Consider the following 72,089-nt stretch of genomic DNA (forward strand, 5'->3'; position numbering starts at 1 on the left):
GGGGTATTGTACTTTTTTTTACAGGTAAAAGAGCTGATTACTTTGGGGCAATGCCACGCAAAATGCCCTTTTAAGGGCTATTTGTAATTTAATGTAGGATAGGGCTTTTTATTATTTTGGGGGGCTTTTTTATTTTATTAGGGGGATTAGATTAGGTGTAATTAGTTTAAAAATCTTGTAATTATTTTATTATTTTCTGTAATTTAGTGTTTGTTTTTTTTCGTACTTTAGATAATTTTATTTAATTATATTTAATTTATTTAATTTAGGTAATTGATTTAATTATAGTGTAGTGTTAGGACTAATTCTAACTCAGGTTAGGTTTTATTTTACAGGCACTTTTGCCTTTATTTTGACTAGGTAGTTATTAAATAGTTAATAACTATTTAATAACTATTGTACCTAGTTAAAATAAATACAAACTTGCCTGTAAAATAAAAATAAACCCTAAGATAGATAGAATGTAACTATTATTTATATTGTAGCTATCTTAGGCCTAGATTTAGAGTTTGGCGGTAGCCGTGAAAACCAGCGTTAGAGGCTCCTAACGCTGGTTTTAGGCTACCACCGATATTTGGAGTCAGTCAGGAAAGGGTCTAACGCTCACTTTCCAGCTGCGACTTTTCCATACCGCAGATCCCCCTACGCCATTTGCGTATCCTATCTTTTCAATGGGATCTTTCTAACTCCGGTATTTAGAGTCGTGGCTGAAGTGAGCGTTAGAAATCTAACGACAAAACTCCAGCCGCAGAAAAAAGTCAGTAGTTAAGAGCTTTCTGGGCTAACGCCGGTTTATAAAGCTCTTAACTACTGTGCTCTAAAGTACACTAACACCCATAAACTACCTATGTACCCCTAAACCGAGGCCCCCCCACATCGCCGCCACTCTAATAAAAATTTTTAACCCCTAATCTGCCAACCGCCACCTACGTTATACTTATGTACCCCTAATCTGCTGCCCCTAACACCGCCGACCCCTATATTATATTTATTAACCCCTAATCTGCCGCCCCCGCTATTGCTGACCCCTGCATATTATTATTAACCCCTAATCTGCCGTCCGCACGCCGCCGCCAGCTACATTATAGCTATGTTCCCCTAATCTGCTGCCCCTAACACCGCCGACCCCTATATTATATTTATTAATCCCTAATCTGCCCCCTCAACGTCGCCTCCACCTGCCTACACTTATTAACCCCTAATCTGCTGAGCGGACCGCACCGCTACTATAATAAAGTTATTAACCCCTAATCCGCCTCACTCCCGCCTCAATAACCCTATAATAAATAGTATTAACCCCTAATCTGCCCTCCCTAACATCGCCAACACCTAACTTCAAGTATTAACCCCTAATCTGCCGATCGGAGCTCACCGCTACTCTAATAAATTTTTTAACCCCTAAAGCTAATTTTAACCCTAACACCCCCCTAAGTTAAATATAATTTTATTCTAACGAAATAAATTAACTCTTATTAAATAAATTATTCCTATTTAAATCTAAATACTTACCTGTAAAATAAACCCTAATATAGCTACAACATAAATTATAATTATATTATAGCTATTTTAGGATTAATATTTATTTTACAGGCAACTTTGTATTTATTTTAACCAGGTACAATAGCTATTAAATAGTTAAGAACTATTTAATAGCTAAAATAGTTAAAATAATTACAAAATTACCTGTAAAATAAATCCTAACCTAAGTTACAATTAAACCTAACACTACACTATCAATAAATTAATTAAATAAAATACCTACAATTACCTACAATTAAACCTAACACTACACTATCAATAAATTAATTAAATACAATATCTACAAATAAATACAATGAAATAAACTAACTAAAGTACAAAAAATAAAAAAGAACTAAGTTACAAAAAATAAAAAAATATTTACAAACATCAGAAAAATATTACAACAATTTTAAACTAATTACACCTACTCTAAGCCCCCTAATAAAATAACAAAGACCCCCAAAATAAAAAAATGCCCTACCCTATTCTAAATTACTCAAGTTCAAAGCTCTTTTACCTTACCAGCCCTGAACAGGGCCCTTTGCGGGGCATGCCCCAAAGAATTCAGCTCTTTTGCCTGTAAAAAAAACACATACAATACCCCCCCCCAACATTACAACCCACCACCCACATACCCCTAATCTAACCCAAACCCCCCTTAAATAAAGCTAACACTAAGCCCCTGAAGATCTTCCTACCTTATCTTCACCATACCAGGTTTACCGATCGATCCAGAAGAGCTCCTCCGGTGTCTTGATCCAAGCCCAAGCGGGGGGCTGAAGATGTCCATGATCCGGCTGAAGTCTTCATCCAAGCGGGAGCTGAAGAGGTCCATGATCCGGCTGAAGTCTTCTATCAACGGCATCTTCAATCTTCTTTCTTCCGGATCCATGTTCATCTTGCAGACCTCCGACGCGGAACATTCTGCTGGCCCGACGGACTACCGACGAATGAAGGCTCCTTTAAGGGACGTCATCCAAGATGGTGTCCCTCGAATTCCGATTGGCTTATAGGATTCTATCAGCCAATCGGAATTAAGGTAGGAAAATTCTGATTGGCTGATGGAATCAGCCAATCAGAATCAAGTTCAATCCGATTGGCCAATCCGATCAGCCAATCAGATTGAGCTCGCATTCTATTGGCTGATCGGAACAGCCAATAGAATGCGAGCTCAATCTGATTGGCTGATCGGATCAGCCAATCGGATTGAACTTGATTCTGATTGGCTGATTCCATCAGCCAATCAGAATTTTCCTACCTTAATTCCGATTGGCTGATAGAATCCTATCAGCCAATCGGAATTCGAGGGACGCCATCTTGGATGACGTCCCTTAAAGGAGCCTTCATTCGTCGGTAGTCCGTCGGGCCAGCAGGATGTTCCGCGTCGGAGGTATGCAAGATGAACATGGATCCGGAAGAAAGAAGATTGAAGATGCCTTTGATAGAAGACTTCAGCCGGATTATGGACCTCTTCAGCTCCCGCTTGGATGAAGACTTCAGCCGGATCATGGACATCTTCAGCCCCCCGCTTGGGCTTGGATCAAGACATCGGAGGAGCTCTTCTGGATCGATCGGTGAACCTGGTATGGTGAAGATAAGGTAGGAAGATCTTCAGGGGCTTAGTGTTAGGTTTATTTAAGGGGGGTTTGGGTTAGATTAGGGGTATGTGGGTGGTGGGTTGTAATGTTGGGGGGGGTATTGTATGTGTTTTTTTTACAGGCAAAAGAGCTGAATTCTTTGGGGCATGCCCCGCAAAGGGCCCTGTTCAGGGCTGGTAAGGTAAAAGAGCTTTGAACTTTAGTAATTTAGAATAGGGTAGGGCATTTTTTTATTTTGGGGGTCTTTGTTATTTTTATTAGGGGGCTTAGAGTAGGGGCTTAGAGTAGGTGTAATTAGTGTAATTAGTTTAAAATTGTTGTAATATTTTTCTGATGTTTGTAAATATTTTTTTATTTTTTGTAACTTAGTTCTTTTTTATTTTTTGTACTTTAGTTAGTTTATTTCATTGTATTTATTTGTAGATATTGTATTTAATTAATGTATTGATAGTGTAGTGTTAGGCTTAATTGTAGGTAATTGTAGGTATTTTATTTAATTAATTTATTGATAGTGTAGTGTTAGGTTTAATTGTAACTTAGGTTAGGATTTATTTTACAGGTAATTTTGTAATTATTTTAACTATTTTAGCTATTAAATAGTTCTTAACTATCTATCTATTAGCTATTGTACCTGGTTAAAATAAATACAAAGTTGCCTGTAAAATAAATATTAATCCTAAAATAGCTATAATATAATTATAATTTATGTTGTAGCTATATTAGGGTTTATTTTACAGGTAAGTATTTAGATTTAAATAGGAATAATTTATTTAATAAGAGTTAATTAATTTCGTTAGATTTAAATTATATTTAATTTAGGGGGGTGTTAGTGTTAGGGTTAGACTTAGCTTTAGGGGTTAATACATTTATTAGAATAGCGGTGAGCTCCAGTCGGCAGATTAGGGGTTAATGTTTGAAGTTAGGTGTCGGCGATGTTAGGGAGGGCAGATTAGGGGTTAATACTATTTATTATAGGGTTAGTGAGGCGGATTAGGGGTTAATAACTTTATTATAATAGCGGTGCGGTCCGCTCAGCAGATTAGGGGTTAATAAGTGTAGGCAGGTGGAGGCGACGTTGTGGGGGGGCAGATTAGGGGTTAATAAATATAATATAGGGGTCGGCGTGTTAGGGGCAGCAGATTAGGGGTACATAGGGATAATGTAAGTAGCAGCGGTTTACGGAGCGGCAGATTAGGGGTTAAAAATAATATGCAGGGGGCAGCGATAGCGGGGGCAGCGATAGCGGGGGCAGCAGAATAGGGGTTAATAAGTGTAAGGTTAGGGGTGTTTAGACTCGGGGTACATGTTAGAGTGTTAGGTGTAGACGTAGGAAGTGTTTCCCCATAGACAACAATGGGGCTGCGTTAGGAGCTGAACGCGGCTTTTTTGCAGGTGTTAGGTTTTTTTTCAGTTCAAACAGCCCCATTGTTTTCTATGGGGGAATCGTGCACGAGCAAGTTTTTGAAGCTGGCAGCGTCCGTAAGCAACTCTGGTATCGAGAGTTGCAGTGGCGGTAAATATGCCTGTACGCTCCCTTTTTGGAGCCTAACGCAGCCATTCTGTGAACTCTCAATACCAGAGGTATTTAAAAGGTGCGGCCAGAAAAAAGCCAGCGTTAGCTACGCGGGTTGTTACCGACAAAACTCTAAATCTAGCCGTTAGGGTTTATTTTATAGGTAAGTATTTAGTTTTAAATAGGAATAATTTAGTTAATTGTAGTTATTTTATTTAGATTTATTTAAATTATATTTAAGTTAGGGGGGTGTTAGGGTTAGACTTAGATTTAGGGGTTAATAACTTTAATATAGTGGCGGCGACGTTGGGGGTGGCAGATTAGGGGTTAATAAATGTAGGTAGGTGTCGGCGATGTTAGGGACGGCAGATTAGGGGTTAATAAAATGTAACTAGTGTTTGTGATGCGGGAGTGCGGTGGTTTAGGGGTTAATATATTTATTATAGTGGCGGCGATGTCCGGTTCGGCAGATTAGGGGTTAAAAAATTTATTTTAGTGTTTGCGATGTGGGGGGGCCTTGGTTTAGGGGTTAATATGTAGTTTATGGGTGTTAGTGAACTTTTTAGCACTTTAGTTAAGAGTTTTATGCTACGGCGTTGTAGTGTAAAACTCTTAACTACTGACTTTAAAATGCGGTACCAGGCTTGACAGGAGAGGGTGTACCGCTCACTTTTTGGAAGACTCGTAATACCGGAGCTATGCAAGTCCCATTGAAAAAAGAGGATACGCAATTGACGTAAGTGGATTTGCGGTATTTTCGAGTCTGGCCAAAAAAGTGAGCGGTACACCTGTATCTGCAAGACTCGTAATACCAGCGGGCGTTAAAAAGCAGCGTTGGGACCTCTCATCACTGGTTTTTAAGGCTAACGCAAGACTCATAATCTAGCCGAAAGTTTGTAAAACTAAGGTATGAGTGAGGTGGGAAGAATGTATATCCCATGTCACTAGCTCATGGACTCTTGCCACTTACATGAAAGACCCTCTGTAACAAAAATGTATTAGAATGAATCCTATCTCAGGTCCCTGTGAATAGTCCCTTTTTGTAACCCTAGATCCTATTGCACTGTCTGTACTAGCTGGGGTGTTGGCAATAGAGGCATGTGTGAGTAAAGGAAGCAAACCAGTGCAGGTAATGCATCTGTGTTCCCTTCTCTATTGAGTCGAGGAGTCTCAAAAGGGGATAGGATGGGGAAGTTCCAAAATGCTGACGGTGTGCTGCACCTCAGTTGTCACCCAAACCCTTGGATGATCAAAAGTCATGTTGGTATCATGCAGTAGCTGGTTATGAGATCTTTTTTTGAATATCACACAGCCAAAATCAATCCATAACATCAGAAGTTAGAACAGCCAGATCAGAATCCAACAGCGACATCAAGTTGGAGTGGCAGGCTGGGCTGTCAAACCGGTATGAGTCTCTCCTAAATATTGTTTCTTGGGTAAGGCAAGACTCCTGCAAAAGTTTTTCCATTGCTGTTAATATAGAGTCAAATAATGGTGAGACCATATTGTTCAAGTTAACAGTGATGTGCTCCATGTTATAAAAGATTTAAGTGGACGTTCTAACAAATTGAGTAAAAAAAAATTCTGCTTTAATGCCAGGCGACATCAGAAAAAAGTCTCCTTGATGAATTATTGATTAGCTCACACAAGTAAGTGCTCTGTGCACAGTTATAGTTCAACTACTCTCTTTACTGTAATCTGCATGGTGAAAAAAACAACAGCCAATTGGCATCATCATTGCTGAGTTCACACTTTGCTCTTTACTTTCACCATAATCTTGCAAGAGTTTATAGAAAGCATCACTAAACTGAGAAAGAAAATATGCCTGCAAATGTCAGATGCATGCTGCCTTGCATGTCCCAAGACTAGCATCCTTATTTACAATAGTATGTGGCTACTGAGGAAATTTTGAGGTAAAACGTCTTTTTTTTTTTTTTTTAAGATGGAAATGGTCATTTACAGATATGCTGAATTACTTTTCAAGTGATTAAACATTTGGGTAACATGTCCTCTTGATCCAGTCAATGGTTGTATAAGTTCTGAAAGTAATGTGTGATGTGTGACATGCAATGTAAAAGTAAGCTTAAAGGGACACTGAACCAAAAAATTTTCTTTCGTGATTCAGATCATGACATTTTAAGCAACTTTCTAATTTTCTCCTATTATCAAATTTTCTTCATTCTCTTGGTATCTTTATTTGAAATGCAAGAATGTAAGTTTAGATGCCGGCCCATTTTTGGTGAACAACCTGGGTTGTTCTTGCTGATTGGTGGATAAATTCATCCACCAATAAAAAAGTGCTGTCCAGAGTACTGAAGCAAAAAAAGCTTAGATGCCTTCTTTTTCAAAAAAGATAGCAAGAGAACGAAGAAAAATTGATAATAGGAGTAAATTAGAAAGTTGCTTAAAATTGCATGCTCTATCTGATTCACGAAAGAAATTTTTTTTGGGTTCAGTGTCCCTTTAAAGGGATATGAAATCATGATCCTTTAGAAAAAAAAGTAAAATCAAAGTAAACATTAAAAGTAGGGTTGCACCGATACCATTGTTTTAAGACTGAGTACAAGTACTGATACTTGTTTTCAAATACTTGCCGATACCAATTACCGATACTTTTTTTTTACTGTCATGTGACAGTTTACCAAGCACAATACAGACTAACTATTTAAGATTCCTTCTTTATAATTATGGACTGTAACTCAAAAGACATTATGGAATAATAAAACAGTTTTATTTGTCACAAAGTTCACAGAACATGTTTATAAATAAAAATATTACAATAAAATATATTAATAACAGCAATAAATAACAAATATAAAATTACAACCAACCAAAAGTGCAATACAGTAAAAAATAGAATAGTGCACTGTTTAATCATGGGGAACAACACTATGGGCTATACAGTAAAAAATAGAATAGTGCACTGTTTAATCATGGGGAACAACACTATGGGCTAGATTTTACATTTGACTGGCAAGCTTTACCAATGATCTCATTACATGTCCTACTCCATTAAAGTCTATGGAATTGGAAATGTGAACAGAGCATTGGTAAAGCTTACCAATCAAATGTAATCTAAATCTAGTCCTATAATTGCAGGATGAGTGTTCATTGGAATTAACTTAATTTGTCCTATGAGTACTCTTCCTGCAATTATATAATCTAAGGATATGGATGTTCCTCAGAGTACAGTATGTTTTGAACATAATTGTGCAAGATGAGAACTAGCAGTAAAAAAGGCAATCAAGCAATAAGAATAGTTTTTCAAAACTTAGTGGCAAGTTCTTTTTAATGAACAGAACTGAAGCCTCTCTGCATGTTCAGCTATTAGTCTGTTTTTGCTATCAGTAAGGAGGTTCGACTCTAAGTTGAACAGTCTTTCACTTTCCACACTACTGCATGGGGCAGAAAGATATTTTTGGGCCATTTTAACCAGAGCTAGAAATCTCAGTTTATTAACTGCCCAGTACTTCAGGGGTTTGTCTGAACGAGGTACAGTGATCTCTCCTACAATAATACAAATAACAGCAATTTGTATTGGCAGAACAATAGTAAACAATTTTTAGTTTAGTCTCCACTCCAGCTTAAAATGAAATGGGAACATGCAGTTTGAAAAAACGTCACAAGATAGCATATGGGTAGGAAGTGGAGGTATCGGTTTAAGTATCGGTGCATTTAGACGAGTACAAGTACTCATGCAAATACTTGGTATCGGTACCGATACCGATACTAGTATCAGTGCAACCCTAATTAAAAGTAACAGGTTGTGTTAAAAAATAGCAACCGGTTTTCTTGAAAAATTAGCACTTAGAAATTCTCAATGTAGCCAGTGCCTGCAGTGAGAGAAGGGAGCTACTATTATAGAACTTAAAAGGACATGAAACCCAAAAATGTTCTTTCAGGATTCAAATAAAATATTAAACAAATTTCAATTTCACTTCTATTTAAAAATTTGCATAATTCTGTTTGTATCCTTTGTTGAAAAGCGTAACCCAGAAAAGCTCAGGAGTTTGGAGTTAGCTGCTGATTATTTGCTGCATAAAGTCATGTGAAAAAGAAAAAACACCCTCTTTGAATTCTATTGTTTTACATCAGGACATAATAAAAATCATCTGGTCCTTATCAGGTTTTAAATTAGATAAATACAACCTCAGCTAAACAACACATGACATATTACACTGTGTCATGATTTATTTAACAAAAAAATAAGCCATAACGGAGAAGCCAGAAGATGTGTGAAAAACACCCTTACTGCTTCCATAGGAATTCAGAGGCTAAGTAGCAGCCAGGTGCTGTTAATCAAATGCCCTTGATTCACTGATCATCAGCAAGTGTGACCACCTCTATAAAAGTCGAAGATTTAGCAGTTTGCTGGTCTGGAACATTCACGTGTGTGATAACACAATGCCAAGGAGGAAAGACATCAGCAGTGATCTTAGAGAAGCAATTTTTGCTGCCCATCAATCTGGGAAGGGTTATAAGGAGATTTCCAAACAATTTAAAGACCATCATTCTACAGTGAGAAAAATTATTCACAAGTGGAAAACATTCAGGACAGTTGCAAATCTTCTCAGGAGTAGATGTCCAAGTAAATTCACCCCAAGGTCAGACCGTGCAATGCTCAGAGAAAATTGCAAAAAAACAAAAGTTACATCTCAGACTCTACAGGCCTCAGCATGTTAAAGTTAATGATAGTACAGTTAGAAAAAGACTGAAAAGGTATGGTTTAAATGGAAGGGTTGCCAGCAGTATTCCCCCTAAAGGCCAGTTTTGTGAGCGGCCCAGCAGTGAAACAGTTAATAAAGGAACCACACCTTGCAGTCTTCATTGTGTGTAGTGTTTGGCTAATTGCTCTAATTAACTGTTTCACTGCTGGGCCGCTCACAACACTGGCATTAGAGGCGAATGCTGGTTGCCAGGCGAAAGCCACTTCTCTCGGAAAAAGAACATAACAGCACGGATTAGGTTTGCAAAGTTGCATCTGACCAAACTACAAGACTTCTGGAACAATGTCCTTTGGACAGATGAGAACAAAGTGGAGATGTTTGGTGAAAACCAAACACAGTCTATCAGCACAAACACCTCATACCAACTGTCAAGCACGGGGGTGGAAGGGTGATATTTTTGGCTTGTTTTGCAGCCAGAGGACCTGGCACCTTGTAGTCATTGAGTCGACCATGAACTCCTCTGTATACCAAAGTATTCTAGAGTCAAATGTGAGGCCATCATTCTGACAGCTACAGCTTGGCCGAAATTGGGTTATGCAACAGGACAATGATCACAAGCACACCAGCAAATCCACAACAGAATGGCCGAAAAAGAAAGGAATCAAGGTTTTGGAATGGCACAGTCAAAGTCCAGACCTCGACCTGATTGAAATGCTGTGGCAGGACCTTAAGAGAGCTGTGCATAAATGAATGCCTGCAAACATCAATTAAATGAAGCAACGTTGTAAAGAAGAGTGGGCCAAAATTCCTTCACAACAATGTGAGAGACTGATAAAGTCATACAGAAAAGAGGCAGCCTTCAAGGGCTAAGAAATTAGCACATGAGCCTACCTAGGTTCAGCTTTCAACAAAGAATACAAAGAGAACAAAGCAAATTTAAGGATAAAAGTAAATTAGAAAGTTGTTTAATATTGCATGTAATATCTGAATCGTGGTAGTTTAATTTCGACTAGACTGTCCGTTAAAATAAATAATGACACGCTGTAATATTTACCTAATTTTAAGACCTGCTAAGGACCAGATGATTTTTGTTGTGTCTTTATATGTTTCACTTGACTGTATATATGTCTATTGTCATTGGCTCACCCCTGTCTTCAGCTAACTCCCAGTGATGCATTACTGCTCCTTCAATAAATGATAAAAAGACAATGAAGCAAATGGGATAATATAAGTAGATATATTAGATCAAGCTGTTTAAAATTGTATGTTCTGTCTTAATCATGAAAGAAAAATGTTGGGTTTCATGTCCTTTTAAGTACCACTGTTGCTTCTTGTCACAATTTATGCAGCAAAAGTTCTCTACTGAGCATGGGCAAGAAACTGACTTCCTGTTAGTGCATGTATATCCTGTAAAGCCAGCTCAACTAAGTTTTTGCTTTTTTATGTTTGTTTGTTCTTTACCGCATCCTCTGATAAGCAGATCTAAGGTACTATCACTTTCAGAAGTAGTACATGGTTTGAATTGGCTTTAGGAAGAGGTGTTATTTGTATTTCAATAATTTTTGCTTTTTTTCATCCTGTCACATTATTTTTGCAGCAAAAGTCCTCTTTTGAGCATGGGCAAGAAATGGACTCCTCCTTTGTCTTCCTGTAGAGACCACAGCCCCCCTCTGGGAATGTGGCAGGAAGTAATGGACCCTGCTTATTTTGACTTATTGAAGTTAAAAAAAAAAAAAAAAAAAAAAAAAAAAAAAAGGTTAAATCTTTTTTAAAATGATAAATAATACATACTGCAAATATTTATATTAAGTATAGCCCAGTGCTTTTTATTACAACAATCAATTAGACTGTTTATATCGCTTTAAATGTTTACAAAAATAGAACCAGTTGTTAAAACATTATAATATATTTGAGATAATCAAATGTAAAAGTTTATAATGACTTCAAAGAATATATATGTTTATTTTAAGGTGTGCCACATTGCAAACATGCTTGAATAAAACTGCTCTAGTGGAAGGATTGCTTATTTCGTAGCATTATCATTGGTTAACTTACATTAATATTACAAATGTGTGCTAATTCTTTAGTTAGGTTTGATGGAACTCAGGATTTATACATAAAGTAGAGTTAACAGTCTAGTAAAATTTCTTTATTTAGCATCAACTAATTGTTGGGGTCAATTTACTAAAGTGCGAGCGGACATGATACGATATAGCGTATCATGTCTGCTACACATCGATAAATGCTGACAGCATACGCTGTCAGCATTTATAATTGCACCAGCAGTTCTTGTGAACTGCTGGTGCAATACCGTCCCCTGCAGATTCGCGGCCAATCTGCCGCTAGCAGGTGGTGTCAATGAACCCGATTGAGTTGATTTCTGTCCGCCGCCTCAGAGCAGGCAGACAGGTTATGGAGCAGCGGTCTTTAGACCGCTGCTTCATAACGTCTGTTTCCGGCGAAGTTGATATACATAAAAGGATTATAAAAGCACAAAGAAAAAATTATACATGAAACTGTCACCAGATGGCAGTAGATACAACCATCTAGAGACGTCTAGAAAAAGAAAATGCAGAAAAAAGGCAGTATAAACAATAAGAACAATAAACAATAAGAACATAAAACATTGTGTTAAACTTAAGCCCAGTTATCATAAAAATAACGGCCAATATATAAACTACTGCCATTCGTTACAGTACCAGGACTAGGCGTTCATGAAATAACTGCACATACTTGTTCTAGGCTGTGAAACGCGAATCCGGCTAATATACCAGCATTAAAAGAACAGCAGCGCCCATACTGTTCTCTACCATTTACTGTGTGCTGCAAAGCACCCAAATACCCCAGCGCTAAAATTTTTACAATCTCTTCAGTTGTGGACCGCTCTTTACAAAAGCATCCCTAGTGTGTGCTGCAACTATACTGTGTGCTGCGAATGCAGCCAAAAACCCAGCGCCATAATGAAACAAATTTTCCATTTATGGATCGCAAATGCGGTCAAAAACACCGGCACTTGACTACACAAGCACTCCCACTACGTACAGTGTCTACATTGAGATCTGCGAATGCAGCCATTTATCAGTGCAAAAGAAACACACGCGCCACAGCCGAGGACTGCTACTGCATGCACCGAAAATTCACCTGCATAGTGTAGCTATGAGGCCTGGACCTTCAAATATGGCCAAACTCATGTAACAGGAGCGAAAAGGCATACTGCACCATCATACTGAGTGCTGCATACAGAGGGATATGTTAGAAAATAAGCCCTCAGAGCACTATAAGGACCGTAAAAACGAGAAGGGAAGATAAGTGAGAAATAAAGTAACAACATAACCCTCTTCTCACACACCATAAGAACAGGGTTAGCAATAGAAATACCCTGCTATGGAAAGCGGCAAAAATTCCCTTTGTAGCTGCTCAGCTGCAATAAAACTGAAGAACAGTAATATGTAGTAATAAATGAGAACCCCTTTAGGAGGTAACAGGTCCCACTAGGTCCCTGATATTCCAGTCCTGTCTTCTATAAATCTTCCTTTAAAAAATATGTGAAAAGGACTTACCCTCCAGGGTCTTCTGCTGTCGAGCAGTTACAGCAGCTTCAGGTTTTAAAGCCCCCTCTGATAGCTGACAGAGTCCTGAGGAAAAAGAAAGAGCAGAGTAACCAACCCTGGCTTTCTATGAGGGGGTAGCAATAATGTTAGAAACAAAAGCAAAGACAACCTCGCCGCTTTCTAACTGCTAAAAGCCACCATTACTCTTACTAAATAGATTGACATAGACACAGCATAGCCCCTAATCCTTGCTTGCAGGGAAAAGTACCCATAAAAGGATTAAATTCTTCAGCCACTGTCTTCGCACAACCTCCATTGAATGACAGGGGGTTATGGGTAAGGCAGTTATACTTAACAGCTTTGCTGGGGTGCTCTTTGCCTCCTGCTGGCCAGGAGTTGAATATCCCGCTAGTTATTGGAATGACGTTGTGGACTCTCCATGTAATAGGAAATAAATAAATAAAAATACACGCCTGAGGACACAATAGAAGATTAGTACAATCACACTTACGATTACATACATATTCTAACATTATACTATACAATCCTCCTTCTCCTATAGTTTTAATAGGAAGTGTTTTTTTTGTCTTTATTAACAAAGTCGATCGCAGACATGACAAATATATACGTTCCGTGGAAGTTTACTGGGTGTTCCATGGGAGTAACCTGTATATTAATGGGGAAACATTGCTGTGGGTTTCTAATATTCAAAGCACTGTCCTCTATCTTAGCTATCCCTTTCAGCCATATCAGTCTTGCCTACTTTTCAGTGGCGATATTTCCAAGCGTGACAAATCTGGTGAATATACAGTGAAACTTAATATACATATGCATAATTTGAAGTGTTACTACACAGAAAACGTTTGTATTTTGTGTAAACACGCTTTAAAAGAGCGATGTGCACAACTACTTATGAAATCACTGTACACATTGAAGTACTGCCTGGCATCACAAGACCTGACTGTAAAGGAACTTCATTCAAGCCTTGAACGGAGTGGAATTGGATAAACACAGCCCACCCAGTGTCAAATGGAGATTCAGAGTTTAATTTGCTTGTTTCTCTCGTTACTGATATTCTCTCTGCAGCATGAGACTTAATGTTTTTTTTCCCCCACTGACACTTTTCGTAATGGTACTGTGTTTTTTTTACTTATTGTTCCATTCATTATTTAATAAAAGGACTGTTGTAATCTTTACTAATGTTTAGAGCACTGATAAGGCTTTTCTTAATGTCTAATATGTTTCTGGTAGTTAAATATTATATTTGTTCTCCCATATAAGTTAAAAAATTAAGCACTGGCACAACTTTTTTTTTTTTTTCTTAGCAGACCACTCTTTGAATTGAAACTGAGGAGCTCTAGTGGTCATCTGTAGTATTGCTTCCCTTTTGTGTTTCTGTACTGAAAGTTGTAAAAATTGGAAATGTTGAGTCATATGGGAAGTCTGGATAGTTAATAGTCTAGAGGAACTTTCTAAGAACTTTTCAAAAAAATTTTTTTCACAAAACTGCACCACCTCACATAAATACTACAAATCTCATTCTCGCCTACTCTTTCTCTCCATCCTGCTGCTTCTAGAATCAGGAGACATCTCTCTCTGGACCCTCCTTCATTTCCACTCTTATCCAATGCCGCACACTTTACAGAAACTTATAAATAAATAATAAATGTAAAACACATAACCTAATTTCTATCCCAAGCCTCCCAAACGCAAACACTTAATTGATTCGTGCACAATGGAACTCTCGCTCTCTATGCAACAAACTTACCTCTATCCACGACCTGCTCTATGTCCACTCCCTTAACCTCTTGGCCCTCAACGAAACCTGACTCTCTTCCTCAGACAGTCTCCCCTGCTGCTCTTTCTTATGGGGGGCTGCACTTCACCCAGGCCTGGCCACAAGCAAGGAGGTGGTATTGGCATCCTACTCTCCCCCCACTGTATCGACCCCCTACTTCTTCCCTCACATTCTCTTCCTTCCATTTAATTTGTTTATTCTCACCCCTATATGTTTGTGTTGCTATCGCTCCCTGCATCACCCACCCTTTTCCTTGATCACTTTGCCTCATGACTAACTTATTTCCTCTCCTGTGACTTACCTGCCCTCATTCTTGGGGACTTAAGAATTCCAATCCTGTGCCCTCCCTCTGCTCCCATTACCACTTCTCTCAAGGCACAACAACAATATCCACACCTCACTCCAAACTTTCAAACTTTGCCCACCCCAAAACTCAGCACATTCACTCCTATTACTGAGGAGGAGGTTTCTGTTATCCTTTCATCTTCCCATCTTACTACCTGTCCCCTTGATCATATTCCCTAACAACTGCTACCTTACCTTTCCCCTACTCTGACACCCATCCTTGCATATATTTTCAACCTCTCTCTTAAATCTAGTCCATTTCCAACATCCTTTAAACATGCTCTAATCATACCTATCCTTAAAAAACCTTCACTCGATCCAGCCTACCCTTGCAAGTATCACCTAATTTCTCTTCCTCCCCTCACCTCTAAACTTCCTGAGCGGATAGTTTATAAGCACTTCACACTTATGGCCGATGATTGGAAGTGCTGTGAAGTGGAGAAATATTCTAAGAGATCTGCCATTATGTCGAGCGAGCTTGTCGGAATATTCCAACTCCTGACATAGTGGCATCGCTGATAGGCTTTACTATACATGCCATTGGTCATCAATGCTGGCTTTAGACAACACCCAGCATCGCTGACCATATTGGCGATGTATAGTAAAGGACCCCTTTAATAGAACTGCCGTCTGCCTAATCACTAATCCTAATACCCCTAAACCAAAGTACCCCACAATCGCAAACTAACACTACCATCTTGCCATGGAGATTGCAGGGTTTTTATATTTTTTTTCTCAAAAAGAGTTGGTCACTTTAAGGGAATTGTCCTTCAAGAGGCCCTTTTAAGGGCTATTGTAATTTAATTTGGTGTTTTTGGGGCATGTAGTTTAATGTTAGGTATAATGGTGTTTTTTTATTTTGGATACTGTCGTTTATTTTATAATTTTTTGTAACTTAGCTTTTTATTTATTTTTTGTAACTTAGTGGGATTAGTTTAGAGGGGGGGTTAGTTTAGAAAGGGGGTTATGTGTAAATGTAGTTCTAGTTTGTGTTGGGAAGTGGTGGTTTTGGCCTTAATCTCCTAACTACCCCCCATCCATACCTGCATGAGGGTTGATAAGGTGATTATTGATGGTTACCATATATTAGGTCTTAATCTCCTAACCACCCCATACACATATGGGGGTTGATTAGGTGATAATTGATGGTTACAATTTATTAGGCCTTAATCTCCTAACCACCCCCAAACAGGTATGGGGATTGATTAGGTTAGGGCAGCTTAGGGGTTTATAGTGCATTTATCTACATTTTTAAAATATTATGCATTCTTATGTATGATGCATATTCTTTTAACTATTGTTTAGAAATTAATATTTTTATTTGTGTGTTTTTTATTTTAAACATAAATATATATTTAAAAATGTATATTCATGTTACAAAATGCATTAGTATTACAATTGTTTTATTTCATAACAGGCATGCAGTTATGTAATACATTATTTAAATTTAGCAACATAGCTTCATAGTTATAATAGGGAGGTTTATTATTTATAGTATAGTTTATTATATTGATTGATTTTTTGACAGTAGGCAGTTAAGCTGGAAGTTCCAGGGGAGTATAGTTTAGACATTACGTCAGTGTAGGCGGTCATTTGTGGTTGTTCCGGGGTGGGGGTGAAGGTTAGGCGTGACAGAGGTGTAGGCGGTTAGGGGGAGTTAGCCGATTGGTGCAAGTGGAGTATAGGTTAGCTGTGACGTAGGTGTTCAGTGGGAGGTAGCGAGGCAGAGCATGGGGAGTGTAGCTTAGGCGTGACATAGTTATAGGCGTTCAGGAGAAGATAGCGGGGTGTGCTAGTGTAAGTAGCCTGCACTTTGCTTTGGACACATCGACACAACATCAATATGTTCAAAGCAGCGAAGTGCAGGTTGTGAGGAGCGTAGCGGCCATGTTTGTCTCGCTAGCTAACAGCTGCCAAGACTACATCGCCTGAGCTAGTTAGTTTAGGTGTAAATAAACATAGGTCCCTATGGCAATACTTTATGTGTGCCTACACGGAACCTATTTTTAGTTTCAGTGCGCGCACTGTCTGTGCTATGTAGGCACACATTGAATAGGCGTGGACACGCCCCTTTTCTTAGAATATTTCAACAGACCATCAGGTCTCCTCCTCCACTCTACCCCTCTCTGTTGGGGTACCTAAAGGATGAGTTCTAGGTCCCCTTCTTTTCTCAGTCTCCACACCATCTCTACGCTCATTAATCACATCCTGTGGGTTTCAGTATTATCTTTATGCTGACAGCACCCATATCTACCTTTTTGCATCAGACATTTCCTCTTCCCTGCTGACTCGCGTCACCAGCTGCCTAGCTAATATCTCATCCTGGGTGGCTTCTCACTACCTAAAGCTGAAGCACTCTTAAAGTGAACACCCTCTATTTCCTCCCTCTACCAATTTCCCCATTCCCCAAATCTCACTTACTGTGGGCAATGCTTTCTACCCCTCTGAACTTTCTTTTGCTGCCCACATTAAGTCCTTATCTAACTCCTGCCATTTCTACCTTAAAAAATATCTCTAAAATTCATCACTTCCTCACTCAAGACACAACTAAGATTCTAATCCACTCCCTTATTATTTCCCGTCTTGACTACTGCAACTGTCTCTTCTCTGGGGTCCAAAGCTACCGCCTGTCCCCAATGCAATCTACCATGAATGCCTCTGCAATGCTCATTTTCCTTAAGCTTCACTCCTCATCTGCTATACCTCTTTGCCACAACCTCCCCTGGCTTCCCTTAACCTCAAGAATAAAATTAAAATTTTTGACCATAACATACAAAGCCCTCACCAACACTGCACCCTCCTATAGATCTGCTCTTCTCTGCAAATACTACCCAACCCGCCCTTCCACTCTGCCCAAGACCTTCTGCTCTCCTCTCATAAATTCCTCACACTCTCGTCTGCAAGACTTTTCTAGAACTGCACCTATCCTGGCCTCACTCAGTCAGACTTTTTTCTTCTATGATTCAGATAGAATATACAATTTTAAAGAACTTTCCAATTTAATTTTATTATCTAATTTTCTTGTTATCCTTTGTTGAAAAAGCAAGAAGGTAAGTTCAAGAGTGTGCACGTGTCTCAGCACTACATAGCAGGAGTTTTGCAACAATGTTATACATTAGCAAGTGCACAAGATGGCAGCACTATTTCCTGTCATGTACACGCTACATCTCTAGATATCTCTTTAACAAAGAATAACATGTGAGCAAAACAAATTTTATAATAGAAGTAAATTGGAAACTTTTAAAATTGTATTCTCATTCTAAAATATTAAAGAAAAAAATTTAGGTTTCGTGTCCCTTTAAGATGTTTCTACTAATTATCGCCTAGATTAAGAGTTTTGCGTTAGAAGCTATGCGGTGCTAAAGATCAGTTTATGCTCACCGCTCACTTAGACAGCGCTGGTATTACGGGTTTTTACAAACCCGGCATTAACCGCAAAAAAGTGAGTATAGAGCAAAATTGAGCTCCACATCTCACTCTAATACCAGCGCTGCTTACGTTAGCGGTGAGCTGGCTAAACGTGCTCATGCACGATTTCCCCATAGGAATCAATGGGGGAGAGCCGGCTGAAAAAAAACCTAACACCTGCAAAAAAGCAGCGTTTAGCTCCTAACGCAGCCCCATTGATTCCTATGGGGAAAATAAATTTATGTCTACACCTAACACCCTAACATGAACCCCGAGTCTAAACACCGTTAATCTTACACTTATTAACCCCTAATCTGCTGCCCCCGACATCGCCGACAACTAGATTATATTATTAACCCTTAATCTGCTGCCCCCAACATCGCAGACACCTACATTATATTTATTAACCCCCATTCTGCTGCCCCCAATGTTGCAGCCACCTACCTACACTTATTAACCCCTAATCTGCTGCCCCCAATGTTGCAGCCACCTACCTACACTTATTAACCCCTAATCTGCTGCCCCCAACGTCGCTGCCATTATATTAAAATTATTAACCCCTAAACCTAAGTCTAACCCTAACACCCCCTAATTTAAATATAATTTAAATAAATCTAAATAAAATTACTATCATTAACTAAATTATTCCTATTTAAAACTAAATACTTATCTATAAAATAAACCCTAAGCTAGCTACAATATAACTAATAGTTACATTGTAGCTAGCTTAGGTTTTATTTTTATTTTACAGGCAAGTTTGTATTTATTTTAACTGGGTACAATTGTTATTAAATAGTTATTAACTACCTAGTTAAAATAAATACAAAAGTACCTGTAAAATAAAACCTAACCTAAGTTACAATTACACCTAACACTACACTATAAATAAATTAAATAAATTAAATACAATTAAATTATCTAAAGTACAAAACAACCCCCACTAAATTACAGAAAATAGTAAAATAATTACAAGATTTTTAAACTAATTACACCTAATCTAATCCCCCTAACAAAATAAAAAAGCCCCCCCAAAATAAAAAAGCCCTACCCTACACTAAATTACAAATAGCTCTTAAAAGGGCCTTTTGCGGGGCATTGCCCCAAAGTAATCAGCTTTTACCTGTAAAAAAAATTACAAATACCCCCCCAACATTAAAACCCAACAGCCACACAACCAACTCTACTCTAAAACCCACCCAATACCCCCTTAATAAAACCTAACACTAACCCCTTGAAGATAACCTTACCGGTAGAGAAGTCTTCACCCAACCAGGCCGAAGTCCTCAAAGAAGCCGGGAGAAGTCTTCATCCATGCCGAGCGAAATGGTACTCCAGACGGGAAGTCTTCATCCAGAAGGTATCTTCTATCTTCATCCATCCGGCGGGGGGCGGGTCCATCTTCAAGACATCCGACGCGGAGTATCCTCTTCAAACGATGTCTTCTTCTACAATGAAGGTTCCTTTAAATTATGTCATCCAAGATGGCGTCCCTTCAATTCCGATTGGCTGATAGAATTCTATCAGCCAATCGGAATTAAGGTAGAAAAAATCCTATTGGCTGATTTGATTGAGCTGGCATTCTATTGGTTGATTGGAACAGCCAATAGAATGCAAGCTCAATCCTATTGGCTGATTGGATCAGTCAATAGGATTGAACTTCAATCCTATTGGCTGATTGCATCAGCCAGTAGAATTTTTTCTACCTTAATTCCGATTGTCTGATAGAATTCTATCAGCCAATCGGAATTGAAGGGACGCCATCTTGGATGATGTCATTTAAAGGAACCTTCATTCCAGAAGAGCCGTCGGATGAAGAGGATGCTCCGCGTCGGATGTCTTGAAGATGGACCCGCTCCGCGCCGGATGGATGAAGATAGAAGATGCCGTCTAGATGAAGACTTCTGCCCATCTGGAGGACCACTTCGCCCAGCTTGGATGAAGACTTCTCCCGGCTTCGTTGAGGACTTCGGCCCGGTTGGGTGAAGACTTCTCCCGGTAAGGTGATCTTCAAGGGGTTAGTGTTAGGTTTTATTAAGGGGGTATTGGGTGGGTTTAGAGTAGGGTTGGTTGTGTGGGTGGTGGGTTTTAATGTTGGGGGGGTATTTGTAATTTTTTTGACAGGTAAAAGAGCTGATTACTTTGTGGCAATGCCCCTCAAAAGGCCCTTTTAAGGGCTATTTGTAATTTAGTTTAGGGTAGGGCTTTTTTTTATTTGGGGGGGGGTTATTTTGTTAGGGGGATTAGATTAGGTGTAATTAGTTTAAAAATCTTGTAATTATTTTATTATTTTCTGTAATTTAGTGTTTTTTGTGCTTTAGATAATTTAATTTAATTATATTTAATTGCATTTAATTTATTTAATTATAGTGTAGCGTTAGGTGTAATTGTAACTTAGGTTAGGTTTTATTTTACAGGTACTTTTGTATTTAGCTAGGTAGTTATTAAATAGTTAATAACTATTTAATAACTATTCTACCTAGTTAAAATAAATACAAACTTGCCTGTAAAATAAAAATAAACCCTAAGCTAGCTACAATGTAACTATTAGCTATATTGTAGCTAGATTAGGGTTTATTTTATAGGTAAGTATTTAGTTTTAAATAGGAATAATTTAGTTAATGATAGGAATTTTATTTCGATTTATTTAAATTATATTTAAGTTAGGGGGTGTTAGGGTTAGACTTAGGTTAAGGGGTTAATAACTGTAATATAGTGGCAGCGACGTTGGGAGAGGCAGATTAGGGGTTAATAAATGTAGGTAGGTATCAGCGATGTTAGGGACGGCAGATTAGGGGTTAATAATATTTAACTAATGTTTGCGATGCGGGAGTGCGGCGGTTTAGGGGTTAATATATTTATTATAGTGGCGGCGATGTCCGGTTCGGCAGATTAGGGGTTAAAATATTTATTATTGTGTTTGCGATGCGGGAGGGCCTCGGTTTAGGGGTTAATAAGTAGTTTATGGGTGTTAGTGTACTTTTTAGCACTTTAGTTAAGAGTTTTATGCTACGGCGTTGTAGTGTAAAACTCTTAACTACTGACTTTAAAATGCGGTACCAGTCTTTACAGGAGAGGGTCTACCGCTCACTTTTTGGAAGACTCGTAATACTGGCGCTATGCAAGTCCCATTGAAAATATAGGATACGCAATTGACGTAAGTGGATTGCAGTATTTCCGAGTCTGTCCAAAAAAGTGAGCGGTACACCTGTACCTTCAAGACTCATAATACCAGCAGATGTTAAAAAGCAGCATTGGGACCGGCCAACGCTGCTTTTTAACCCTAACGCACAACTCGTAATCTAGGCATATGTTTCTCTCCTTCAACTTCCCCATGTACTTACTTTAGAATGTAAGCTTACGAGTTCACTTGTCCTGTTGATCACTTTATGTAAAGTTGGTTTACAGCTTACAGTGACTGAAGGACAGGGCCATTTACCCTTATGATTTATGTCTTCTATTGTACTCCATAAATGTATACTTGATGTTACAGCGCTGCATAATGTTGACTCTTCATATAAAATGCAGTTATTATTATTTATAAACACTGATCAATGAACACGTTTAACCATTTTGAAGACATTTTGTTATGCCTCTGGAGTGTTATATATGCTAATGTCAATGTATTTTTGCAATTTTTGTAAAACAAAATTTCCTCAATAAAAAGAAGAAAATATCTTCCTTTTTTTACAGATGTTCATGTAAAATGTTCATGTGTGTCTAGCTTAGTTAAAAGTTGTTTTAAAAAAGTTCAAAGTTTCACCATAGAAAACAATGTGCTCATCAAGCAGGAAGAAGTCATGTCCTTTCAGCTTCCTGCTTTCTCTCTGATTGGAATTCATTTTAGTTCTTCCAGAGATAGCTGGGGTGAGGTTCTCAAGGGAAATACATGTGTACGCACAAAGGAAAAACATAATGTATGCTTACCTGATAAATGTCTTTCTTTCCGGACATGGAGAGTCCACAACGTCATTCCAATTACTAATAGGATATTAAATTCCTGGCCAGCAGGAGGAGGCAAAGAGCACCCCAGCAAAGCTGTTAAGTGTAACTGCCTTACCTATAACCCCAGTAATTCAGTTGAAGGAAATGTAAAAAGGAAGAAACACAAGGGTGAAAAAGGTGCCTGAGGTTACTCAAAAAAACTGCCGAATTATAAGCAAAAAAATAGGGCGGGTCGTGGACTCTCCATGTCCGGAAAGAAAGAAATTTATCAGGTAAGCATAAATTTTGTTTTCTTTCCTATGACATGGAGAGTTCACAACGTCATTCCAACTACACCGCTTGAAGAACCTTTCTCCAAAAGAAGCCTCACCCGAGGCAAAAGTATCAAATTTGGAAAAAGCATGCAGAGAGGACCATGTTGCCGCCTTGCAAATCTGTTCCACAGAAGCTTCATTTTTAAAAGCCCAAGAAGAGGAGACAGCCCTAGCTGCTGTCCAGCAGTCTCATAAGTCAAATTAATCAATCTTCTTAACCAGAGAGACAGAGAAGTAGAAGTGGCCTTCTGACCCTTACGCTTTCCAGAGAAAACAACAAACAGGGCAGAAGATTGCCTAAAATCTTTAGTAGCCTGTAAGTGAAATTTTAGAGCCCGCACAACATCCAAGTTATACAAAAGACGTTCCTTTGAGAAGAAGGATTAGGACAAAAAGAAGGAACAATAATATCCTGATTAATATTTAGATCCGGTACTACCTTAGGGAGAAACCCCAATTTAGTACAAAGGACCGCCTTATCTGCATGAAAAATAAGGTACAGGTAATCACACTTCAGAGCTGAAAACTCTGCGAGTGGAAGAAAAGGCAACAAGAAACAAAACTTTCCAGGATAACAGTTTTATATCAACAACATGCATAGAGGCCCATTTATCAAGCTCCGTCTGGAGCTTGTGGGCCCGTGTTTCTGGCGAGCCATCAGACTTGTCAGAAACAGCAGTTATGAAGCAGCGGTTTAAAGACCGCTGCTCCATAACCCTGTCCGCCTGCTCTGAGCAGGCGGACAGGAATCGCCACAATTCAACCCGATCGAGTACGATCGGGTTGATTGACACCTCCCTGCTGGTGGCCAATTGACCGCAAGTCTGCAGGGGGCGGCGTTGCACCAGCAGCTCTTGTGAGCTGCTGGTGCAATGCTGAATACGGAGAGCGTATTAACCCTTTCTTTTTAGTTTCTGAATTGTAAAGCTCTAACTCTCCCCACACAATTCCTTTTATGGCTGTAGCTATATCCATTGTTTTGGTAAAATGCACAAATGAATTGGGATTATCAGCTAGAAGCTGTGAACTCATTTAAAATACAATGCCTTTGTCTAAAAACTGATAAGAGGGGTGGAGCACAGTGCTCCAGACAGCATGGCTATTTAAGTATTTTTGCTTATTTTTGAAAATTATTTTAAAATACTTCCCAACAATTTTTACACTATTTTTTTCATGCAAACTATTTTTACTTAATTAGCCCTTTTAGTATATGCACAGATCTCAACCTGTTTTATGGCACTTTAAGGCTCCATGGGGGAGAAACAGTTTTAAATACAGGTCTGATTCTAACCAGAGCCTGCACAAAGGCTTAAACATCTGGTAAATTTGACCCTTTAGAGTACTGACCGATAAACCCTTATCCAGTCCATCCTGAGGGAACAATAAAATCTGGGGAATCCTCACCCGGCTCCAGTAGAACCCCTTACCAAGAAAGATATTTACGCCATATCTTATGGTAAATCTTGTGAGTAACCGGTTTTTGGGCCTGAATCATAGTTTCAATGACTGCATTTGAAAAACCACGCTTAGAACTAGGCGTTCAATCTCCAAGCAGTTAGCTTCAGAGAATCTAGGTTTGGATGGAGGAAAGGACCTTAAAGTAAGAAGGTCTTTCCTCTGAGGTAACCACCAAGGAGGTAGAGATGACATCCTCACTATATCCGTGAACCAGATCCTGCAAGGCCATGCAGGAGCTATTAGAATCACTGATACTCTCTCCTGTTTGATACAAGCAATGACTCGTGGAAGGAGAGCAAATGGAGGAAACAGATAAGCCGGAGAAAACCTCCAAGGAACCGCTAGAGCATCTATTAGAATGGCCTGAGGATCCCTTGACCTTGAACCGTACGTTGGAACCTTGGCGTTTTGACGGGACGCCATCAGATCCAACTCTGGAACCCCCCACTTGAGGGTTATCTGAGAGAACACTTCCGGATGGGGAGCCCACTCCCCGGGATGAAAGGTCTGTCTGCTCAGAAAATCTGCTTCCCAGTTGTCCACTGGGACAATGTGGATGGCATATAGGAGACAATCATGGGCTTCTGCCCACTGCAGAATGCGAGTCACCTCCTTCATGGCTAAGGAACTCTGAATCCCTCCCTGGTGGTTGATGTAAGCCACTGAGGTGATGTTGTCCGATTGAAATCTGATAAACCAGACCAACGACAGTTGAGGCCATGCTGATAGGGCATTGAAAATAGCTCTCAACTCCAAGATGTTTATAGGAAGAGAGGACTCCTCCCGAGATCACAGGCCCTAAACCTTTAGATGGCCCCAAACAGCTCCCTAGCCTGATAGGCTGGCGTCTAGGAAGGTCTCAGAAAGCAAGTGCTTCAAGACAGATGCTCCTGTGACACCCACCACAAGAGAGAGTCTCTTGTTAGAGGGTCCAGATTTATCCTCTGAGATAAATCCGAATGATCTCCATTCCATTGACGTAGCATACAAAACTGCAGCAGTTGTAGATGGAACCGAGCAAAAGGAATGATGTCCATGGATGCCACCATCAGACCAATCACCTACATGCATTGGGCCACAGATGGATGAAAGGCAGACTTGAGAGAAAGACAAGAAACAAGAATCTTATCTTTTCTGACCTCCGTCAGAAAAAATCTTCTTGGACAGGGAATCTATTAAAGTCCATAGGAAACACACTTTGGTAGATGGAATAAGAGAACTTTTCTCCAAATTTACCTTCCACCCATGGGAACGTAGAAAATACAATAGCATCTCTGTATGAGATTGGGCTAGTTGAGAAACATAAAATATGCTTACCAGATAATTTAATTTCCTTCTGTATAAGGAGAGTCCACGGCATCATCCCTTACTGTTGGGAAATACTGAACCTGGCCACCAGGAGGAGGCAAAGACACCCCAGCCAAAGGCTTAAATACATCTCACACTTCCTTCATCCCCCAGTCATTCTGCAGAGGAAACAAGGAACAGTAGGAGAAATATCAGGGTATAAATGGTGCCAGAAGTAAAATATAATTTAGAGGGCCGCCCATCAGAGAACACAGACAGGGGCCATGGATTCTCCTTATACAGAAGGAAATCCCCTCAGGGAACTGGCAGAAAGGCCCTTCTCCAGTCCATCCTGGAGAAATGATAGGATCCTGGCAACCCTAATTTTATGCCAGGAAAATCCACGCTCTTCACACCAGAATAAGTAGGTTCTCCACACCTTATGATAGATGCGACGAGTAACTGGCTTATGAGCTTGAATGAGAGTATCAATAACTCTCTTGGCTAGAACTAAGCGTTCAATCTCCACGCAGTCATCCTCAGTGAATCTAGATGTTGATGAAGAAAAGGACCTTGTTCCAGCAGATTCCTGTGACAAGGTAACTTCCACGGAGGATATGATAACATCCCCACCAGATCTGCAAACCACATCTTTCGCGGCCATGATGGAGCAATCAGTATCACTGATGCCTGCTCCTGCTTGATGTGGGCCACTACACGAGGAAGGAGTGGTAATGGTGGGAAAAGGTAAATTAAACTGAACCTCCAAGGCACTGCTAATGCATCTATTAGCTCCGCTTGAGGATCCCTGGACCTCAACCCATATCTGGGTAGCTTGGTATTAAGATGGGATGCCATGAGATCTATCTCTGGCGTCCCCCACCTGTTGCATATCTCCGCAAACACTTTGGAATGGAGAGACCATTCCCCCAGATGAAAAGATTGTTTGCTGAGAAAATCCGCTTCCCAGTTGTCCACACCCAGGATTGTGGATAACTGACAGTGAACAGCTGTGGGCCTCCACCCACTCCAGAATACGAGATACTTCCCTCATCGCTAGGAAGCTTCTCATTCCTCCCTGATGGTTGATGTAAGCCACCAAAGTTATATTGTCTGATTGGAATCTGATAAACTGGGCCGAACCCAGAAGGGGCCAAGCCTTTAAAGCATTGAAGATTGCCTGAAGTTCCAGAATGTTGATCGGGAGGGAGCATTCCTTCTGAGTCCACAGGCCCTGTGCCTTCTTGGCACCCCAAACAGCTACCCATCCTGATAGACATGCAACCATAGTCACAATCTCCCAGGATGGTCTTAAGAAGGATGTCCCTTGGGACAGATGATCTGGACAGAGCCACCAAGAGAGCGATTCTCTTGACCGGTTGTCCAGAGAAATCTGTTGAGACAGATCTGAATGATTGCTGTTCCACTGCCTCAGCATGCACAGTTGCAACAGTCTGAGACGGAACCTGGCAAAGGGAATGATGTCCATGCTGGACACCATGAGACCAATCACCTCCATATACTGAGCCACAAAGGGCCTTAAGGAGGTCTGGAGGGCAAGACATGCCAAAGCTAGCTTGCAATGTCTCTGGTCTGTTAGAAATATCCTCATGGATATTGAGTCTATTATAGTACCCAGGAATTCCACCCTGGTTCTTGGAATAAGAGAGCTCTTTTCTAGGTTTATCTTCCATCCATGAGATCGAAGAAGAGAGAGAAGAGGTTACGAATAGCCCTCTGCCAGACGAAAAGATTGTGCTCGTCCAAGTAGGGAACTACTGCTATACCCCAGGTTCTGACAACAGCTAGAAGAGCCCCTAGAACCTTCGTAAAAAAATCCTTGGAGCAGTAGCTAGACAAAACGGAAGTGCAATGATCTGGAAGTGCTGGTCCAGGAACGCAAACCTTAGGAACTGGAAGTGATCCTTGTGGATAGGAACGTGAAGGTAAGCATCCTTCAGATCTATAGTGGTCATGAACTCTCCTTCCTGAACTAAGGGAAGGATGGACCCTATCGTCTCCATCTTGAACTTGGGGACATTTAGAAATGTGTTTAAGCACTTTAGGTCCAGAATCGGACGGAAAGTTCCCTCCTTCTTTGGGACCACGAAAAGGTTTGACTAGTATACCAAACCTCTTTCTGCGATAGGTACCGGGACAATGACCCCTAAGGAGGACAGATCCTGCACTCCAGAAAGGCTTCCCTCATTTCTGGTCTGGAAGACAGGCTTGATAGGAGATATCTGCCCTTGGGTGGATGAGACTTGAAACCTATCTTGTATCCCTGAGCTATGACCTCCAGGACCCATGGATCCTGCACGTCCCTGAACCAAGTGTCTGAAAAGAGCGACAGTCTGCCCTCTACGTGATCCAGTGCCGGATCTGGGGCCACCCCTTCATGCCGATTTAGTCTCAGCGGGCTTCTTGCTCTGCTTGGATTTATTCCAGGACTGAGCCGGCTTCCAAGTACTCTTGGTTTGCTCAGGCTTAGCGGAGCACTGCTGTTGGGATTTAACAGAACGAAAGGAAAAAAAAATTGAAACTTGTCCCTTAGACTTGTTCTTTTTATCTTGCACCCTTGCCCCCTGTAACAGTGGAGAAAATGGAGTCCAGGCCTTAAAAGGGGAGGGAAAGAAGTCTGGACTTAGAAGTCATATCCGCATACCAGGACTTCAGCCAGAGTGCCCCGACGGGCCTGAACCAAAAAGCCAAAAGCCTTAGCATTTAGGTGAATAATCTGCATGTTTGCATCACAGATAAAAGAATTATCAATTCTCAAGGCTTTAATTCTTTCCTGGAAAATGTTGAGGGGACCCTCCACCTTGATCAATTCCGATAAGGAGTCGCACCAGTAGGTAGCTGCTACAGAAACCGTGGCAACCACCGCTGCCAGTTTAAACATCTTTCTTAGAAGAGTTTCCATTTTCTTATCCATGGGCTCTATGAATGACGAGCTATCCTCAAGCAGGATAGCAGCACATTTGGCAAGCATGGAGATAGCACCATCCACCTTAGGGATGGAACCCCACAACTCCAATTGAGAGTCCAGGACCGGGAATCATTTTTTAAAGGAAGACGAAGGGGTAAAGGAAGATCCAATTCTGTCCCATTCGTTCTTAATAATGTTCGCCATCTTTACAGGCACAGGAAAAGTTAAAGGCTATACCCTGTCCTTGTAAACTCGGTCTAATTTAGGAATCAAAGGTTCATCAGGCAGTTTGGCCTCTGGAACCTCTAATGTAGACAGGACTTCCGTTAGAAGAAAATGTAAGTGTTCAATATTAAATCTAAAGGCTGGTTCCTCCGCAGCAGGAGGCTTAGAGGCAGCAGACCCCAACCCAGAATGTTCTCCCTCTGAAGCCTCAGAGTGTGACTCATCCTCGGATAACTGAGACAGAGCAGTGAAATCCAATAAATTACATGATGACACCCGGGGTAGGAGAGTTATGTTTAACCTTTTGCTTGCTTTTAGCAGGGTGAGGTAAAGCACTGAGGGCCTCATACACAGCCGTTTTTAACTGCGCGGTAAAATCTGATGGTAAAAGGCCCCCTCCAGATGGAGGATTTAGCATGCTACGGGAAGCTGCATGTGTAGAAGGAGATGAATGTTGGGTATGCACCTCATGGGATGGCAAGTCCTCAGAGGTTGACGGCTCAGTGGTACTAAAATGGTTAACCTTCTTTGAACGAATAATGTTGCCAAGGCATGTGGAACATAGTTGAGAGGACGGCATACAAAGGCCTCCTCACAATATTGGCAGGTATTACTATTTGGAATAGAGGGAGTACCCTCTAATATCTCAGAATCATCCATAGCTTAAGCTAATGACAGCAGGACACAGAAAATAAACAAACTTTATTTCTCAAAAATGGCACCTTTATACTCCCAATGACTGGGGCACTCATCACCTCCTAGACCCAGACAATACAGAGAAATAGTGTCTTCTCCAACAGCCAGCTCTGTCAGGAAATAGGAAATGAAAGGGAGACCACTCCCGGTCACATGGTGCACAAGGAAGGACCGCCCCTCCTATGAGAAAAAGCACACCAAACTACAAGCTGTGCGTTCCAGCCACATAACAAACAGCCTATGAGCCCAATACAATCTCACACATAAAGCAGCATAAAATCAAAGCATCACATTTGATTAATCCCCACTGTTCAATAATCCCCCTCAGGGGATATTATCCTATGATATTATTAAGATAAAAGGAGCCACACTGACCCTGTCTTCTAGCATTTTCAACATATGTAAAAATTGTGGAACAGTAAAACAGCCTCTCAAGTGTGACAGTCTTGCAGCATCACTCCTGACATGCACTTGAGTGAGAAAACAAGCAGGCAGTGAAACTTGTCAACACTGATTGCTTAGGAGATATTAGCAGGCAGTCTGGATGGGTTCACAGAAAGACTCTCCTTGCATCTCCAGACTCTAACTACTTAAAACTCTAGTCCCATATCGAAGGGCAGATTCCCTTCCAAAGGAACTACTCCAAAATCTTCTGCCATCCTCCTGTGATGAAAGACAAAGAATAACTGGGGATGGGGGAAGTGGGAGAGGTATTTAAGCCTTTGGCTGGGGTGTCTTTGCTTCCTCCTGGTGGCAAGGTTCAGTATTTCCCAACAGTAAGGAATGATGCTGTGGACTCTCCTAATATTAAGAAGGAAAGATGATGCCTGCTCCAAGATGTCGTCTAGATAAGGCGCTACAGCAATTCCCTGGGATCTGATCACAGCCAATAGTGCCCCCAGAACTTTTGTGAATATTCTGGGAGCCATGGCCAGACCAAATGGAAGTGCAACAAATTGGAAGTGCTTGTCCAGAAATGCAAATGTCAGATACTGATGGTGTTCCCTGTGAATGGGAACATGAAGGTTTTACTGACCTTCCTGTACCAAAGGAAGAATGGAACAAATAGTTTCCGGTTTGAAGGACGAACCCTGAGGAATTTGTTGAGGCACTTGAGATCTAGAATGGGCCGAAAAGTTTTTGGGAACCACAAAAAGATTTTAATAGAATCCTAGACTCTGTTCTGCTAGAGGGATAGGAACAATAACTCCCAGAGATAATAGGTATTTTATGCAGTTTAAGAAGGCCTCCTTCTTTATTTGGTTTGAGGATAGACGTGACAGGAGAAATCTGCCCCTTGGAGGGCAAGGCTTGAATCCCATTCTGTAACCCTGGGATACTATGTCCACCACCCAAGGATCTGGGACAATGCCTATCCAGGCTTGACGAAAAAGAGAAAGCCTGCCCTCAAACTGATCCACACTGGAATCGGGGTCAGAACCTTCATGCCAATTTAGAGTCAGCAGAAGGCTTCTTTGTTTTGTTTCCCCTTGTTCTAGGGCTGGTTGAATTTCCAATTGGATCTTGATTGGTCCGGTTTTAAAGAAGAAGAGGAGGACTTCTGTCCCTTAAAGTTACGAAAGGAACGAAAAACATAATTTATGTAAGAACTTACCTGATAAATTCATTTCTTTCATATTAGCAAGAGTCCATGAGCTAGTGACGTATGGGATATACATTCCTACCAGGAGGGGCAAAGTTTCCCAAACCTCAAAATGCCTATAAATACACCCCTCACCACACCCACAATTCAGTTTAACGAATAGCCAAGAAGTGGGGTGATAAAAAAGTGCGAAAGCATATAAAATAAGGAATTGGAATAATTGTGCTTTATACAAAAATCATAACCACCACAAAAAAAGGGCGGGCCTCATGGACTCTTGCTAATATGAAAGAAATGAATTTATCAGGTAAGTTCTTACATAAATTATGTTTTCTTTCATGTAATTAGCAAGAGTCCATGAGCTAGTGACGTATGGGATAATGACTACCCAAGATGTGGATCTTTCCACACAAGAGTCACTAGAGAGGGAGGGATAAAATAAAGACAGCCAATTCCTGCTGAAAATAATCCACACCCAAAAATAAAGTTTAACGAAAAACATAAGCAGAAGATTCAAACTGAAACCGCTGCCTGAAGTACTTTTCTACCAAAAACTGCTTCAGAAGAAGAAAATACATCAAAATGGTAGAATTTAGTAAAAGTATGCAAAGAGGACCAAGTTGCTGCTTTGCAAATCTGGTCAACCGAAGCTTCATTCCTAAACGCCCAGGAAGTAGAAACTGACCTAGTAGAATGAGCTGTAATTCTTTGAGGCGGAGTTTTACCCGACTCAACATAGGCAAGATGAATTAAAGATTTCAACCAAGATGCCAAAGAAATGGCAGAAGCTTTCTGGCCTTTTCTAGAACCGGAAAAGATAACAAATAAACTAGAAGTCTTACGGAAAGATTTCGTAGCTTCAACATAATATTTCAAAGCTCTAACAACATCCAAAGAATGCAACGATTTCTCCTTAGAATTCTTAGGATTAGGACATAATGAAGGAACCACAATTTCTCTACTAATGTTGTTGGAATTCACAACTTTAGGTAAAAATTCAAAAGAAGTTCGCAACACCGCCTTATCCTGATGAAAAATCAGAAAAGGAGACTCACAAGAAAGAGCAGATAATTCAGAAACTCTTCTGGCAGAAGAGATGGCCAAAAGGAACAAAACTTTCCAAGAAAGTAATTTAATGTCCAATGAATGCATAGGTTCAAACGGAGGAGCTTGAAGAGCTCCCAAAACCAAATTCAAACTCCAAGGAGGAGAAATTGACTTAATAACAGGTTTTATACGAACCAAAGCTTGTACAAAACAATGAATATCAGGAAGAATAGCAATCTTTCTGTGAAAAAGAACAGAAAGAGCAGAGATTTGTCCTTTCAAAGAACTTGCGGACAAACCCTTATCTAAACCATCCTGAAGAAACTGTAAAATTCTCGGTATTCTAAAAGAATGCCAAGAAAAATGATGAGAAAGACACCAAGAAATATAAGTCTTCCAGACTCTATAATATATCTCTCGAGATACAGATTTACGAGCCTGTAACATAGTATTAATCACAGAGTCAGAGAAACCTCTTTGACCAAGAATCAAGCGTTCAATCTCCATACCTTTAAATTTAAGGATTTCAGATCCTGATGGAAAAAAGGACCTTGTGACAGAAGGTCTGGTCTTAACGGAAGAGTCCACGGTTGGCAAGAGGCCATCCGGACAAGATCCGCATACCAAAACCTGTGAGGCCATGCCGGAGCTACCAGCAGAACAAACGAGCATTCCTTCAGAATCTTGGAGATTACTCTTGGAAGAAGAACTAGAGGCGGAAAGATATAGGCAGGATGATACTTCCAAGGAAGTGATAATGCATCCACTGCCTCCGCCTGAGGATCCCGGGATCTGGACAGATACCTGGGAAGTTTCTTGTTTAGATGGGACGCCATCAGATCTATTTCTGGAAGTTCCCACATTTGAACAATCTGAAGAAATACCTCTGGGTGAAGAGACCATTCGCCCGGATGCAACGTTTGGCGGCTGAGATAATCCGCTTCCCAATTGTCTATACCTGGGATATGAACCGCAGAGATTAGACATGAGCTGGATTCCGCCCAAACCAAAATTCGAGATACTTCTTTCATAGCCAGAGGACTGTGAGTCCCTCCTTGATGATTGATGTATGCCACAGTTGTGACATTGTCTGTTTGAAAACAAATGAACGATTCTCTCTTCAGAAGAGGCCAAAACTGAAGAGCTCTGAAAATTGCACGGAGTTCCAAAATATTGATCGGTAATCTCACCTCCTGAGATTCCCAAACTCCTTGTGCCGTCAGAGATCCCCACACAGCTCCCCAACCTGTGAGACTTGCATCTGTTGAAATTACAGTCCAGGTCGGAAGCACAAAAGAAGCCCCCTGAATTAAACGATGGTGATCTGTCCACCATGTTAGAGAGTGTCGAACAATCGGTTTTAAAGATATTAATTGAGATATCTTCGTGTAATCCTTGCACCATTGCTTCAGCATACAGAGCTGAAGAGGTCGCATGTGAAAACGAGCAAAGGGGATCGCGTCCGATGCAGCAGTCATAAGATCTAGAATTTCCATGCATAAGGCTACCGAAGGGAATGATTGTGACTGAAGGTTTCGACAAGCTGCAATCAATTTTACACGTCTCTTGTCTGTTAAAGACAGAGTCATGGACACTGAATCCATCTGGAAACCCAGAAAGGTTACCCTTGTCTGAGGAATCAAAGAACTTTTTGGTAAATTGATCCTCCAACCATGATCTTGAAGAAACAACACAAGTCGATTCGTATGAGATTCTGCTAAATGTAAAGACTGAGCAAGTACCAAGATATCGTCCAAATAAGGAAATACCACAATACCCTGTTCTCTGATTACAGACAGAAGGGCACCGAGAACCTTTGTAAAAATTCTTGGAGCTGTAGCTAGGCCAAACGGCAGAGCCACAAACTGGTAATGCTTGTCCAGAAAAGAGAATCTCAGGAACTGATAATGATCTGGATGAATCGGAATATGCAGATATGCATCCTGTAAATCTATTGTGGACATATAATTCCCTTGCTGAACAAAAGGCAAGATAGTCCTTACAGTTACCATCTTGAACGTTGGTATTCTTACATAACGATTCAATATTTTTAGATCCAGAACTGGTCTGAAGGAATTCTCCTTCTTTGGTACAATGAAAAGATTTGAATAAAACCCCATCCCCTGTTCCGGAACTGGAACCGGCATAATTACTCCAGTCAACTCTAGATCTGAAACACATTTCAGAAATGCTTGAGCTTTTACTGGATTTACTGGGACACGGGAAAGAAAAAATCTCTTTGCAGGAGGTCTTATCTTGAAACCAATTCTGTACCCTTCTGAAACAATGCTCTGAATCCAAAGATTGTGAACAGAATTGATCCAAATTTCCTTGAAAAAACGTAACCTGCCCCCTACCAGCTGAGCTGGAATGAGGGCCGCACCTTCATGTGGACTTAGAAGCAGGCTTTGCCTTTCTAGCTGGCTTGGATTTATTCCAGACTGGAGATGGTTTCCAAACTGAAACTGCTCCTGAGGATGAAGGATCAGGCTTTTGTTCTTTGTTGAAACGAAAGGAACGAAAACGATTATTAGCCCTGCTTTTACCTTTAGATTTTTTATCCTGTGGTAAAAAAGTTCCTTTCCCACCAGTAACAGTTGAAATAATGGAATCCAACTGAGAACCAAATAATTTGTTACCCTGGAAAGAAAGGGAAAGTAAAGTAGATTTAGAAGCCATATCAGCATTCCAAGTTTTAAGCCATAAAGCTCTTCTAGCTAAAATAGCTAGAGACATAAACCTGACATCAACTCTGATAATATCAAAAATGGCATCACAGATAAAATTATTAGCATGCTGTAGAAGAATAATAATATCATGAGAATCATGATGTGTTACTTGTTGCGCTAAAGTTTCCAACCAGAAAGTTGAAGCTGCAGCAACATCAGCCAAAGATATAGCAGGTCTAAGAAGATTACCTGAACACAGATAAGCTTTTCTTAGAAAGGATTCAATTTTCCTATCTAAAGGATCCTTAAACGAAGTACCATCTGACGTAGGAATAGTAGTACGTTTAGCAAGGGTAGAAATAGCCCCATCAACTTTAGGGATTTTGTCCCAAAATTCTAATCTGTCAGACGGCACAGGATATAATCGCTTAAAACGTTTAGAAGGAGTAAATGAATTACCCAATTTATCCCATTCTTTGGAAATTACTGCAGAAATAGCATTAGGAACAGGAAAAACTTCTGGAATAACCACAGGAGCTTTAAATACCTTATCCAAACGTTTAGAATTAGTATCAAGAGGACCAGAATCCTCTATTTCTAAAGCAATTAGTACTTCTTTAAGTAAAGAACGAATAAATTCCATTTTAAATAAATATGAAGATTTATCAGCATCAACCTCTGAGACAGAATCCTCTGAACCAGAAGAGTCATCAGAATCAGAATGATGATGTTCATTTAAAAATTCATCTGTAGGGAGAGAAGTTTTAAAAGATTTTTTACGTTTACTAGAAGGAGAAATAACAGACATAGCCTTCTTTATGGATTCTGAAACAAAATCTCTTATATTATCAGGAACATTCTGCACCTTAGATGTTGAAGGAACTGCAACAGGCAATGGTACTTTACTAAAGGAAATATTATCTGCTTTAACAAGTTTGTCATGACAATCAATACAAACAACAGCTGGAGGAATAGCTACCAAAAGTTTACAGCAGATACACTTAGCTTTGGTAGATCCAGCACTAGACAGCGATTTTCCTGTAGTATCTTCTGGCTCAGATGCAACGTGAGACATCTTGCAATATGTAAGAGAAAAAACAACATATATATAAAGCAAAATTGATCAAATTCCTTAAATGACAGTTTCAGGAATGGGAAAAAATGCCAAAGAACAAGCTTCTAGCAACCAGAAGCAATGAAAAATGAGACTTAAATAATGTGGAGACAAAAGCGACGCCCATATTTTTCGCGCCAATAAGACGCCCACATTATTTGGCGCCTAAATGCTTTTTGGCGCCAAAATGACGCCACATCCGGAACGCCAACATTTTTGGCGCAAAATAACGTAAAAAAATGACGCAACTTCTGGCGACACGTATGACGCCGGAAACGGAAACGAATTTTTTGCGCCAAAAAAGTCCGCGCCAAGAATGACGCAATAAAATGAAGCATTTTCAGCCCCCGCGAGCCTAACAGCCCACAGGGAAGAGTCAAATTTTTGAAGGTAAGAAAAAATGATTAAATCAAATGCATTATCCCAAATATGAAACTGACTGTCTGAAAATAAGGAAAGTTGAACATTCTGAGTCAAGGCAAATAAATGTTTGAATACATATATTTAGAACTTTAGAAATAAAGTGCCCAACCATAGCTTGGAGTGTCACAGAAAATAAGATTTACTTACCCCAGGACACTCATCTACATGTTTGTAGAAAGCCAAACCAGTACTGAAACGAGAATCAGCAGAGGTAATGGTATATATAAGAGTATATCGTCGATCTGAAAAGGGAGGTAAGAGATGAATCTCTACGACCGATAACAGAGAACCTATGAAATAGACCCCATAGAAGGAGATCACTGCATTCAAATAGGCAATACTCTCCTCACATCCCTCTGACATTCACTGCACGCTGAGAGGAAAACCGGGCTCCAACTTGCTGCGGAGCGCATATCAACGTAGAATCTAGCACAAACTTACTTCACCACCTCCATCGGAGGCAAAGTTTGTAAAAACTGAATTGTGGGTGTGGTGAGGGGTGTATTTATAGGCATTTTGAGGTTTGGGAAACTTTGCCCCTCCTGGTAGGAATGTATATCCCATACGTCACTAGCTCATGGACTCTTGCTAATTACATGAAAGAAATTAGAAGTCTGTCGACCCCTAGGTCTATTCTTCTTGTCCTGAGGAAGGAAAGATCCATTTCCTCCCATAATCTCTGAAATGATTTCCACCAGACCAGGTACAAGCAGTGTTTTGCCTTTATAAGGTAAAGCCAAAAGCTTGGCTTTTGAGCATACATGAGCCGACCAAGATTTTAACCATAGAGCTCTGCGAGCCAGAATAGCGACATCTTGGCTCCCAGACGAATCACCTGCATGTTAGCAATGCTGATAAAAGAATTGGCCAATTTTAGAGCTCTGATCCTGTCTTGGATCTCCTCTATTGAAGTTTCCTCTGATATTAGATCAGATAAGTCATCACAACAGTAAGATGCTGCTCCCGCCACGGTAGCAATACTTGCCACGGGATGCCATTGTAATCCTTGATTAATGTACATCTTTCTTAAGTAAGTCTATAGCTTTTTATCCATTGGATCCTTAAATGAACAACTATCCTCTATAGGAATGGTAGTTCTTTTCACCAGAGTAGAAATAGCTACTTCTACTTTAGGTACTGTATGCCATAAGTCACGAAAGGAGTCAACAAGAAAAATACTTTTAAAAAAAGGGGAAGGGGAAAAAGGAACCCCTGGTTTATCCTATTCCTGAGTTATAATTTCAGACATCTTGTCTGGAACAGGAAAAATATCCTCAGACGTAGGGGAGTCATAATTTTTATTAAGTTTAGAGGACGTCTTGGGGTTTACAGCAGCCAAAGATTCAGAGTTATCCTAGGTAGCTAGAACCTCCTTCAATAGTAATCAGAAGTGTTCAAGCTTAAATCTAAAATTAGACTCCTCAGTCTCTGAAGATTTTTCTGCTAAAGTGTCAGAGTCTGAGATCTCACCTTTAGAAGATACGAAAGTATTCTCCTCATCAGACATCTGAGCAATATTGGCTAATACAGTGTTAGATTTAGAAACCTTAGAAGGTAAATTATTAGATTTTCTATTGCGCTTACCCAATGCAGGGAAAGCTGACAAAGCCGCAGTTACTGCAGAAGAAATCTAAGCGGCAAAATCCCCAGGTAAATAAACACTGCGGTGGGTGAGAGGACACAGATGGCACAGTTTGAGAAGCAATTAAAGCTTGGGACATCTGAGGAGAAAGCTGAGCCATGACATGCACAGCAGAATCCTGAGACACTTGGCTCAGAAGGGAGAATTTTTTCTTTACATTTTAAAGTCTTTGCTAAATAGGATGAACAAATTTGCATAGGTAGGGCAATCTGGTTATCTAAGCAAAGTAAACATCTATCCATAGATGTAGATTGATCCTCATCTGTATCCATAGCTAGATTTAAATACCCAAACTTCAATTGCTTAGGAGATTAAAATTATCATCAGGAAAATATTTAGCAAAAAAATAGAAATTGCAGTCTTTGAGAAAAAAACTGCCTCAGATGTCTGAGGCTCCTACCGGCCAGAAAGAATGCCCCACTAGAATTCAACACTGGAAGTCAGCAGAAAGCTTCTAATCCTGAAAGATGTCAAACAGAAGCCAAGTAATAAGCAGAGTCAAGAAAAAATGGGTGCACAAACTATATAACCGCTCCATTCCGTAAAAGCAAAAGTGCGGCCAGACCTGATAATCGGGACAATTCAAGTGCATCACAGAAAAGAACTCCACTCTAAAAGAGTGCGAAAATTACTGCTGATTGGGGAAAAAAAACGCTAAATTTTAAAAGGCCGATAAATTTTAGACATCAAGCTGCATAAGTGTTACCACAAAACACATCCGGTAGCCCAATAAGAAAAAATAAATATTAACTCCTCTATCCCAGAAGTATAATATAAAATAGGGTGTCCAATAAAGATCCTTTATTATTATATTATCCATGAAACTCTCCTTCCAAGAAGAAAAAAAAAGACTCCAACAATAAATTTAAGTGCCATGTCCTAAAATGACTCCTCAATAGTAAAGAGTATAAAGTCCCAAATGAAGGATCTTAAAGAGGATTAACCTCCTAAGTGCTGTAATCCGTCTGTTCCTAGAAAGCAAAAGCACTTACCTTAGATCCAATTGCATTATGAATGCTGATCCTTAGGTGTGGCAGGAGCTTCACTCCCTGTCATAGACCTGTAGGAAAAGAAAGAACAGAGTAACCAACTCTGGCTTTCTAAAAAGGGGTAGCAAAGTGTTAAAAGTAAAGCAAATACTTCCTCGCCACCTTTTAACTGCTAAAAGTTACCACTACTCTTACTCAAGAGATTGACGTTTACACAGCTAGATCCCAACCCTTGCTTGCAGGGAAAAGTACCCATAAAAGGATTAAAACCTTCAGACACTACCAATGCACAACCTCCATTGACAGAGGCAAAGAGAATGACTGGGGGTTATGGGTAAGGCAGTTACACTTAACAGCTTTGCTGGGGTGCTCTTTGCCCCCTCCTGCTGGCCAGAAGTTGAATATCCCACTAGTAATTGGAATGACGTCTTGGACTCTCCATGTCATAGGAAAGAATTAGTCCTCGTAATTAAAGGTGTTTGTGAAACATCTTATAGTAAGATAAGCCCAATTACTTTATTAAATACACTAATAGTATGTACAGTCTGTTTATCTATGTTGGTGTCTGTATGTCTATCAATTTATGGTCAGCAGGCCAGATTCTCTGCAGAATGTTGACCTGTGCAAGATAATGTATTTGCTGCAGATTCAACCTTACCAGTTTCATCCCAAATTAAAAGGTGACCTGCTCCCTCTGCCAGTGTTACTTGCTTCACATTTACTTGGTATACGTGTTAATAATAAAAGAAAATGACAATCAGACGGCTTGTGACCATAATTTTACTTTAAATCACATTATCATTGTTTCTTACTGCAGAGTGAGTGCACACACAAACCTTATCAAGATCATTATATCAGATGTTTACATTACAGAGCCTGGGAGTAACGTCTCCTAAAATTTTACTAAGGCTCTATATAAAAATGCCCCTTCATGTGTTCTAAAAAGTGTGTGCCTGGCTTCTCAGTATCAGTTGAATCCTAAATTACAAATACAAATTTCACCCCTGCAATGTAAAAATGTAACCATGGGTGTCCATCCTTAGGCCCAAAGGCAACCATTCAGTCTTTCATTGGATTTAATTTGCTTTCATTAACCAGAGTGTATAGATTATATACATATAAATACAGTGTGTGTGTGTGTGTGTGTATAAAACAATATTGTGAGGGGGGTGGAAGTTTTGATAAGTTCCCACGCTTTTTTTTGCAGGACTTGACCCCTGCTGTAGCATGAAGGGCTTCACCACCAGGGCCGGTCTGGGAAATCAGGCTGGCCCTGGAAATTTGTATAGACCTGCCCAGCTCCGCCCCCTCCAGCATAGCCACACCCCTGTTCCGGCCCTGTTCCCATTGTATACAAAACAGCTAGATTGGCAGATTTGAATGAACAAACAATACATAAAATACCCATGCATAAGCTACAAAACGTAAATGTCCAGTGCTTATGCCTAGCACAGCAGCCTGTAGAACTCAGCCTCTTATCAGGTTTACATCATGGCAACCACATGTTTTGCAAACACAATTCATTATCATAATCTGCTATACAAATAAATGATAATAAACAATTAAGGCAGACTTACATTTCAGGTAATTCACATATTATTAGCATGTATGAGCTACATAACTTAATATCGGTTCTATCACTGTGAATCAGCACAATGTATACACAATGTTCATATATAAAGTATTATAATAAGGAGTATATTAGACCATGTATGATGAACAGCTGGGGGTGAATATTTTACACTCTATGCACCACTGGGGTACGTTATTGCACTCATTAATTCCTAAGCATTTGCCAAATTCTACAAATAGAATGATAATTATTATTCATGTTTTTTTAATATAATTTAACATTAACCTTGTACACAGCATAAAGGCTGTGACACACTGCAAGTGGAGCGGTGCGCAGCGTGTAGATGCCGCTGTGCGCGCTCAGTGTGTCCTGCCTTTTCATCTCTGAGCACTCTGCTGCGTCAGGTCGCGTAGATAAGCGCTCAGAGATGAAATATTTGAACTTCAGAAGTGATGCGACGCGGTGCGAAGCAGCTGCTTCGCCTCGCGCCGCATCGCTTGCAGTGTGTCACAGCCTTAAGACCAATAAAAGATCTCTAGATAACCCCTCTGACACTATTGTCGTAGCTGTGAGAAGGTTATGAAGAGAACTGGTAAGTAATTAAGCCACGCTCTGCAGCAAGTTACATTATGGAGTAATGTAAAGCCGACTTACTCGTACTGTTCTTGGGACTCGGGCCCTCCCTCTGAAAGCTACAGATAATAAACCACCGCGGAAAAAAAAGAAAATAAAACTAACCGTGGAATACTAAAATAAAATAATAATAAATAACCGTTCACCTCAGGCGTTAACTCACGGCGGCCGCAGTAGAAGCCATCAAAGGTTTTCCGGAAGAGGTAAAGCTAAAGAAGGGCTGGATTTAGCTCTGAGGAGAGTTAAGGCTGTGACACACGGCAAGCGGAGCGGTGCGCAGCATGAAGATGCAGCTGTGCACGCTCAGTGTGTCCTGCCTTTTCAACTCTGAGCACTCTGCTGCATCAGGTCGCGTAGCTAAGCACTCAGATGAAATAATTGAACTTCAGAAGCGATGCGACGCGGTGCGAAGCAGCTGCATCGCCTTATGCCGCATCGCTTGCAGTGTGTCACAGCCTTTAGACACCAATGAGAATACAAGTCGCAACAGCTGGGACGCCTTGGAAAGGAATGGGTCTTGGCTGCATGAGGCTGACAGGCACCAAAAAGTAACCAATAAGAAGCCGAGATGAGTATGAAAATCAAGGGTGTATTTAATAGTAGTGGCGCGAGTTGACACGGATCAAATACTGTCTCGGGCTGTATAAATAGTCATGAAGTGTTAGTCATGAGTCAATATGAGCGTGCATAGTATTTGTGAGGCGAATAAATAAATAAGGGTTCACCAAGTTAGGGTTAGGAATAAAGCAGGCCAGACTGGGTTTGTGACAACTGACATACAGGCCCGGCCCACCGGGATTTTCCCCGGTATCCCGGTGGCCCAATCGGGCCCTGTTCACCACACTGCTCTTACCCTATAGAGTCAAGTGGCACTAAAGTGCCGTTGCCATCTTGGAGAAGCTATTTAGCGAGCTGCTTTTTAGCCTGGGGCTTGAAACCTCTCATTAAAGGGATAGTAAACACCAAAAATTTTATTTTTAAAAAATAAAGAGAATTTCTTTATTTACCATTCCCCAGTTTTGCATAACCAACACTGTTATAGAAATATACTATTTACCTCTGTGATTACCTTGTATCTAAGCTTCTGCAGACTGCCTCCTTATCTATGATCATTTGACAGACTTGCATTTCAGGCAATTAATGCTGACTCTTAAATAACTTCACGTGCATGAGCACAGTGTTATCTATATGAAACACATGAACTAATGCCCTCTAGCTGTGAAAAACTGTTAAATGTTTTCAGATGAGAGGCGGCCTTCAAGGGTTTAGAAAGTAGCATATGAGACTAACTAGGTTTAGCTTTCAACTAAGAATAACAAGAGAACAATGCAAATTTGATGATAAAAGTAAATTAGAAAGTTGTTTAAAATCACATGCCCTGTTTGAATCATGAAAGTTTAATTTGTACTTTACTATCCCGATCAGTGAGTTAATGTTCTGTGCTCTATAACCAACAATCGCTGGATAAAACCCTGTCATTTTGGCCCGATCTACTCACTATCCTATAGCACATTGTCAACTTGTGGATGTTTCTCATAACTACTTACCTTGAGTAATTGCAGCATTTGAAGAAGTGTAGCCTGAATGAATAACGCCTTGCTTATACAATCCGCCCAATAAGTCTTTATTGAGAGCATACAGAACTTATTAAATTTGTTTTGCTGTATTCATTTATATTGCAAGGTAGATTTTATTAGCCTTACTGTGATTTTAGGACCAACAGTGTCATCTAGTGGCCAAAGTATATAATTGCAAGTAATTTTTTGCAAACCAAAACCTTTACCTGACACTGAGCATTTGTCGGACTTAGGGTTGCCACCTTTCTTGGAAGAAAATACCGGCCGTGCTCCTTAACATAATTTTGAATAAATAATTAAACAGCATAACTCAAAAACTAAAGCTGCTAGGACTGATTTTAAAGGTTCATTTGTTATAACTATTATATTATATTATATTATATTAGTTATAACTAGTATTCATTACACTCAGAAGACGTTTCACTTTGACAGGGGCTTTCATTTCAATATATATTCTTTATTTTCTACATTGACATGAACCTTAAAAATACGGGCCAGGGGCCCCATCCGATATGCAGCGTCGCCCGCAAAAGCCGGCAATGCCGGTTTTTGCGCGGGTTTGGTATCCTATATACAGCGCCGCATATAAATGGGGCACATATATTTCACCCGTCGCCCGCAATTTTTACTCCCATAGGCTAACATGGGACCGCGTCGTAAATCGGTATCCAATATCCAGCTCAAGACCTTACAAGGCGAAAATGGAGAAATCTTACTCCATTTTCACCTCGCCATAAAATGCAGCTGTAGCAGGCCTTGCGCTGAGTATGGGAGCACCGTAACTCCCTAAAATGCCTGCAAAAAAAAACCTAACACCTAACGCATGCGCAATGTCTATATACCTGTCAACCGCAATCCCCCACCGCAATACCTAATAAAGTGTATTAACCCCTAAACCGCCGCTCCCGGACCCCGCCGCCACCTACATTATATGTATTAACCCCTAAACCGCCGCTCCCGGACCCCGCCGCACCTAAATAAAGTGTTTAACCCCTAAACTGCCGCTCCCGGACCCCGCCGCCACCTACATTAAATTTATTAACCCCTAATCTGACCCCCCTACACCGCCGCCACCTACATTAAATTTATTACCCCCTAAACCTAAGTCTAACCCTTAAACTCTCTAACTTAATTAATATTTAAATAAATCTAAATAATATTACTATTATTAACTAAATTATTCCTATTTAAAACTAAATACTTACCTATAAAATAAACCCTAAGATAGCTGCAATATAATTAAAAATTACATTGTAGCTATTTAAGGGTTTATATTTATTTTACAGGCAACTTTGCATTTATTTTAACTAGGTACAATAGCTATTAAATAGTTAATAACTATTTAATAGCTACCTAGTTAAAATAATTACAAAATTACCTGTAAAATAAATCCTAAAGTAAGTTACAAATACACCTAACACTACACTATCAATAAATTAATTAAATAAATTAACTACAATTATCTAAAATAAAATACAATTAAATAAACTAAACTATAGTATAAAAACAAACAAACACTAAATTACAAAAAATAAAAAAATATTACAAGAAGTTTAAACTAATTACACCTATTCAAAGCCCCCTAATAAAATAAAAAAGCACCCCAAAATAATAAAATTCCCTATCCTAAACTAAATTACAAATAGTCCTTAAAAGGGCCTTTTGCGGGGCATTGCCCCAAAGTAATCAGCTCTTTTACCTGTAAAAAAAAAAGAACAATCCCCCCCAATATTACAACCCAACAGCCACACTCCCTACTCTAAAACCCACCCGATCCCCCCTTAAAAAAACCTAACACTACCCCATTGAAGATCACCCTACCTTGAGCCTTCTTCACCCAGCCGGGCCGAAGTCTTCATCCGATGGGGCAGAATAGGACATCCAGACTGGCAGAAGTCTTCATCCTATCCGGGCAAAAGAGGACATCCGGACCGGCAGACGTCTTCATCCAAGCCAATAGAATGCGAGGTCAATTCTATTGGCTGATCCAATCAGCCAATCGGATTGAACTTCAATCCGATTGGCTGATTAAAACCCAATCGGATTTTTCCTACCTTAATTCCGATTGGCTGATAGAATCCTATCAGCCAATCGGAATTCGAGGGACGCCATCTTGGATGACATCATTTAAAAGGAATATTAATTCGTCGTTAGTCGTCGGCCTAGAAGGATGCTCCGCGCCGGAGGTCTTCAAAATGGAGCTGGATGGATGAAGATAGAAGATGCTGCTTGGATGAAGACGTCTGCCGGTCCGTATGTCCTCTTCTGCCCAGACAGGATGAAGACTTCTGCCGGTCTGGATGTCCTCTTCTACCTGGATAGGATGAAGACTTCTGCTGGTCTGGATGTCCTCCTGCCCCATCGGATGAAGACTTCGGCCCGGCTGGGTGAAGACAGCTCAAGGTAGGGTAATCTTCAATGGGGTAGTGTTAGGTTTTTTAAGGGGGGGGATCGGGTGGGTTTTAGAGTAGGGGTGTGTGGGTGGTGGGTTGTAATGTTGGGTGGGGATTGTACTTTTTTTTACAGGTAAAAGAGCCGATTACTTTGGGGCAATGCCCCGCAAAAGGCCCTTTTAAGGGCTATTTGTAATTTTGTTTAGGATAGGGAATTTTATTATTTTGGGGGGCTTTTTTATTTTATTAGGGGGCTTAGATTAGGTGTAATTAGTTTAAACTTCTTGTAATATTTTTTTATTTTTTGTAATTTAGTGTTTGTTTGTTTTTGTACTATAGTTTAGTTTATTTAATTGTTTTTTATTTTAGATAATTGTAGTTAATTTATTGATAGTGTAGTGTTAGGTGTATTTGTAACTTAGGTAAGGATTTATTTTACAGGTAATTTTGTAATTATTTTAACTAGGTAGCTATTCAATAATTATTAACTATTTAATAGCTATTGTACCTAGTTAAAATAAATACAAAGTTGCCTGTAAAATAAAAATAAACCCTTAAATAGCTACAATGTAATTATTAATTATATTGTAGCTATCTTATGGTTTATTTTATAGGTATTTAGTTTTAAATAGAAATAATTTAGTTAATAATATTAATATTATTTAGATTTATTTAAATAATAATTAAGTTAGGGGGGTGTTAGGGTTAGACTTAGGTTTAGGGGTTAATAAATGTAATGTACAGTGGGGAATGTACACCAATTGTGCAAGTTCTCCCACTTAAGAAGATGAGAGAGGCCTGTAATTTTCATCATAGGTATACCTCAACTACGAGAGACAAAATGTGGAAACAAATCCAGACAATCACATTGTCTGATTTGGAAAGAATTTATTTGCAAATTATGGTGGAAAATAAGTATTTGGTCAATATCAAAAGTTCATCTCAATACTTTGTTATATATCCTTTGTTGGCAATGACAGAGGTCAAGCGTTTTCTGTAAGTCTTCACAAGGTTGTCACACACTGTTGCTGGTATGTTGGCCCATTCCTGCATGCAGATCTCCTCTAGAGCATTGATGTTTTGGGGTTGTCGCTGGGCAACACGGACTTTCAACTCCCTCCAAAGGTTTTCTGTGGGGTTTAGATCTGGAGACTGGCTAGGCCACTCCAGGACCTTGAAATGCTTCTTACGAAGCCACTCCTTCGCTGCCCGGGCGGTGTGTTTGTGATCATTGTCATGCTGAAAGACCCAGCCACGTTTCATCTTCAATGCCATTGCTGATGGAAGGAGGTTTGCACTCAAAATCTCACGATACATGGCACAATTCGTTATTTCATGTACACGGATCAGTCGTCCTGTTCCCTTTGCAGAGAAACAGCCCCAAAGCATGATGTTGCCACCCCCATGCTTCACAGTAGGTATGGTGTTCTCTCTCCTCCAAACAGGACAAGTTGTGTTTCTACCAAACAGTTCTACTTTGGTTTCATCTGACCATCTGACATTCTCCCAATCAGCTTCTGGATCATCCAAATGCTCTCTAGCATACTTCAGACGGGCCCGGACATGTACTGGCTTAAGCAGGGGGTCACGTCTGGCACTGCAGGATCTGAGTCCCTGGCGGCGTAGTGCGTTACTGATGGTAGCCTTTGTTACGTTGGTCCCAGCTCTCTGCAGGTCATTCACTAGGTCCCCTCATGTGGTTCTGGGATGTTTGCTCACCGTTCTTGTCATCATTTTGACCCCACAGGTGAGATCTTGCGTGGAGCCCCAGATCAAGGGAAATTATCAGTGGACTTGTATGTCTTCCATTTTCTAATTATTGCTCCCACAGTTGATTTCTTCACACCAAGCTGCTTGCCTATTGCAGATTAAGTCTTCCCAGCCTGGTGCAGGTCTACAATTTTGTTTCTGGTGTCTTTTGACAGCTCTTTGGTCTTCACCATAGTGGAGTTTGGAGTGTGACTGTTTGAGGTTGTGGACAGGTGTCTTTTATACTGATAACAAGTTCAAACAGGTGCAATTAATATAGGTAATGAGTGGAGGACAGAGGAGCATCTTAAAGAAGAAGATACAGGTCTGTGAGAGCCAGAAATCTTGCTTGTTTGTAGGTGACCAAATACTTATTTTTGCAAATAAATTCTTTCCAAATCAGACAATGTAATTGTCTGGATTTGTTTCCACATTTTGTCTCTCATAGTTGAGATATACCTATGATGAAAATTACAGGCATCTCTCATCTTCTTAAGTGGGAGAACTTGCACAATTGGTGGCTGACTAAATACTTTTTTGCCCCACTGTAGGTGGCGGCGGTGTAGGGGGGTCAGATTAGGAATTAATAAATTTATTGTAGGTGGCGGCGGTGTAGGGGGGTCAGATTAGGGGTTAATAAATTTAATGTAGGTGGCGGCGGTGTAGGGGGGTCAGATTAGGGGTTAATAAATTTAATGTAGGTGGCGGCGGGGTCTGGGAGCGGCGGTTTAGGGGTTAATACATATAATGTAGGTGGCAGTGGGCTCTGGGAGCGGCGGTTTAGGGGTTAATACTAGGATAGGTTTATTGCGGTGTGAGCTATGGCGGTTTAGGGGTTAATAATTAGGCTTATTGTGTAGTGGGGGGTTGTCGGTCTAGGGGTTAATACATTTATTATTAGGAGTGAGAGGGGGGAATGCGGATATAGGCGTATACGTATCGGGCTGATTTTTGGGAGGCGTGTTAGACAGTTACGGGAGATTTAATATTTTAGTTAGTTTTTTTAGGCACAGTCAGTTTCTAAAGTGCCGTAAGTCACTGGCGACTTCAGAAATTTGTACTTACGCTCATTTCTGGCCATCGCTAGTTTATCCGACTTATGGCACTTTAGCAACTGCCAGCGGGGTATATGCAATACCCCGATGTGCGAGGTGAAACTACGGGCGGTGCGGGTTCCCTCGCTTGCGCCGAAAACTACGCCGTATATCGGATCGCGCCCCATGTCGGCAACCCTAGTCGGACTATACTTATCTTAAATTTGCGGTAACTTGGCTCCTACTGGCCAAATAACTGCCCAGTTGCAACTTGTATCATTTGGAGGAGTCATAACTACTTAGTTTGTGCAATTCTCTGTGACCAAAGTGGCTCTCTTAATCCTCTGTTTGATCCCTATATTTAAGACGCTGAGCACAGCTTTTCATTTAAGTGGATAAGTATATTAGGAGTCTGCCTCTTGCAACTGAGGGCAGGATGAGCTCAAAGACAAAACAAACAGAAAATAAACGTGCCATGCTGTGAAAATGCATGCAGAAAATCCACCATCACCTGCAACTTCCACTCCAGGTGACTCCAATAACCTTTTACAGGAGCATAAGGCTTTCTTCCTACCCAAAATAGAATCTCTTCAGGTTGGGATAGACACCCTTGCGAGTTAAATACCACAATACAACACAAGGCTTATCAATACTGAAGAGAGAATCTCTGATGTGGAAGACAGACAAGTCACAGCTTCTAACTCCTTAGGCCAATTAGAACATCACAAACAATACTTGCAAGAAAGGGTGGAAGATTAAGAAAATCGCAGCAAGCAAAACAATTTACATTTTGTTGGAGTGCCATAATCAGTCAAAAACAAAGATGTACTAAAATTTACAGCTTTAAGGCTTCCTAAGCATAAATTCAGAACATCTTCCACTGGACATCAAAAGAGCTCACTGTTTGGGCCCGAGAGGGGACCCAGTAACTCCATAACCAGCCCTCGCCAGCTTATATTTAGATCAGTGGTGTATTTAGGTTTTGTGCTGCCCTAGGCACTCAAAATTCTGCTGCCCCCTAAAGGTTTTATTTATTTTTTTCATAACAATTCAAAAGAAAATGGGGTAGCACTTGCATACAGGTGGGTTGAATTTTATGCATCTCATACCATTTTCTCCCTGAGAGAAGGGAGAGAAAAGAAGGGAAAGGGAGAAAAGGGAGGGAAAGGAAAGAAGGGAGAGAGAAGAGAAAAGTAGGGAGGGAGAGGAAAAAAGGGGGAGGTAAAGAAAGGAATGAAATAAGGAGTTGAGAGAAAGAAGGGAGGGAGGGAAAGAAAGGAGGGAGGGATGGAGGAAGTTGAGGGAGGAAGGGAGGGAGAAAACAGAATTTATGCTTACCTGATAAATTACTTTCTCCAACGGTGTGTCCGGTCCACGGCGTCATCCATTACTTGTGGGAAATATTCTCCCCCACAGGGAAAGGCAAGGAGAGCACACAGCAAGAGCTGTCCATATAGCTCCCCCTCTGGCTCTGCCCCCCAGTTATTCGACCGACGGTTAGGAGAAAAAGGAGAAACTATAGGGTGCCGTGGTGACTAGTGTATAAAGAAAACATTTTTCAACCTGATTAGGAAACCAGGGCGGGCCGTGGACCGGACACACCGTTGGAGAAAGTAATTTATCAGGTAAGCATAAATTCTGTTTTCTCCAACATTGGTGTGTCCGGTCCACGGCGTCATCCATTACTTGTGGGAACCAATACCAAAGTTTTAGGACACGGATGAAGGGAGGGAGCAAATCAGGTTACTTAAATGGAAGGCACCACGGCTTGCAAAACCTTTCTCCCAAAAATAGCCTCCGAAGAAGCATAAGTATCAAATTTGTAGAATTTGGCAAAAGTGTGCAGAGAGGACCAAGTCGCTGCCTTACATATCTGATCAACAGAAGCCTCGTTCTTGTAGGCCCAAGTGGAAGCCACAGCCCTAGTAGAGTGAGCTGTGATTCGGTCAGGAGGTTGCAGTCCGGCAGTCTCATAAGCCAATCGGATAATGCTTTTCAGCCAGAAAGAGAGAGAGGTAGCAGTAGCTTTTTGACCTCTCCTCTTACCAGAGTAAACGACAAACAAAGATGAGGTTTGTCTAAAATCTTTTGTTGCTTCTAAGTAGAACTTTAAAGCACGAACAACATCTAAATTGTGTAATAAACGTTCCTTCTTTGAAACTGGATTCGGACACAGAGAAGGAACAACTATTTCCTGGTTAATATTCTTGTTGGAAACAACTTTTGGAAGAAAACCAGGCTTAATACGCAAAACAACCTTATCTGAATGGAAAACCAGATAGGGTGGATTACATTGCAAAGCAGATAATTCAGAAACTCTTCTAGCAGAAGAAATAGCAACCAAAAACAGAACTTTCCAAGATAATAACTTAATATCTATGGAATGTAAAGGTTCAAACGGAACCCCTTGAAGAACTGAAAGAACTAAATTTAGACTCCAAGGAGGAGTCATGGGTCTGTAAACAGGCTTGATTCTAACCAAAGCCTGAACAAAAGCTTGTACATCTGGCACAGCTGCCAGTCGTTTGTGTAACAAGACAGATAAAGCAGAAATCTGTCCTTTTAGAGAACTAGCTGACAACCCTTTATCCAAACCTTCTTGGAGAAAGGAGAGAATCTTTGGAATTTTAATCTTACTCCATACTTTTTTCCATATTTTATGGTAAATCTTTCTAGTCACAGGTTTTCTGGCTTGGACCAGAGTATTTATCACAGAATTCGAAAACCCACGCTTGGATAAAATCAAGCGTTCAATTTCCAAGCAGTCAGCTGCAGAGAAACTAGATTTGTATGTTCGAATGGACCTTGTACTAGAAGATCCTGTCTCAAAGGTAGCTTCCATGGTGGAGCCGATGACATATTCACCAGCTCTGCATACCAAGTCCTGCGTGGCCACGCAGGAGCTATCAGAATCACCGAGGCCTTCTCCTGTTTGATCCTGGCTATGAGCCTGGGAAGGAGAGGAAACGGTGGAAACACATACGCTAGGTTGAACGACCAAGGCGCCACTAATGCATCCACTAGAGTCGCCTTGGGATCCCTGGATCTGCACCCGTAGCAAGGAATCTTTAAGTTCTGACGGGACGCCATTAGATCCATGTCTGGAATGCCCCATAATTGGGTTAACTGAGCAAAGACCTCGGGGTGGAGTTCCCACTCCCCCGGATGGAAAGTCTGACGACTCAAATAGTCCGCCTCCCAGTTGTCTACTCCTGGGATGTGAATAGCAGATAGATGGCAGGAGTGATTCTCTGCCCATTGGATAATCTTGGTTACTTCCTTCATCGCTAGGGAACTCTTTGTTCCCCCCTGATGATTGATGTACGCAACAGTCGTTATGTTGTCCGACTGAAATCTTATGAACCTGGCTTCCGCTAGCTGAGGCCAAGCCAGGAGCGCATAGAATATTGCTCTTAGTTCCAAAATGTTTATCGGGAGAAGCGACTTTTCCCGAGACCATAGGCCCTGAGCTTTCAGGGAGTCCCAGACAGCGCCCCACCCCAAGAGGCTGGCGTCGGTCGTGACGATGACCCACTCCGGTCTGCGGAAACTCATTCCCTGAGACAGGTGATCCTGGGTCAACCACCAGAGAAGTGAGTCCCTGGTTACCTGGTCTACTTGAATTTGGGGAGACAAGTCTGTATAGTCCCCATTCCACTGATTCAGCATGCACAGCTGTAATGGTCTTAGATGAATTAGAGCAAAAGGAACCACATCCATTGCTGCGACCATTAGTCCTATTACTTCCATGCACTGAGCTATGGAGGGTTGAGGAATAGAATGAAGAACTCGACAAACGTTTAGAAGCTTTAGCTTTCTGACTTCTGTCAGGAAGATCTTCATTTCCACAGAATCTATTATTGTTCCCAGAAAAGGAACCCTTGTGGACGGTGACAGTGAACTCTTTTCTATGTTCACCTTCCACCCGTGAGATCTGAGAAAAGCCAACACAATGTCTGTGTGGGCCCTTGCTTTGGAAGAGACGACGCTTGGATTAGGATGTCGTCTAGATAAGGTGCTACAGCGATGCCCCTCGGCCTTAGGACCGCTAGAAGGGACCCTAGCACCTTTGTGAAAATTCTGGGAGCGGTGGCTAAACCGAATGGAAGAGCCACGAACTGGTAATGTTTGTCCAGAAAGGCGAACCTCAGGAACTGATGATGAGTTTTGTGGATTGGAATATGCAGATACGCATCCTTTAGATCCACGGTAGTCAAATATTGACCCTGCTGGATTGTCGGCAAGATTGTCCGAATGGTTTCCATTTTGAAGGATGGAACTCTGAGGAACTTGTTTAATATCTTTAAATCCAGAATTGGCCTGAAAGTTCCCTCTTTTTTGGGAACCACAAACAGGTTTGAGTAAAAACCTAGACCTTGTTCCCCGGAGGGGACTGGGTTTATCACTCCCATCTTTGATAGGTCTCTTATACAATGTAAGAATGCCTGTTTCTTTATCTGGTCTGAAGATAAGCGAGACAGGTGGAACCTTCCCCTTGGAGGAAGTCCCTTGAACTCTAGCAGGTATCCCTTGGAGACTATCTCTAGTGCCCAGGGATCCAGAACATCTCTTGCCCAAGCCTGAGCGAAGAGAGATAGTCTGCCCCCTACCAGATCTGGTCCCGGATTGGGGGCTACCCCTTCATGCTGTCTTGGTAACAGCAGCAGGTTTCTTGGTCTGTTTACCCTTGTTCCAGCCTTGCATGGGCTTCCAAGCGGGTTTGGGCTGGGCCGCGTTACCTTCTTGTCTAGCGGCAGTGGAGTTATTAGCCGGTCCGTTCCTGAAATTGCAAAAGGAACGAAAATTAGACTTGTTCTTAGCCTTAAAAGGCCTATCCTGTGGGAGGGCATGGCCCTTACCCCCAGTGATGTCTGAAATAATTTCCTTCAATTCCGGCCCAAAAAGGGTCTTACCCTTGAAAGGAATATTAAGTAACTTAGTCTTGGACGACACATCTGCCGACCAGGATTTTAGCCAAAGCGCCCTCCGCGCTACTATAGCAAAACCTGAGTTTTTCGCCGCCAATTTCGTTATTTGAAAGGCGGCATCCAATATAAAGGAATTAGCTAATTTTAATTTGTGAATTCTGTCCATGACTTCTTCATAGGAAGTCTCTTTCTGGAGCGACCTTTCTAGTTCCTCGAACCAAAAGGACGCTGCTGAAGTGACAGTAATAACACACGTAGCTGGTTGAAGGATGAACCCTTGCTGAACAAAAATCTTTTTAAGCAATCCTTCCAATTTTTTATCCATAGGATCTTTGAAAGCGCAGCTGTCTTCTATAGGAATAGTGGTGCGCTTCGCTAGTGTTAAAACAGCTCCCTCAACCTTCGGGACCGTCTGCCATGCGTCCCTTCTAGGGTCTACTATGGGAAACATTTTCTTAAATATAGGAGGTGGGGCAAAGGGTACACCTGGCTTCTCCCACTCCTTTTCCACTATGTTCGCTACCCTTTTGGGTATTGGAAAAGCGTTGTTGTGCACTGGGACCTCTAAAAATTTGTCCAATTTGCACAACTTCTCTGGTACTACCATAGAATCACAGTCATCCAGAGTAGCTAATACCTCCTTTAGCAAAGCGCAGAGATGTTCTAGCTTAAACTTAAATGCTACTATATCAGGTTCTGCCTGTTGAGAAATTTTTCCTGAGTCTGAAATTTCACCCTCAGACAGCCCTTCCCTCACAGCCAATTCCGATTGATGTGAGGGTAAAATAGATAAAGCATCGTCAGCGTCTGATTGTTCATCCCTTTTATCTGTATTTAAAGCTGAACAATCACGCTTTCTCTGAAATGCTGGCAGTTTGGATAAAAGATTTGCTATAGAATTATCCACTACTGCTGTTAATTGTTGCATAGAAATAAGCACTGGCGCGCTAGGTGTCTCCTGTGCGGGCAAAGCTGGTGTAGACACAGAAGGAGAGGATGTAGAACTATCCCCACTACCTTCATTAGATAAATCATCTTGGGCAACATTATGAAATGTAACAGAGCTGTCCTCATTTTGTTTGGATGCTATGGCACAATTATCACAAACACTCGAAGGGGGAACCACATTTGTCTCTACACACACAGAACATAGGTTATCTGATGGCACAGACATGTTAAACAGATTTAGGCAGGCAAACAATGCAATAAAAACGATTTTAAACAAAAACGTTACTGTCTCTTTAAATAATAAAATGACACACTTTATTTCTGAATGTTCAAAAAACTATGAAGGCAATATCCGATTTTTCTGAAATTTGGACCCCAGTGTCTTAATGCTTAGAAAGCATTGCACAGCAAATATGGAGACTCTAGCTCTTAAAACAAGCAAACCGGAGCTAATTGTTGGATTTAACCGTTTTTATACACCACAATCCCTGCTACAGCATTGCTGCAGCTTTTACCTTTCTTAGGGGTCAATCATCCACAGAAATAAGCCTTCTGGAGTCACTTTCTGAGCCACAGGACCCTCTCACATGGAACTGCATGCACTGCCTTGAAATTAACTGAAGTGCCAAAATGAGGCCTCCTCCCTCAGTACACTAGAGTGAAGGGGCCTTCCTGACTAGATTTAGGTGTCTAAAGCAAGCCAGATCAATAAAAAACGTCCTCAAGTGTATATGAGCTTATAAAACATTTCAATTGCAATCATATTGTAATAAAAAACAATCGATTTGGCCCCTGACAGTGTCTACCAGCATAAAAATCAAAAAGGGGAAGCCTGTTATCTTTTTTGCTGAGGTGAAAGAAAAATGGCTTACCGTTTTCCCTGAGGGGAAAAATGACTGTCATCTAGCATTAGCCTGTGTTGTTAGAAGGAGACTAGTCATACCTGAAGCAGATAAATCTGCAAACTGTTACCCCCAACTGAAGTTCTCTGGTTTCAACAGTCCTGCGTGGTAACAGAAATGGATTTTAGTTACTTGTGCTAAAATCATAGCCCTCTTAAACAGAAATCTTCATCACTTTTCTGTTGTAGAGTAAATAGTACAAGCCAACACTATTTTAAAATAACAAACTCTTGATAGAAGAATAAAAAAACTACAACTAACACCACAAAACTCCTCACCATCCCCGTGGAGATGCTACTTGTTCAGAGCGGCAAGGAGAATGACTGGGGGGCGGAGCCAGAGGGGGAGCTATATGGACAGCTCTTGCCGTGTGCTCTCCTTGCCTTTCCCTGTGGGGGAGAATATTTCCCACAAGTAATGGATGACGCCGTGGACCGGACACACCAATGTTGGAGAAAGGGAAAGAAGGGAGAGAGGAAGGGGGGAGAAGAATACACTTTGAAACAAATCAGTACCCTTTACATGCAACAGCATACAGTAATTACCATTATTCAAGTAATGAAACTTTTTAAGTGTCCGTTTACTATTTACTCTGTGGGTTCATGAATGCAGAGAAAGTTAGCTATTAGTAGCTAACATACATTAGCATTGAGAGTCTATGAGTAGACATCACAAGATGATCTAAGCAGTGCACAGAGGCATCCAGTCAGTTACTAAGACCTGCAATAAACACTGCACCCGCAGACCCAGCACAGCTGACAAGGGGAGGCAGCAGATCGGCACAAGGTCTTCTCCTCCAGCCTCACCTTGGCATATCTCCGGGCAAGTTTCTCACCAAGAACGCTTCCACTGCAAAAATGCCGGCGGCTCTAAATGAAGCAATGGTATAAAGGAGCACTGTGAAGAGTGACCTTAAAAGCCTGCACTTTATTGCTCACTGTACTGTGTGCTGGATTTTAGAGTGAGGGTAGGGCAGATGTGCTGCACCTCCCAAATCTGCAACCCTAGGCACCGGCCTTGTTGGCCTAGGCCATAATATGCCCCTGATTTAGATTCAATAATTTTTTTTATTATTTTTCCATTTTTGACAAAAGCAAACATAAGGAGACATCATACATAAAATAAAAATATAAAAGGAAAGCAAATAAATTAAATAAAAAAAAGAAAATAATAAGAAAAAATAAAAAGAGTTACATGGTTTGCTTAATCAAACAGTCAAACAATCATTGGTCATCACATTCATTAGTCTAATCAGATACAAACTACAAGGGCACATCTGTAGAGAATTCTGTTGGTCGGCATGGGCGGTCGATTCTCCCCCGCTGTCTATAACCCATAAAGTGAGAAATAAGAATTAGGTAGGTTGGGGAGGCCTGTACTGAGCCTCAGAGTACGTTATCCAAGGCTCACATATAATAAAGAATTGGTCTTTGGAATCTAATAAGTCTGCTGCTGTGTTAGACATTTGGTAAATATGTTCTATTTTACGTTCCACTATTTTAAAATCTAGTAGGTTGGTCTTCCAAAGTCTCACAATACACAGTCTGGAAGCAGTGCAAATATTAAAGATGAGCTTATTTGTGCGTTGGGTAGGGATTTCATCGTATGATATAATAGTGCTGTTTCTGGAGAGAATTGAAACTCTACATCAAGAATTTTGGCTAGTAGTTCAGAGGTTTTATTCTACATATGTTTTACATGTTCGCAAGTCCACCACATGTGGAAGTATGAACCTGTGACTTGGTAACCTCTGTAGCAATTTAGTCTAACTGGGGTACCTAGAGGGGTAAATGTAATGGGGGTCTGATACCACCTAAATGTGTTTTCATAAGTAGTTTTCCTTTAATTGGGAGCTATAACTAAATGAGATAACAAAGTTTAGTATTTTCGTCCATTGAAGATGGGTAAATTCCATGTTCCAGTCCTGTTCCCATTTGGACATGAAGCCTAGTTTTGAGGGAGTGGGGGGGGGGGGGCTATTAATGAGTGAGTATAATAGACCAATAATTCCTTTAATTCTATGTTTAGTCAAACAAATCCGGTCCAGGCTGGAATGTGTAGAGTTTATATCTTTCCCTAATGCCTTATGTATAAGTGATTTAAGTTGAACATATTGGAACCAACATTTGTTATCTGTTGGGTCTAGATCTGAATAATGTGAAAAAGTAAGGAGGAATTTGAGTTTAAATACATCGGCAATTCTGTAAAGTCCTCGGTTTGCCCACTTATCCAGTAAACATTAGTTCTCAGGGGACAAAATTTAATACAAATTTGAGTGAGAGTAAGCACTAAAAGCTTAAAAGGCAGTGACCTATATGACTTTAAAAAGAAATTTAATACATAAAATATAAATGACAATGCTAAAAATAATAATACTTATGCACATGGATCCATGGCTATAGCTATAAAATCAGACAAATAAAAGTACAAGGCTTAAGGTGAGTAAATACTGATACGAGATATAAGCAATGGACAAGGCGTGAAGATAATACTGGGTCGGTAAATAAGGGTAAAATGGAAATGAATTTTCAAAAAAATGCTCTCAACAAAGGTAAATGCTATGTAGTGATCGGTAAAAAATGTGATCAAATAAGTATGTTTAAAATCCAAATCAAAAAGTCTCCAAATCAAAGTCAATTGTGGTGTATCCTCCAAAGGTGTTGTGAAGATGTGCTGGGTGTTGTAGAAAAGTGCATCAATATGAAAAATTATAAATCCAAAAATTATAAAGTGTCCAAGTGAAAAAGAATAAATTGGTGAAAAAATGGGAGATGGAAGAAAAAAGAAAAACAGAATTTGTTTACCTGATAAATTTCTTTCTCCTACGGTGTATCCGGTCCACGGCTTCATCCTTACTTGTGGGATATTCTCAATCCCTACAGGAAGTAGAAAAGAGAGCACACAGCAGAGCTGTCCATATAGCTCCCCTCAGGCTCCGCCCCCCCAGTCATTCGACCGACGGTTAGGAGAAAAAGGAGAACCATAGTGTGCAGTGGTGACTGTAGTTTACAAAAATAAATTTAAACCTGACCAAATGTCAGGGTGGGCCGTGGACCAGATACACCGAAGGAGAAAGAAATTTATCAGGTAAACATAAATTCTGTTTTCTCCTACATTGGTGTATCCGGTCCACGGCTTCATCCTTACTTGTGGGAACCAATACCAAAGCTTTAGGACACGGATGAAGGGAGGGAAAAAGTCAGGTAACCTAAACGGAAGGCACCACTGCTTGTAAAACCTTTCTCCCAAAAATAGCCTCCGAAGAAGCAAAAGTATCGAATTTGTAAAATTTGGCAAATGTATGCAGTGAAGACCAAGTCGCTGCCTTACAGATCTGTTCAACAGAAGCCTCATTCTTGAAAGCCCATGTGGAAGCCACAGCTCTAGTAGAGTGAGCTGTAATTCGTTCAGGAGGCTGCCTTCCAGCAGTCTCATAAGCCAACCGGATGATGCTTTTCAGCCAGAAAGACAGAGAGGTCGCAGTCGCCTTTTGACCTCTCCTCTTGCAAGAATAGATGACAAACAAGGACGATGTTTGTCTGAAGTCTTTAGTTGCTTTTAGATAAAACTTCAAAGCACGAACCACATCAAGATTGTGTAACAGACGTTCCTTGTTAGAAACTGGATTAGGACACAGAGAAGGAACAACTATTTCCTGGTTAATATTCTTATTGGAAACCACTTTTGGAAGAAAACCAGGCTTGGTACGTAAAACGACCTTATCTGTATGAAACACCAGATAGGGTGAATTACACTGCAAAGCAGACAATTCAGAAACTCTTCTAGCAGAAGAAATAGCTACCAAAAACCAAACTTTCCAAGATAGTAACTTAATATCTATGGAATGTAGAGGTTCAAACGGAACCCCTTGAAGAACTGAAAGAACTAAATTTAGACTCCATGGAAAGCCACAGGTCTGTAGACAGGCTTGATTCTGACTAAAGCCTGTACAAACGCCTGAACATCTGGCACGGCTGCCATACAAAACAGACAGAGCAGATATCTGTCCTTTTAAGGAACTAGCTGACAGACCTTTCTCCAATCCTTCTTGGAGAAAAGATAGTATCCTTGGAATCCTAATCTTACTCCATGAGTAACCCTTGGATTCGCACCAGCAAAGATATTTCCGCCATATCTTATGGTAAATTTTCCTGGTGACAGGCTTTCTAGCCTGGATCAGAGTATCTATAACTGATTCCGAAAACCCACGCTTAGCTAGAATCAAGCGTTCAATCTCCAAGCAGTCAGTTGCAGAGAAACTAGGTTTGGATGTTCGAATGGACCTTGGATTAGAAGGTCCTGCCTCAAAGGTAGCTTCCATGGTGGAACCGATTACATATTCACCAGGTCTGCATACCAAGTCCTGTGTGGCCATGCAGGAGCTATTAGAATTACAGAAGCCTTCTCCTGTTTGATCCTGGCTACTAGCCGGGGGAGAAGAGGAAACGGTGGAAAGACATAAGCTAGATTGAACGACCAAGGCGCCACTAAGGCATCTACCAATGTCGCCTTGGGATCCCTGGACCTGGACCCGTAACGTGGAACTTTGGAGTTCTGACGTGACACCATCAGATCCAGATCTGGAAGGCCCCATAGTTGAGTTAACTGGGCAAAAACCTCTGGGTGAAGTTCCCACTCCCCCGGATGGAAAGTCTGACGACTCAGATAATCCGCTTCCCAGTTGTCCACTCCTGGGATGTGAATTGCTGATAGATGGCAGGAGTGATCCTCTGCCCATTTGATGATCTTGGATACCTCCCTCATACCCAGGGAACTCTTTGTTCCTCCCTGATGATTGATGTACGCTACAGTCGTCATGTTGTCAGACTGAAATCTGATGAATTTGGCCTCCGCTAGTTGAGGCCATGCCTGGAGCGCATTGAATATCGCTCTCAATTCCAAAATGTTTATCGGGAGAAGAGATTCTTCCCGAGACCAAAGACCCTGAGCTTTCAGGGACTCCCAGACCGCACCCCAGCCTAAGAGGCTGGCGTCGGTCATGACAATGATCCACTCCGGTCTGCGGAAACTCATTCCCTGAGACAGGTGATCCTGAGACAACCACCAGAGGAGTGAGTCTCTGGTTTTCTGGTCCATTTGTATCTGGGGAGACAAATCTGCATAATCCCCATTCCACTGTTTGAGCATGCACAGTTGCAGTGGTCTTAAATGAATTTGAGCAAAGGGAACCACGTCCATTGTCGCAACCATTAGTCCTATTACCTCCATGCATTGAGCTATGGAGGGTTGAGGAATGGATTGAAGAACTCGACAAGTGTTCAAAAGTTTTAACTTCCTGACCTCCGTCAGAAAGATTTTCATTTCTACTGAGTCTATTATTGTTCCCAGGAAGGGAACCCTTGTGAACGGGGACAGAGAACTCTTTTCTATGTTCACCTTCCACCCGTGAGACCTTAGAAAGGCTAGAACAAGAATGTCCGTATGAGCCTTTGCTTTGTGAAAGGACGACGCTTGAATTAAGATATCGTCTAGGTAAGGTGCTACTGCAATACCCCTTGGCCTTAGCACCGCTAGAAGGGACCCTAGCACCTTTGTGAAAATTCTGGGAGCAGTGGCCAATCCGAAGGGAAGAGCCACGAACTGGTAATGCTTGTCCAGAAAGGCAAACCTTAGGAACTGATGGTGATCTTTGTGGATAGGAATATGCAGGTACGCAATCCTTTAAGTCCACGGTAGTCATATATTGACCCTCCTGGATCATTGGTAAAATTGTCCGAATGGTTTCCATTTTGAATGATGGAACTCAGAGGAATTTGTTTAGGATTTTTAAATCCAGAATTGGCCTGAAAGTTCCTTCCTTTTTGGGAACTACAAACAGGTTTGAGTAAAAACCCAGTACTTGTTCTGCTGTTGGAACTGGGTGTATCACTCCCATTTTTAGAAGGTCTTCTACGCAATGTAAGAATGCCTGTCTCTTTATCTGGTCTAAAGATAAGTGAGACATGTGGAACCTTCCCTTTGGAGGAAAGTCCTTGAATTCTAGAAGATACCCCTGAGAGACAATTTCTAGTGCCCAGGGGTCCGGAACATCTCTTGCCCAAGCCTGAGCAAAGAGAGAAAGTCTGCCCCCTACTAGATCCGGTCCCGGATCGGGGGCTACCCCTTCATGCTGTCTTGGTAGCAGCAGCAGGCTTCTTGTCCTGTTTACCCTTGGTCCAGCCTTGCAATGGTTTCCATGCTGGTTTGGGCTGGGATGCGTTACCCTCTTGCCTAGTGGCTGTAGAGGTAGAAGCCGGTCCGTTCCTGAAATTGCGAAAGGAACGAAAATTAGACTTATTTTTAGCTTTGAAAGGTCTATCCTGTGGAAGGGCATGGCCCTTTCCCCCAGTGATATCTGAAATAATTTCCTTCAACTCTGGCCCGAATAGGGTCTTACCCTTGAAAGGAATATTAAGCAATTTTGTTTTGGACGACACATCCGCCGACCAAGATTTTAGCCAAAGCGCTCTGCGCGCCACGATTGCGAAACCAGAATTTTTCGCCGCTAATTTAGCTAACTGCAAAGCGGCATCTGTAATGAAAGAATTAGCCAACTTCAGGGCGTGAATTCTGTCCATGACTTCATCATAAGAAGTCTCCTTCTGGAGTGAGTTTTCTAGTTCCTCAAACCAAAAAGCCGCTGCAGTGGTTACAGGAATAATGCAAGAAATTGGTTGAAGAAGAAAACCTTGCTGAACAAAAGTTTTCTTAAGTAAACCTTCTAATTTTTTATCCATAGGATCTTTGAAAGCGCAACTGTCTTCTATTGGTATAGTCGTGCGCTTAGCTAGCGTTGAAACTGCCCCCTCTACCTTAGGGACCGTCTGCCACGCGCCCCTTCTGGGGTCAACAATTGGGAACATTTTCTTAAATATAGGAGGGGGAACAAAAGGTACACCTGGCTTCTCCCACTCCTTAGTCACGATATCCGCCACCCTCTTAGGTATCAGAAACGCATCAGTGTGTACTGGGACCTCTAAGAATTTGTCCATTTTACACAATTTTTCTGGGACCACCAAAGGGTCACAATCATCAAGTGTAGCTAGGACCTCCTTAAGTAGGGCGCGGAGGTGTTCTAGCTTAAATTTAAATGCTATGGTATCAGGCTCTGCCTGCTGAGAAACTTTACCTGTGTCAGAAATTTCTCCCTCAGACAGGCCCTCCCTCACCGCCAAGTCAGATTGACGTGAGGGCACTACAGATAAATTATCCTCTGCGTCTGCTTGCTCATTTTCTCTATTTAAAACTGAGCAATCACGCTTCCTTGGAAAAGCTGGCAGTTTGGATAAAAATGCTGCGAGAGAATTATCCATTACTGCTGCTAACTGTTGCATAGTAATAGCAATTGGTGCGGTAGATGTACTGGGCATCGCTTGCGCGGGCATAGCTGGTGTTGACACAGAAGGAGGGGATAGCGGGCTATCCTCACTACCTTCAGCTAAAGAATCATCTTGGGCTACATCTTTAAGCATGATTGTACGGTCCTTAAGCTGTTTGGACGCTATGGCACACTTCACACATAAATTTAATGGGGGAACCACCTTGGCCTTTAAACATACAGAACATAGGCTATCTGAAGGATCAGACATGTTTGACAGACTTAGACAGAACTTCAATGCAATAAAAATTATTTTTGACAAAAACGTTACTGTGTCTTTAAATAATAAAAGTGCACACTTTATTACTGAAACATCAAAAAACCATCAAATAAACATCCGATTTTAATGAAATTTTCACCAGTGTCTTAATGCTTTGAAAAGATTGCACACACATTTTCAGACCAATTAACCCTTTAATGCCCAAACCGGAGCTAATAACAGCAGTTAACCGGTTAAAAACACTACAGTACAATGCCACAGCCTCTACTGTGGCTTTTACCTTCCTTAGGGATTATTTAAGTAGGAAATAAGCCTCTCTGAAGTCCTTTCTGATGTCTCTGGACTCCCCACGTGAAGCTGCATGAACTGCCTAGTCAAAACAACTGCGCAATTGAGGAGCGAAAATGAGGCCTCCTCCCTCTTCATTCCAGAGTGGAGGGGCCTTACAGACTAGATTAGGTGTCCAAATAAGTGCCAGGCGCAATATTAAACCCCATAAGTGTTTCAAAGTCTGAAAAAACACCTTACTTAACTGAAAACATGCTAAAAAGCAATTGATTAAGCCCACAATAGTGTCAACCAGCATAGAGCCCTTAATATAAGCCATCATTTTATACAGAGTCTAAAATTTTGAAAAGGTGTGAAGCGAAGACCATTTCGCAGCATTGCAAATCTGTTCAACAGAGGCCTCATTTTTAAAGGCCCAGGTGGAAGCCACAGCTCTAGTAGAATGAGCTGTAATCCTTTCAGGGGGCTGCTGTCCAGCAGTCTCATAGGCTAAGCAAATTATGCTCCGAAGCCAAAAGGAAAGAGAGGTTGCCGAAGCTTTTTGACCTCTCCTCTGTCCAGAGTAAACGACAAACAGGGAAGATGTTTGGCGAAAATCTTTAGTAGCTTGTAAGTAAAACTTCAAGGCACGCACTACGTCCAGATTATGTAAGAGACGTACCTTCTTTGAAGAAGGATTAGGACACAATGATGGAACAACAATCTCTTGATTGATATTCTTGTTAGAAACCACCTTAGGTAAAAACCCAGGTTTGGTACGCAGAACTACCTTATCTGCATGAAAAATCAGATAAGGAGAATCACATTGTAAGGCAGATAGCTCAGAGACTCTCCGAGCCGAGGAAATAGCCATCAAAAACAGAACTTTCCAAGATAAAAGTTTAATATCAATGGAATGAAGGGGTTCAAACGGAACTCCTTGAAGAACTTTTAGAACCAAGTTTAAGCTCCACGGGGGAGCAACAGTTTTAAACACAGGCTTAATTCTAACCAAAGCCTGACAAAATGCCTGGACGTCTGGAACCTCTGCCAGACGCTTGTGCAAAAGAATAGACAGAGCAGAAATCTGTCCTTTTAAAGAACTAGCCGATAATCCTTTGTCCAAACCCTCTTGGAGAAAGGACAATATCCTAGGAATCCTAACCTTACTCCATGAGTAATTCTTGGATTCACACCAATAAAGATATTTACGCCATATCTTATGGTAGATTTTCCTGGTGACAGGCTTTTGTGCCTGTATTAAAGTATCAATGACCGACTCTGAGAAGCCACGCCTTGATAGGATCAAGCGTTCAATCTCCATGCAGTCAGTCTCAGAGAAATTAGATTTGGATGATTGAAAGGACCTTGTATTAGAAGGTCCTGCCTCAGAGGCAGAGTCCATGGTGGAAAGGATGACATGTCCACTAGGTCTGCATACCAGGTCCTGCGTGGCCACGCAGGCGCTATCAGAATCACCGATGCTCTCTCCTGTTTGATTTTGGCAATCAGTCGAGGGAGCAGAGGAAACGGTGGAAACACATAAGCCAGGTTGAAGAACCAAGGAGCTGCTAGAGCATCTATCAGCGTCGCTCCCGGGTCCCTGGACCTGAATCCGTAACAAGGAAGCTTGGCGTTCTGGTGAGACGCCATGAGATCCAGTTCTGGTTTGCCCCAACGATGAATCAGTTGAGCAAACACCTCCGGATGGAGTTCCCACTCCCCCGGATGAAAAGTCTGACGACTTAGAAAATCCGCCTTCCAGTTCTCTACGCCTGGGATGTGGATCGCTGACAGATGGCAAGAGTGAGACTCTGCCCAGCGAATTATCTTTGAGACTTCTAACATCGCTAGGGAACTCCTGGTTCCCCCTTGATGGTTGATGTAAGCCACAGACGTGATGTTGTCCGACTGAAATCTGATGAACCTCAGGGTTGCTAACTGAGGCCAAGCTAGAAGAGCATTGAATATTGCTCTTAACTCCAGAATATTTATTGGGAGGAGTTTCTCCTCCTGAGTCCACGATCCCTGAGCCTTCAGGGAGTTCCAGACTGCGCCCCAACCTAGAAGGCTGGCATCTGTTGTTACAATCGTCCAATCTGGCCTGCGAAAGGTCATACCCTTGGACAGATGAACCCGAGATAGCCACCAGAGAAGAGAATCTCTGGTCTCTTGATCCAGATTTAGTAGAGGGGACAAATCTGAGTAATCCCCATTCCACTGACTTAGCATGCATAATTGCAGCGGTCTGAGATGCAGGCGCGCAAATGGCACTATGTCCATTGCCGCTACCATTAAGCCGATTACTTCCATGCACTGAGCCACTGACGGACGTGGAATGGAATGAAGGACACGGCAAGCATTTAGAAGTCTTGATAACCTGGACTGCGTCAGGTAAATTTTCATCTCTACAGAATCTATAAGAGTCCCTAGGAAGGTGACTCTTGTGAGTGGGGATAGAGAACTCTTTTCCACCCATGCAACCTCAGAAATGCCAGAACTATCTCTGTATGAGACTTGGCAATTTGAAAGCTTGACGCCTGTATCAGGATGTCGTCTAGATACAGAGCCACCGCTATGCCTCGCGGTCTTAGAACCGCCAGAAGTGAGCCCAGAACCTTTGTAAAGATTCTCGGGGCTGTGGCCAACCCGAAGGGAAGAGCTACAAATTGGTAATGCCTGTCTAGAAAGGCAAACCTTAGGAACCGATGATGATCTTTGTGAATCGGTATGTGAAGGTAGGCATCCTTTAAGTCCACTGTGGTCATGTACTGACCCTCTTGGATCATGGGTAGGATGGTCCGAATAGTTTCCATTTTGAATGATGGAACTCTGAGGAATTTGTTTAAGATCTTTAGATCCAAGATTGGTCTGAAGGTTCCCTCTTTCTTGGGGACCACAAACAGATTAGAATAAAACCCCTGTCCCTGTTCCGTCCGCGGAACTGGATGGATCACTCCCATTACTAGGAGGTCTTGCACACAGCTTAGGAATGCCTCTTTCTTTATCTGGTTTGCTGATAACCTTGAAAGATGAAATCTCCCTTGTGGAGGAGAAGCTTTGAAGTCCAGAAGATATCCCTGAGATATGATCTCCAACGCCTGGGCGAAGAGAGAACGTCTGCCCCCCACTAGATCCGTTTCCGGATAGGGGGCCGTTCCTTCATGCTGTCTTGGGGGCAGCAGCAGGTTTTCTGGCCTGCTTGCCCTTGTTCCAGGACTGGTTAGGTTTCCAGGCCTGTCTGGAATGAGCAACAGTTCCCTCTTGTTTTGAAGCAGAGGAAGTTGATGCTGCACCTGCCTTGAAATTTCGAAAGGCACGAAAATTAGACTGTTTGGCCTTTGATTTGGAGCTGTATGGATGGCATCTTCCAGGGCCTCAAACCAGAATGCCGCCGCAGCAGTGACAGGCGCAATGCATGCAAGGGGCTGCAAAATAAAACCTTGTTGAATAAACATTTTCTTAAGGTAACCCTCTAATTTTTTATCCATTGGATCTGAAAAAGCACAACTGTCCTCAACCGGGATAGTGGTACGCTTTGCTAAAGTAGAAACTGCTCCCTCCACCTTAGGGACCGTCTGCCATACGTCCCGTGTAGTGGCATCTATTGGAAACATTTTTTCTAAATATAGGAGGTGGGGAAAAGGGCACACCGGGTCTATCCCACTCCTTGTTAATAATTTCTGTAAGCCTTTTAGGTATAGGGAAAAACGTCAGTACACACAGGCACCGCATAGTATCTATCCAGCCTACATAATTTCTCTGGAATTGCAACTGTGTTACAGTCATTCAGAGCAGCTAATACCTCCCCAAGCATTACATGGAGGTTCTCAAGCTTAAATTTAAAATTAGAAATCTCTGAATCAGGTTTTCCCGAGTCAGAGATGTCACCCACAGAATGAAGCTCTCCGTCCTCATGTTCTGCATACTGTGACGCAGTATCAGACATGGCTCTTACAGCATTTGCGCGCTCTGCATCTCTCCTAACCCCAGAGCTATCGCGCTTGCCTCTTAATTCAGGCAATCTAGATAATACCTCTGACAGGGTATTATTCATGATTGCAGCCATGTCCTGCAAGGTAATCGCTATGGGCGTCCCTGATGTACTTGGCGCCATATTAGCGTGCGTCCCTTGAGCGGGAGGCGAAGGGTCCGACACATGGGGAGAGTTAGTCGGCATAACTTCCCCCTTGACAGAACCCTCTGGTGATAATTCTTTTATAGATAAAGACTGAACTTTACTGTTTAAGGTGAAATCAATACATTTAGTACACATTCTCCTATGGGGCTCCACCATGGCTTTCAAACATAATAAGTAGGTTCCTCTGTATCAGACATGTTTAAACAGACTAGCAATGAGACTAGCAAGCTTGGAAAACACTTAAAACAAGTTTACAAGCAATATAAAAAACGTTACTGCGCCTTTAAGAAACACAAATTTTGTCCAAATTTGAAATAACAGTGAAAAAAGGCAGTTACACTAACAAAATTTTTACAGTCTATGTAACAAGTTAGCAGAGCATTGCACCCACTTGCAAATGGATGATTAACCCCTTAATACCAAAAACGGAATAACAAATGACAAAAACGTTTTTTAAACAGTCACAACAACTGCCACAGCTCTACTGTGGCTTTTTACCTCCCTCAATACGACTTTTGAAGCCTTTTGAGCCCTTCAGAGAAGTCCTGGAACATGCAGGAAGAAGCTGGATGTCTGTGTCTGTAATTTTTGCTGTGCAAAAAAAGCGCTAAAATAGGCCCCTCCCACTCATATTACAACAGTGGAAAGCCTCCAGGAACTGTTTCTAGGCAAAATTCAAGCCAGCCATGTGGAAAAAAATAGGCCCCAATAAGTTTTATCACCAAACATATATAAAAAACGATTAAACATGCCAGCAAACGTTTTAAAATACACTTTTATAAGAGTATGTATCTCTATTAATAAGCCTGATACCAGTCGCTATCACTGTATTTAAGGCTTTACTTACATTACTTCGGTATCAGCAGCATTTTCTAGCAAATTCCATCCCTAGAAAAATATTTTAACTGCACATACCTTATTGCAGGAAAACCTGCACGCTATTCCCCCTCTGAAGTTACCTCACTCCTCAGAATATGTGAGAACAGCAAAGGATCTTAGTTACTTCTGCTAAGATCATAGAAAACGCAGGCAGATTCTTCTTCCAAATACTGCCTGAGATAAACAGTACACTCCGGTACCATTTAAAAATAACAAACTTTTGATTGAAGAAATAAACTCAGCATAAAACACTACAGTCCTCTTACGACCTCCATCTTAGTTGAGAGTTGCAAGAGAATGACTGGGTACGGCAGTGAGGGGAGGAGCTATATAGCAGCTCTGCTGTGGGTGATCCTCTTGCAACTTCCTGTTGGGAAGGAGAATATCCCATAAGTAATGGATGATCCGTGGACTGGATACACTTAACAAGAAAAATGGCTTACCTATCCCAGAGGGGATTGCTGACAGTCTTCTAGCATTACTAGGTCTTGTTAGAAAAATGAACTGATCATACCTGGAGCAGTTAAGCCTGCAAACTGTTCCCCCCAACTGAAGTTCTCTGGTATTCAACAGTCCTGCGTGGGAACAGCAATGGATTTTAGTTACTGGTGCTAAAATCATATTCCTCTCAGCAGAAATCTTCATCACTTTCTGCTTCAGAGTAAATAGTACAAGCCGGAACTATTTTAAAATAAACTCTTGATAGAAGAAATAAAAAAAAACTACAACTAACACCACATACTCTTTACCACCCCCGTGGAGATGCTACTAGTTAGAGCGGCAAAGAGAATGACTGGGGGGGCGGAGCCTGAGGGGAGCTATATGGACAGCTCTGCTGTGTGCTCTCTTTGCCACTTCCTGTAGAGATTGAGAATATCCCACAAGTAAGGATGAAGCCGTGGACCGGATACACCAATGTAGGAGAAAATACTGCTGCAGAAGCTATCCAAAACCTTGGACAGATGCTAGATATCCATAACAGAAAAAATAAAAACCTATGGAAAAAGACCTGTGGAAAAAAAAGAGAATACAATAGTGCAAAACTGTTTGTACACAGTGGATAATAATTGGAAATAAGCTCACCAGTATGTCAACGCGTTTCAGCCTTAGTTAGGCCTTTCTCAAGACTATACTGTGATATGGTGTCTGGGAGCTTATATAGGGTGGTTTGGAAAGTGATTGGGATAATTTTGGCGCCAAAAAACGTGGTACGCCCTTTCCTGTTAGTCGCAATGCATCTCTGGGAAATCACCTAATTGTGGAATGATGTTGTTTCTTCTTGCATAGCTAATGTTGTATTATAGTCCTATCGATATAGAGATGTATCTTATGTCAAATAGTTGTCTGCTTTCAATCTGCACTAGGTTCAATATGAAATATAAAAACATAATTTATGCTTACCTGATAAATGTATTTCTCTTGTAGTGTATCCAGTCCACGGATCATCCATTACTTGTTGGATATTCTCCTTCCCAACAGGAAGTTGCAAGAGGATCACCCACAGCAGAGCTGCTATATAGCTCCTCCCCTCACTGCCATATCCAGTCATTCGACCGAAACAAGCCGAGAAAGGAGAAACCATAGTGTGCAGTGGTGACTGTAGTTTAATTAAAATCTAGACCTGCCTGAAAAGGACAGGGCGGGCCGTGGACTGGATACACTACAAGAGAAATAAATTTATCAGGTAAGCATAAATTATGTTTTCTCTTGTTAAGTGTATCCAGTCCACGGATCATCCATTACTTGTGGGATACCAATACCAAAGCTAAAGTACACGGATGATGGGAGGGACAAGGCAGGAACTTAAACGGAAGGAACCACTGCCTGTAGAACCTTTCTCCCAAAAACAGCTATCAAATTTGAAAAAAGTATGAAGGTAAGACCAAGTTGCAGCCTTGCAAATCTGTTCAACAGAGGCCTCATTTTTAAAGGCCCAGGTGGAAGCCACAGCTCTAGTAGAATGAGCTGTAATCCTTTCAGGAAGCTGCTGTCCAGCAGTTTCATAGGCTAAACGGATTATACTCCGAAGCCAAAAAGAAAGAGAGGTTGCCAAGGCCTTCTGACCTCTCCTCTGTCCAGAGTAAACAACAAACAGGTTAGATGTTTGGCGAAAATCTTTAGTAGCCTGTAAGTAAAACTTCAAGGCACGGACTACGTCTAGATTATGCAAAAGACGTTCCTTCTTTGAAGAAGGATTAGGACATAATGATGGAACAACAATCTCTTGATTGATATTCTTGTTAGAAACCACCTTAGGTAAAAACCCAGGTTTTGTACGCATGAAAGATCAGATAAGGAGAATCACAATGTAAGGCAGATAACTCCGAGACTCTTCGAGCCGAGGAAATAGCCATCAGAAAAAGAACTTTCCATGAAAGAAGTTTGATATCAATAGAATGAAGGGGTTCAAACGGAACCCCTTGAAGAACTTTAAGAACCAAGTTTAAGCTCTATGGAGGAGCAACAGGTTTAAACACAGGCTTAATTCTAACTAAAGCCTGACAAAATGCCTGAACGTCTGTAACTTCTGCCAGACGCTTGTGTAAAAGAATAGACAGAGCAGAAATCTGTCCCTTTAAAGAACTAGCTGATAATCCTTTGTCCAAACCCTCTTGGAGGAAGGACAATATCCTAGGAATCCTAACCCTACTCCATGAGTAATTCTTGGATTCACCCCAATGAAGATATTTACGCCATATCTTGTGGTAAATTTTCCTGGTGACAGGCTTTCGTGCCTGTATTAAGGTATCAATTACTGACTCAGAGAAGCCACGCTTTGATAGGATCAAGCGTTCAATCTCCATGCAGTCAGTCTCAGAGAAAGTAGATTCGGATGATTGAAAGGACTTTGTATTAGAAGGTCTTGTCTCAGAGGCAGAGTCCATGGTGGAAAGGATGACATGTCCACTAGGTCTGCATACCAGGTCCTGCGTGGCCACGAAGGCGCTATCAATATCACCGATGCTCTTTCCTGTTTGATTTTGGCAATCAGACGAGGGAGCAGAGGAAACGGTGGAAACGCATAAGCCACGTTGAAGAACCAAGGCGCTGCTAGAGCATCTATCAGTGCCGCTTCTGGGTCCCTGGACCTGGATCCGTAACAAGGAAGCTTGGTGTTCTGGCGAGACGCCATGAGATCCAATTCTGGTTTGCCCCAACAGAGAACCAATTGAGCAAACACCTCCGGATGGAGTTCCCATTCCCCCGGATGAAAAGTCTGACGACTTAGAAAATCCGCCTCCCAGTTCTCTACACCTGGTATATGGATCGCTGACAGGTGGTAAGAGTGAGTCTCTGCCCAGCGAATTATCTTGGAGACTTCTGACATCGCTAGGGAACTCCTGGTTCCCCCTTGATGGTTGATGTAAGCCACAGTCGTGATGTTGTCCGACTGAAATCTGATGAACCTCAGTGTTGCTAGCTGAGGCCAAGCCAGAAGAGCATTGAATATTGCTCTTAACTCCAGAATATTTATTGGGAGGAGTTTCTCCTCCTGAGTCTATGAACCCTGAGCCTTCACGGAGTTCCAGACTGCACCCCAACCTAGAAGGCTGGCATCTGTTGTTACAATTGTCCAATCTGGTCTGCGAAAGGTCATACCCTTGGACAGATGGGCCCGAGATAACCACCAGAGAAGAGAATCTCTGGTTTCCTGATCCAGATTTAGTAGAGGGGACAAATCTGTGTAATCCCCATTCCACTGACTGAGCATGCATAATTGTAGCGGTCTGAGATGCAGGCGCGCAAATGGCACTATGTCCATCGCCGCTACCATTAAGTCGATTACTTCCATGCACTGAGCCACCGTGGGGCGCGGAATGGAGTGAAGAACACGGCAAGCATTTAGAAGTTTTTATAACCTGGACTCCGTCAGGTAAATTTTCATTTCTACAGAATCTGTTAGAGTCCCTAGGAAGGAAACCCTCGTGAGAGGAGATAGAGAACTCTTTTCTTCGTTCACTTTCCACCCATGCGACCTCAGGAATGCCAGAACTATCTCTGTATGAGATTTGGCAATTTGAAAGCTTGACGCCTGTATTAGGATATCGTCCAGGTAAGGAGCCACCGCTATGCCTTGCGGTCTTAGGACCGCCAGAAGTGAGCCCAGAACCTTTGTAAAAATTCTTGGGGCTGTAGCCAACCCGAATGGAAGAGCTACAAATTGGTAATGCCTGTCTAGAAAGGCAAACCTCAGGAACTGATGATGATTCTTGTGAATCGGAATGTGAAGGTAGGCATCCTTTAAGTCCACTGTGGTCATGTACTGACCCTCTTGGATCATGGGTAAAATGGTTCGAATAGTTTCCATCTTGAATGACGGAACTCTGAGGAATTTGATTAGGATCTTTAAATCCAAAATTGGTCTGAAGGTTCCCTCTTTTTTGGGAACCACAAACAGATTTGAATAAAACCCTGTCCTTGTTCCGTCTGCGGAACTGGATGGAGCACTCCCATTACAAGGAGATCTTGTACGCAGCTTAGGAATGCCTCTTTCTTTATCTGGTTTGCAGATAATCTTGAAAGGTGAAATCTCCCTTGTGGAGAAGCTTTGAAGTCCAGAAGATATCCCTGAGATATGATCTCAAAAGCCCAGGGATCCTGAACATCTCTTGCCTGGGTGAAGAGAGGGAGTCTGCCCCCTACTAGATCTGTTGTCGGATAGGGGGCCGCTCCTTCATGCTGTCTTAGAGGCAGCAGCAGGCTTTCTTGCCTGCTTGCCCTTGTTCC

Source organism: Bombina bombina, chromosome 6 (assembly GCF_027579735.1).
Source record: "Bombina bombina isolate aBomBom1 chromosome 6, aBomBom1.pri, whole genome shotgun sequence".
NCBI lineage: Eukaryota > Metazoa > Chordata > Amphibia > Anura > Bombinatoridae > Bombina > Bombina bombina.